Below are 72,089 nucleotides of genomic sequence, written 5' to 3'. Positions count from 1 at the left end.
CTGAGAAAACTTAAGGAAGAGTGGTCTCTTTGATGCAAAATCGTCTTCCGCTCTGACCTGCAGTGCTTTCTGGGAATTCTGTCTTTTGCCACACCTTTATCTGGTCAGAGCATCAGTTCTGAGCTTCCCCTTTGCAGGAAGCTGGGCCCTGGGACTTGGGTTATTGCAACGCTAGACGCAGGCTCATCCTTCTTTACAACATTGTGGATAACTAAAAAAAAAATTTTTAACATTTTCTATTGATTTATAATCATTTTACAATTGGATAACTAAAAAATTTAAAAAAGGACTTATTTCCCTCGAGCCTCATGGATGAACCGTACTAGAAAACCCTGTCCTACCTATTTAGTCTGAGTTCTGTCCCACAGATAGGCAGCCAAACTTCAGTTCAGTTTCCTAAACCAAAACACAATCGCCATTCACAAAATCTGTTGATTTTCTCTTTCCCTTCAGCTTGGCCAGGGCAATTTTCTCTTTTTAACATTAAAGTGAAATTCTGTTTGGATTTTGCCACGCATTACTCAACACGCACGACTCTTCTCTTTTCACGGTTAAAGCTCTACAAGATAATTAGGTCTATCTGTTCCTCCAATCAGGCCTGAATCAGCCTTCATTTTCTTTTTTTTTTTTCTATATTTGCATTTATATTTCACTAAAAAGCCTGCTAGCCTTTTTATAACTCCCCTTTCTTTCCTTTCCTTCCTCTGCTCTTAGCAACATTAGTCCTCCCATTTCTTCAATGTGTTTTTCTCATGGTAACACTGAGGTTATGGGTTATGGGAAGAAAGACTATAGAGATGAAAGATGCAATGTCATTCTCATCACTTCAGAGCGAGGGTGCTTACCATCAACATCACGTACCACTGGCGTTGTTAACCTTGAGTATCTGGCCCAGTAGAGTTCGTAGGACTCCTCTATTGTAAAGACATTATCCCCCTTTCTGTACTCTGGTCATTGGACACAAGTCACTAAGTACATCCCACACTCAAGGGTGGGAGAGCTAAGCTCCGTCAATTTAAGGGACACAGTATCAACATAGTATGCAGAATTCTGTGTGTGACTGTGAAACCTGTGCCATTTTATTTATCTATTCAACGGGATATTTGTGTCAGATATTTATTTATTATATGCCTTGGGCTATAACCCAATAATACTTTATTTTGCAGCTCAAATCTGTAGGATACAAAAGTAAGCTCTTTCGGTTTGGCTCCCATATTAAAGCTTATAATAATCTCCCCCATTTTATTATTTCAGTTCAATGCTTTAAGAAAAAGCATACAAAATGTGCTGTTTTTGCAATTACATCAAAATTCAGCATATTAATCAACATATTATATCAATTTTGCACTTATTTTACTTTTACTCTATGCCTGCCTTCTGTGTTGACCTTTCTTCTGCTACATTTTATCCCTTAACCACTCCTATATAAGGGCCTATTGGCTGATGGCAAAATTTCATAGTCTTGGAAAACTTGTTTTTCCTCTCTATTTCACCCTCATTCTTAGAAAATAATATGGCTAGGTATTAAACTCTGTGCTTATCATTATTTCCCTTCCTTTTAAGATATTAATCCACTATTTTCTGTTACCTATTTTTTGTTCACCAAAAGTTTGCTAAATATTTGTATGGGTGTCCTTCCACTCTGGTAACCACTAATATAAACTAATAATCCTTTGTGTTAGGAAGATTCAATGTAATAAATCTAAAAAGAAATTATTTTTATTAATTCATTTTTTAATTGAAGTATAGTCAGTTACATGGTGTCAATTTCTGGTGTGCAGCATAAGTTCCCAGTTATGCATATACATACATATGTTCGTTTTCATTATTTTGATACTCAGAGTAAATTTTTGATCTAAGGAATTCTGGAAACTTAACAAATATTTTCTCTTTCTATACTTTTTCTCTGTCATTCTCTTTATTACCTGAGTCTGTGGGATCCTTTCTGAATAATGCTCACATCTTTTGCCTGCTCTTTTGTCTTTATATGATGCTGCTATGGTCTGTATGAATATGCTCCCCTAAAATTCATATGTTGAAGTCCTAATAATGCCCAATGGGTTGGTATTAGGAAGTGGGGCAGTTTAAGTTGTTAGGGTGGTTTAGTCCTCTTATAAAAGATCCCACAGAGCCCCTGACCCTTTCTACCATGTGAAAATGTAACAAGAAGTCTGTGGCCCATTTGACTGAGCAACCAAAAAAGAAAGTCAATGAATATTTTCCAATATATTATTAAAATCTAACATTTAGAAGGATATTTATTTAACAAACTTCTATCTAGATCTTCGTAAGGAACAGTTTTTTTACCCTTTTTTTTTTAAAGTAAGCCACTTCGTATAGTACAGTATAGAAGAATGGTTAGAACCACAAAATCTGAAATAAAATAAACTCAGTTCAGAAACAACTCTACCACTCTATTAGCTGTGTATGACCTTCAGAACTTTATTCAATCTGACAGAGGCTCTCTTAGGCTCATTTGACCATGCTGGCACCCTGATCTTAAACATCCAGCCTCCAGAACTGTGAGAAATGAATGCTTGTTGTTCACAAGCCACTCATTCATGGTATTCTGTTACAGCCACCTGAGCAGATGAGACAGATTCACTCTAGATGAATTCTTCAAAACCTTCTTTCAAATTACTATCTTCAACTGTGTGCAGAGTTTATGGATATATTCCATATATATATATTTTTTAATTGTCTATCATTATGGTGTTTTGACATCTTAAAGAATCTTTCTGGTTGGGGAGAGACTGCACTTCCTAGAGTTAACTGGTTCTCATAGGTGGACAGGGATTCAGCTGGGGAAATGTCTTTGATATGCAAACCAACCAATGCAAAGCCATACCTCCTCTATCTGGTGGCCAGCTCAGCACAGACGATCCTCTATCTGGCCCTTAGAAGACAGATGACAATACCTTTTGCCTTAATCATCCCAGGACCGGCCACCAAGCAACTAAAGCCCACACCTGTAGCTCAAAGCCCTCTAAAATTATGCAAATAGAGTAGATAATCCTATTTACCTTACACTGCTCTGCTTCTTTTCCCTGAAAACCTCAGTAAAGGCCATGGCCTAGGCTACCCCCCACCTCCTGCTTCTGCTTCCTGACTAAAACCTGGTGTTTCTCCAGTGGCCCCCTGATGTGAGTTGTGCCTATTGATTCCCGGGAACTGTAAGCAAATTAAACTGCTTTTTTCAATGTCACTGCCTTTCTGTGTGGTCACTCAGTCACCTTCATAAATTAAAACCTGGGCCCAGAACAATGAAATTAATTTAAATAGTTTTATAATTTAAATTTTTTTAATCTTATTATTTTGGAGGGGGGGGTTTGGGGGAGAAGAAGAAATAGGTTTATTTATTTATTTATATTTTTAATGGCGGTACTGGGGATTGAACCCAGGACATCATGCATGCTAAGCACATACTGTATTGTATTTTAAAAACACATTTTTTATTTTTAAGATTTCTAACTTCTAAATATATATTACCTATGTTAGCATGTAATAGGTTTATTATTATGACAAATGAATTTTTCTTCAGTTCTGTTTTCTATCATGGTAATTATCAGGAGACATAATCACATATTGAGGTCCTCACATAAACCAAAATTTTGGGGGGTCATCAATCATTTTTAAAAGGATAAAGGGACCCCAAAATATTTGATATTCACTGCTTTCTAGAGGATGGAAGTTTTTCCGTTGTTTCAACAGAAACATGATGAAAGAAAAAGCGTCAAGTATTCTACTCTATACATATGCCAAGAAAACATTGAGAACCCACACATTTTCAAATGCCATCCTAGCACCAAGACTCGTGGACATTTTTAAAGGAAAAAAAATAAAAGAATTTGGCTATGTCTTACACTGTTTTTAATGGAATGTCAATAAACATTAAGGGAGTTCTTATTCGAGTCCCTTAATGTTGGGAAATGACAGAACAGGAAAACAAGTGAGCCTTAATCCCAAAATATGCTACATTGCCACAAAAGTAGATGAGTCAGTTTATCCTTGGCCTCTTTAAATACTTCTGTTTTCTTACCCATCTCATGGTTGATTGAATATTTGGGCCAGAATTTTCTTTATTGAACATGTTATTTCTCTGCTATGAGCTGCTTCTCTTCAACAGAACACTTCTGGGGAAATGAGTCAAATGATGCATTTGTTGGTTTCACATGTGTCAAAAAATAAAATGCTTCGGGAAGTTTCAAACCAACATTTACTCCAGGCATGCTTATTCCAACTGCCACCGTCTTGCCTTCACCATCTGCAGCTCTGTAGAAATGTTTGCACTCTTGACTTTCTCTTTAACCTCATTGTAAAGGAGAGCCGCCGTTCTGGGCTTTTTGAGCATAACCCATTTTGCCATCTTGTAGCTTTTCCCAAGTGCTTGTCTCACTGGTGAGTAAACTGCATTGTGTGAACCACCTGGAGTCACTGTCCCGTCTGCCTCCTTTTCTTATATCTCTGGGCAGTGTAAGTGAAATTGTTTACGTGGTAGGTCTGAGCCCTTGCTGCATTCCCCTTTCAAATCTATCCATTTTATTTTCTGGCTTACACTTATTTTGTGTTTTCTTCACTTCTACCACCAACAATCAGAGACGACTGCCTTTCAAGAAACATCTATTTTAAAGAAACTAAATGTTTTAGTTTTTTCTTTCTTTTTTTTTGGCTCAAAATATTTGGCTCAGAAATTTATTTTCTCATATCCTGGAGGCTAGAAGTCTAAAATTAAAGTGTCAGCAGGGTCACACCCTCTCTAAAGGCTCTAGGGAAGAATCCTTTCTTGTCTCTTCCTAGCTTCTGGTACTCGCCCGCCACCCTTGGTATTCCTTGGTTTCTAGCTATTGCATGGCTCTAATCTCTACTTCACTTCTTCACTGACCATCTTCCCTGTGTGTGTGTGTTCCTGTATCTGTGTCTTATAAGGACACCAGTCATGGAATTTAGGACCCACCCTAACCCTGTATGACCTCATCTTAACTAATGACATCTGCAACAATCTTAATCCCAAACAAGATCCCAGTTTGTGGTTTTGGATGGCTTCTCTTAAAGAAACAAAGAGCTGTGGTTTTAGTTTTGCTTAATTTCTTACCTTAGCTTTTTGTTGTGTGATAATAAATATTCAAAACAAACAAAACTCAGAACCAAAAATGTCAGGCAACCGCATAGGGTGACTATATTTCAAATTATGAACTGCTGCCAGGGGGAAGGGCATAGCTCAAGTGGTAGAGCACATGCCTAGCATGCGCGGGGTCCTGGGTTTAATCCCCAGTACCTCCATTGAAAAACCAAGTAAATAAACATAATTACCTACCCCCTGCAAAAAAAAAAAAAAGAAGAAAGGTGAACTGCTGTATATTTTATATCTAAGTTCTTCCAGGAAACCCCAAGTTATTAGAAATATGAATACCATATCCACTAACCCTAAGGGTCCCATATTATGCATCACGTGATGGGAAAGATAAAAGTCATTGAATCTTCCTTCAAGTACAGCAACTTCTACCATATTATCACCACCTATAATCTCTTCTGGCCATGGGGCTCTAGAATGCAAAAAACTTCTACTAAACTGAGATATAGATAGTCATGATTACTTTCATAATCTATAATTATTTCTCTTTTCCTTGAATTTAGAGCAAGATCATAAAAAAGAAAAAGAAATTAAATATTCTGTGCTTTGAGGGGAGGATATAGCTCAGTGGTAGAGTGCATGCCGAGCATGCATGAGGTCCTGGATTCAATCCCCAGTACCTCCATTAAAAATATAAATAAATAAACCTAATTATCTCCCTCTCAAAAAAATATTGTCTTTTATCTCTCTTCCCTTAAATTCTGTGGGATCAAAAGAGATTGACTTAATAGAAATCAATTAAACAAATGTTTGTCAAGACACTGTGAGGTCTGAGGTTGTGTGAGGTGCAGGAGGTGTGTGTAGATAGGGGTGACAGTCCTCTTATTCTGCGACAGTAGCAGTCAAGAATGTGGCAGGAGGGACAGAAAGACAAGCCCACAAATGACTTCAACACTGTCAGAGTATAAATGCATGAAGACATGAATGGAAAAAACAAAGTCGTTTTTAAAATTCATCTCTACAGTTCCCTTAGACATCAGAGGTAATGACCATTAGAAGATACATCTGTCTAAATGCTTTTGGAATCCCTACTTCGCATCAGGCTTTTCTCCAGATTTAGCATCTAGAATGCCTTAAATATCTTTATTCTTCACAGCCTTAATGATGTGCTTTCAAAACCTCCTGTCAGCGAGATTTGCAAATATTAATTACTATATACAAAATAAACAGGTTTCTTCAGTATAGCACAGGGAACTATATTCAACATCTTGTAATCATCTATAATAAAAAAGAATATGAAAAAGAATATATGTATGTATATGAATGGCTGAAGCATTATGCTGCACACCAGAAATTGACACAATATAGTAAACTGACTATACTTCAGTTAAAAAAACACCACCACCTCCTCTCCTATCAGGACAAAGCCAGAGGCACATGCTGAACGCAAATAGAAATGGACATGAAAGAGTTAAAACTAAATTCACTACTGCTGTAGTGGGATAATAATAATAATAATAATAATAATAATAATAATAATAATAATAATTTATTTTTTCAATTTGATTTTTATTGAAGTGTAGTCAATCAATTTTTTATTTCCTATGCACCAGGCACTTCATACACATTTACACTCTTAATCTTTCTAAGAACCGAACAAGGTACATGTTACAATTTTCACTCTTGCAGATGAAGAAACAGGGAAAGCAAAGGGTCTAAAATAACTTCTAAATTACCAAGGATCACAGATAGCACGTGGGCTGAGATAGAAACCTGGGCATTTGGGCTTGCTGCTGTCTTTGGAGGAATGGGCTCAATCCTACAGCAAGTTGGCACAAAGCAAATCTTCTGTTACTCCTGTGCCCCACGGCTTTGCAGAAGAATGTTGTTATGATGTTCGGCTCTGGTGGTTCGCTCTAATTACCAAGAGCTCCGTGTTGAGTGTCTTTCTCCACTGTGGGGCTGGCACAGTGATGGGGCAGCGAACCAAACATCTCATCAGAGCACACATTGGAGGGGGGTTAGGTGTTCCTTATGATCCAAAATTTCACAGACATTTATGGGATTTCGTGGATTCAACAGCTTTAGAATAATAGAAATACAACAAGTTTTAACTAACCGTACACATGAAAATTCTTCAATCAGTGAATCAGTCAGTTAAAAAGTGTTGACAGTTTTGATACAGCTCCTTGTAAGAAGCTCAGGTGAGCGACAAAGAAGAGAATAACAGAAAATACAATAAGAGACTAAGTGTCATGCATTCATTAGTTACTTGAGACAACAATTTTCAGGAATGATGTGTGAGATAAGCTTGACTGCTATGTCAGACAAATATATTAATACTGAGTGTTCATACCTATAACCTTGGATTCAAAAAATATTTAGACTGTCTACCATATGCAAAGTATTGTGCTGAGGACCAGAAACACTGTGGCAAGCAAAACAGGGGTGTGTTCATTCAGACTGGTACTGTATTAGTTGACAGAATTCCTAATTAAACTGGCATAAGCAAAAATAAGGATTTTATTGACATTGTGGATTCAAAGATTCTAAAGTTACTGTTTTCTCTTTTTTTTTTTTCTTTTTCTCCCTCGGTCTTATTTGCACCCTCTTGTTCTCATTCTCACCATTGCTTAGTCTGCTTGCATTTAGTGGCATCTCTCAGATAAACGGCAATCATCAGAGACTGACTAGATGTGGCTTTTGTCCCCTTTCTTCTTCTTTTTTTTTTTTTCTTTTGAAGGGGGTGGTAATTAGGTTTAGTTATTTATTTTTAGAGGGAGTCCTGGGGATTGAACCCAGGACCTTTGTATGCTAAGCATGTGCTCTACCAGTTGAACTACACCCTCCCTGCCTTTCTTCTTCTTGGGGTCGTGTCTACCCTATATTCCACAGCGTCTACCTCCACCTTATGTCGGGTGGATTAATATGGCCAGTTACGCCAATGGACTGTCAACAGAAATGAAGACTGCAACTCCTAGGAAGAGGCAAGGAAGATAGAACGTCTTATCTTCTCTCTCCTTCTTCCTTTTCTAAGGCAGCCATGCAGGCAGCAAGTGGAGGATGGGGTAAGTCCACAGGATGAAACAAGGTTGAATTCTTGATCAACTGCAAGAAACGGTGCCCCACGTGCCATCAATCCACAAAGAACTGTGCAAAGATCAAAGGATAAAACATGATGATAAAAACACTGAGAATTTGAGAGCATTTACAACAGCAGTTAAAATAAAGTTCAGTTGTGTAAGACCATTGAGAATTTGTGGATATTTCTTAGTACTTAGAGTTCCATTTTTAATACCTGATCCTTATATCTTGTGATCAAGGAGAAAAACTAGATTTGGCTAATGACTTGGCAAATGTCCCAAGTGGGACTCCAACACACAAAGCTCTTTCTGTCTATGGCTAGATCTCTGGGGTGCTCTGAGTTGCTGGTTTGGTATCAAGTACCCAGCCCTGTGGGAAGGGGACAGAGATGGAATCAGCTTTACTCAAACACATGGATTGTGTTTCCTTGAAAAGGTGTAGTTTTATTATTAGAGAAAGAGTGGTTAAGAAAGGTGACAGACAAATACCGAAGAACACATGCATAAGTACTCAAAAAAATGGTTAACACATATATTTTGCATAGTTGACACATATCTACTCATGCCTCCCTTTTGCCAGTTACCAACCTAGAAACTGGCATTACGAGATGATAAAGATAAATGTGGTTCCTGCTTTCATTGGAGTGGGCATTCTAGTGGACAGGACAGACATAAAGAGAGAGGAGGGGAGGCAAAAAGAGAAAGAAGGATGAAAAAGAGGCCAAGAATGATTCCGAGACATGGAGTTATCTTCAGCATGCGAAATGCCTACTTGTGTCAGAAGGACCCAATCGTTAGACTTGTCAACGATCAAAGGCAGAAGCAACGTCTATGAGAGAGACTGGAGAGGGAGGTAAACAAAACCAGAACACCTCATAGTCTCAAGACATTCTTTTGCATTTTGTGGGGAGAATACATTGTTTGGCTGAGAGCTCGCAGAGAGTCCAGTCGGGACAGTTTGCCCTTTAATCCTCTGGCTATCGATATTTTTTTAAATGATTTTTGGATTTTCTGAAAATTCTGTAAAGTTTAGCTGTGACATATACATGAGAGGCTTTCTTGGTGTCAGACTTGACAAGTTTCCTTCCACGAATGCCTTTGCCTTAGTTAGTTTCCATTTGCACCATTTTCCTCAATCCACTTTTCTAAGAGAAAGACATCTCAGAAGCAAATGGATGGATAAAATAATGACCTGTTTCATTACTGCTTTGGCAGAAATAAATGAGGATCTGAAATGCCAAAAAATAGGTTAGACATTATATAGTTAATAGTAAATACGTGTTTAGTAATTCATAACCAACTACTGGTAATTAATTCTAAAGTCATGAGTCAAAAGAAATCTTTCAGGTATAACTCAACATTCACCTAAAACACTGGGGCCCAGACTGACATGGACCATCCAGTCTGATACCCTTTGTGGGTAGATCTGGTGAGGACTCCCTGTGGAGGATGATTTTTGAACATAGGTTTGAGTTTCATGAGTGACAGCACCACAGCCTCATTCTCTCCTGCTCAGCTCTGTTCTCAAAAGAATGAGACTCCCCACAGGTCTGAAGGACAAGGGGAATCTTGCTTCATCACTTACACAGACTGGAAAGGGTGTAGATGGATTGGAAGAGGATCCAGAAATCAGAAAAAAAAAAAAAGGAGCAAAAGTAAGAGTCCAGCTTTGGGGACAAATAAAGGAAAACGTGGGTCAAGATGAATCCCCTGAACTATAACTCAATCAAATTCCATTTCCTCTTCTTTTCCTGCTGCCTGAAGCCCACGTGCTTATATTTTCAAAGGTGAGAGGTAGCCACCTTGTTGGAACCCTGAGGTACTTCAGAGAAGGTGGAAGGGGAGTTTCCAACAAGCCCAGGACTGGATAATTGGAAGGACAAAGAGGGAGAGTCAAAGGTGATGGTCATGTAAGGGGTTCCTTCCTGGGACTTAGAATAAAATCTTTATTCAGTCAGTCAGTACATAAGCAATGGTGGCATTGTTACTTCCTGTTTCTGCCATGATTGAGGGCTTGGGGAGATGGGTATAGCAAGACTCACCAAAGTAGAAGAAAACAAGCAAACACTGCCCAGCTTTTACCTGAACCCCCATTCTCATGTAGGATCCTAACCTGGATGACTGCACTTCCACCTGTTAGCAGCTGCCTAGGAAAGGTGTGTGTTGGAGCGGTGTGTGTTAGTCCACACAGACCGTCATGAAAAATGATACTGTGTATCTCTTTCTTAAACCATCTCAGCAACTTGCAGTGACCCCGGCAGCATGGGTTGGAAGGTAAGCTTACTGATCAGACAGCCTCTGTCTCCATTTCACTAACCAGTGGTGAGTGAGGCAGGAACAATTTGATGCTCATCAGCTCCACTTGCACTAACTTCAGCTTCTTACTTCACCGGCCAGAATAACACAAATATATTTTAATAAGGAGAGATTGAGTGGTTTCCAGGGAGGCTTTCGACACTGCAGAGCTTGAACAAGGTGTTGTTGCTATTTAACCTTAAAACAAAACAAAACAAAACAAAACAAAACGAAACTAACTAGTTGTAGGGCTATGAAACAACGAAGCCTACCTACTACAATTACAATGGCAACTACTCCTCATTAAACAACTTGAAATCTTAGCTTAAATTTACCATCATGAAGGAAAAAATAAAAGCCTCAAATGTTTTGAATTACTTTGGGCTGGAAATTCCTGATTTTCCATGTGTTTCCAGTAATGTTTGATTTTGAGATGATTTCCGGAAAATAAAGGGGGAAAAAAAAAAAAAGAACTCGCGTAACTCATAAAAGCACGTAATATGCACATAATTGTGTGAGAAAAGCTAAAACAACATTTCACAGCTGGCCAGCATAAAAACTGACTTGTCGGTCTTACTTTACAGATAGCACCTGTATGTCTTAAATAATACACATGTACATTATTCATGTGAAGACTTTTATACCGTATAAAATTTCTGGGTATAAGAAAAATGAAAATCTAGTTTTCCCCCAAGTTTATTTTTTATAAAATTAAGTAAAACTGATTCTGAAACATATGTTATGTATCACAACAGATAGACTGTTCTGTAATATGTCCTAGACAGGGAGCAGAGAACATGGTTTTGAGTTGTATCAGGAATATTTCTTTAAAAATACACACACACACACATTCAGATCTCAAGAAAGTTTTCTCTGCAAGGGGACAGGGGAGTTGGCATAAGCTCCTCTCCTATCATCTCAGGATTCTCTACCACTCATCACATCAGAACAGCCTAGACGGGAACTGAGTTAGGGCTGAGGGTTGTGTGCACGCGTGTGCGCATGCGCGCCGACTTGTGTTGCGTGTCTAATGTGTGTGCCATCGTGCACGTGCTTTGGCGTGTCAAGAGGCACGTTACATCATTGTGGAATTTAGAAGGAGATGGTAAGAGGGGAATAAAGGGCTAGGAAAAAAGAGAAGAAGGATTTTCAGGTAATAGTTTCACCCTCTAAAATTTAGGATTCCTTTTAAAGCTAGTGTAGTATATACACTCCCTTCCCTATCCCCAAAGTGTAAGCTTTGGTTTTTTTTTTGTTTTGTGTTAAGAATATTTAACGTAAAATCTACCGTCGATTAAATTTTTAGACGTACAATGTAAGATTGTTAATTATAGGCACGATGTTTTACAGCAGATTTCCAGAAAATATTGATCTCTCATAACTGAAACTTTATACACTTGAAGAGGAAGTCCTCACTTCCCCCTCCCCCCAGACCCTGGCAACCATCATTCTACTCTCTGCTTTTGTGAGTCTAGCTCTTTTACGTGGACAACAAGACGGAAGCTGAAGGACATTATGCGAAGTGAAACACGCCAGTCATAGGAGGAGAAATACGGCATGATTGCACTTATTTGAGATACCTCAAATAGCCTTGGGTTTTGAAGCAAGTCTTCTCAGATCCAGTATTTACAAAAGGTGAGTGGCGCTATAAAGGAAAAGGCTGACCCAGAATCTTTAAAACATTCATATAGGGCCTTAAGCAGCAGTGAAACTGTCCCGCTCCCAACATCCACCATGCTGCCTCTCAGGGACATGGTACAAAAGGACCTCAGAATACAGCAAGACTTCGGGTAGGGATCTCAATGCGGGAAAGGAAAATTATTGCAGAGTTGAGAGACTGTGATTCTTCTACTTGGGAGGTAAGCAGCAGGTGTTTGGCTGGAGGAGAAAATTTTATTGTCAGTTATTTCCTTGCTCTTAGCATTAAAATCATAGATGGGGGAAGGGGAGGAAATGACACTTTAGCAAATGGAAATTTGAGAAAATACTACTTACAAGGATATACAGATCCTATGGAGTGAAGCTGTACTGGAAATACACAGCTCAGAGCACCTGCAGAAGTTGTTCCTTTGCTTTTTTTCCCTATTTGTATTTTCCAGTTTGCATTCCAAGTATCTCTTGGTACAAATGGCTTCATCTCTGAACTGTCAGTTTCTCTGAACATTAATCATGGCTTATTCATCTTTATATGCCTCCAGAGAACCTCCAGAGCATTTTACAGTGGGCCCTCGACAGATATTTGTTGCATTGGGTGGACTTTAAAAGATGTTGCAGATTTAGCATCACATTAGGGGGAAGAGATTTAGGTTAGGTTTCAGGAGAGCTGGCCAACAGTGGACTTTTGACCACAGGCAAGTCACTGCTCTCTGTTCTTAGATAATCCCCAAGATATTTCCTACCTGTAATATCCTGGAGTGGAAAGTCTCTCTCCCTTTGGGGAAATGTAAAATTACATATCAGGTGTGATCATATACTCTAGAAATGCAATGGAAACTTCTCATTAAAAATGCAATAATAAAACTGCTACTTGGAATAATGAAATGATGAAGTAGCAATTAACCCGCCTAAATGTTTTATCTTTCTGCTCTAAAAAAGAAAATAAAAACCCAAGGTACCTTCATCCAAAGCAAGTTATTTCTTTGGACTGACAGGCATTAATTTTGAACGTTTCTGGAACAGCTCCTCCTAATCTACAAAGGTAATATTTAAAAAGTATTACAAAATGAATGTCCTAAAGTGCCCAAGTTATTCTCACAGCAAAAAAAAAAAAAAATTATACCCAAGTACAAATTTTCTGAATATGTAAGAATTTGCTCATTATATTTATGTGCTGTATTAGCTCCTGTCCTTGTGAATATATGGTTATACTTGATATTCACGTTTGGGGCTTGATCTGTTTCTATCCTGTCCTTCAACGTATTTCTAAACATCTGAATAATCGATCTGAGTACAAAGATCATTACATAATTAAAATGGAAAGCTTAAAATTTAGAGGCATGATTCATGTAAGACATGTAGTGTTTTTGAGAGAGGAGAAACCATTCACTAAGAATAAAATTCGGCTGGAATTTCTTTAAATGCTAAATAAGAGATCTCCTGTCTGTGAATCCAAATAATTGTAATTCGTAAATTTACACCACTGTCATCTAAAATGCCTGTCTACCAAAATGATCCTTTGAAATTCACAATAATAAAAGAGTTCAAGTTACTGAATCAAAGTTATTTCAGAGATGGTATTTAGTGACAAATATTGGGCCACTTTTTACTGAAATTGGTTATAATAATAATAATAATAATAATAATAATAATATTAATAATAATAATAAACAACAACAACAACAACAAATGCTACCAAAGGGCACAAGGCAATGACCACTGAAGAGAATGGCCAGCCCAAGACATGGAGGCTATTGAGGGGACAAAGAAGAGTACAGGAATCTAGGTTCTCCTCCTTTATTTCTTGATCCTGATGTCTCTAGTTCCTCAAAATACTCAACTGGTAGTGTTGCCCTTGGACAACTGACCACTGAGAGACTGAGGGTTATGGAATTAAAAAGCAATGGCCTTCAGCAGTAGTGACTTCCTCCCAAATCTTGAGGTATTTCAGAATCCACCAGAGGTTGCTGGGTGGTCTGGGCACCCCAGTGATCGGTTCGTTTATAAACGAGAACTAACTCCCAGGACGCACGTCAGTCCTGGTCCCAGATGACTCCCGAGGGTTCTCCAGGCGCAGGGCAACAGGCATCACTACTGAGCAATTCTGGGATTCCCTGCCAGGTGCATCTCTACTTCAGGGACCTCAAGCCAGTTCAGGACCCTCCTGATTCCCTGAAAAGTGATCAGATCCCCCAGCAAGGATACAAAAAACCCACCAGCAGCTTGGGGTGCACAGAGGTGGCCCTGTTATCCTTGGTACGCATCCCTGTGAACTAAACAAAGGTAGAAAGACATAAATGTGCTAAGTATGATGGATTCGTTTTTTTCACTAATATAGTCATTAATTTGCCTAAAGAATAATGGGGCAGGAAGATGCTCTAGACCCCATACTAAACCTGAGCATTACCAGCAGTGGTTAGAAAGGCCTTGGATTTTCCTTTTTTTTCTTTTAGATTTGATAGTCTGAGGAAAGATAGAGGAGAGAGAAACCAAGGAGGGGTAACAATACCACTCAGGTCCTAAAAAGTACCAACCTGCGTCCCCTCTCCTCAAATGTCTTCTTTTTCTCCTAAAAGAAATTTCTAAGAATTGGTTAGGACCAAGGGTGATGAGTGGTTGTTTTAGGAGATATAAATACAAATGATACGTATTTATCATTTAGGTTATCATTTAAGCCGAAGTAAGAAAAGTGTGGGCACATTTTTTTTTAATCTGGGGGGGTGAGGGGAATGAGCGCAATTCCCTTCAAGAGTTAACTCTTCCCCGCCCTGCCTTCTTAAAGCCAAGCAAAGGAAGTTCCAGTCATCCGGGATTAAGTGACAGATTGTGGGCGGCGGTGAAAGGCGCGCTTGAGAAAGGGGGGAGCCCGCGGCTCGCACACAAAGGCGGGAGTTCCCAGGCCTCCGGCGCCCCTGCCCGGGGACACCGCAGCCCTCAGGGCGCAGCGACGCGCCAGGAAGCGCCCGCGGCTCTCCGTCTGCTCGGCCCCTCCGCTGGTGGCTGGGAGAAGTTAGTCACCCGGAGCCCGAACCTCGCGTGCGTCGGAGCGCGAAGAGGCCGGGGAATGGGACGGGAGGAAACCGGGTACCGGGACGGCCGGCGTGCGGCGAGAGGAGCGCGGGGCGAGGGGGCGCACGGGAAGCCGAAAGCCCTTGGCTGGTGGATGCAGTTGCAAGGTCGGCCGGGCCGCAGCGCACCGGCGTGCAAAGGGGCAAAACTTGCGGCAGGAACTTCCTACAGAGGCAAAGAAAAGCCGGAGTGAAGGAGGCAGGGAGAGACTTGAAACGTCTCAGTAACTTTAAAAACACGCCAAAACACCCCTTCAGGAGATGAGGTAAGCCGAGGTTAGCCAACCCCGATTGGTTGTGAAATATCAGACAAACCCCGAGCCGCTGTGGCTTTAAATGAGGCCAAGGAAATCTTCTGTTTTTCTTACTCAAATACTTTCCCCCTACCTCGCCCTTGCTCCCTCCCTCGTCCCTCCTTCCACCTCGCCGAGTCCCTTCCTCCTTCGCGGTCTCCCTTTCCTCGATCACCCCCCTGGCCCGCCCTCCCCCTTCTGATTAGGCGCGGACCGGGAAGGGTGGGAGTGGTGGGGGAAGCTCTCCCTTTAAGAGGCAGCTTGCAGTGACGAATTGTTGAAATTGCCATTGCAGGATGGCATGCCGCTATAAATTCATTGTTCCACCTCCTCGCATCTTCACAGCGCTCGCGCTGCTCTCCGCGCTCGCAGCGGCCGACTGGGGATGACGGCTGGCAGGAAGACACTGCATCCAAAGGGACACGGACGCGCCGCTTCACCGGCTCGCCGAAGGCCGCCCCTTGCATCTTTGTTTTATTTTTTACGGCTTTTTTCCCTCTCTTTCTTTCCTTCCTCCTGGTTCCACTAGGATCAAGGAAACCCGCAAAATAAGAAAGGAAGCGGGCTTCGGAGCTTGGAACCGAGCAGGTTCGGCGGGTCCCGAGCAGCAAGAGGACTGGAGGCAGCCCGCATCCATTGCCCGCCTGGTGCGCGGCACCTTCTTACTTTTCTTGGTGCACCGATCTTGGCCGCATTTGGGGTTAATTTGGGTTTTTCCCATTTTCTCGTACTTGCTGAATCTCCAAAACCCGGCTTTTTTCTTTTTCTTTTTCCCCCCTCTTTCCGGAGCACGAATCCAAACATTTTCCAAACCAACAAAGAAAAGTTCGCACGCTGGCACCGCGGCCGGGACAGGCTGGCGCTGCTGCCGGGTCCCCCTCCCTCCGACACTTGACTCAACCTTGCAAGCAAGCAAGTGTATGTGTGTTCCCATCTCCCGCCCCGGTAACTTCCAGAGCGAATAACAAATTCCCATAAAGTCCCCGTCGCGCAGCCCCTCCCCGCGGGCAGCGCACTATGCGGCTCGGGTGGGCGTCCCTGCTGCTGTGCGCGCTCCGCCTGCCCCTGGTCGCGGCCGGCCCCGCCGCGGCACCTGCCCAGGATAAAGCCGGGCAGCCTCGGGCTGCAGCAGCGGCCGCCCAGCCCCGCCGGCAGCAGGGGGAGGAGGTGCAGGAGCGGACCGAGCCTCCGGGCCACCCGCACCCCCTGGCGCCGCAGCGCAGGAGCAGCGGGCTTGTGCAGAACATCGACCAGCTCTACTCGGGAGGCGGCAAGGTGGGCTACCTCGTCTACGCGGGCGGCCGGAGGTTCCTCCTGGACCTGGAGCGGGATGGTTCGGTGGGCGCCGCTGGCTTTATGCCCGCAGGAGGCGGGCCGAGCGCCACCCGGCGCCACCCGGGCCACTGCTTCTACCGGGGCACCGTGGACGGCAGCCCCCGCTCCCTGGCTGTCTTTGACCTCTGCGGTGGTCTCGACGGCTTCTTCGCGGTCAAGCACGCGCGCTACACTCTGAAGCCGCTGCTGCGTGGGCCCTGGGCGCAGGCCGAGGACGGGCGCGTGTACGGGGATGAGTCTGCGCGGATACTACACGTCTACACCCGCGAGGGCTTCAGCTTTGAGGCCCTGCCGCCGCGCACCAGCTGCGAGACCCCTGCGTCCCCTCCAGGGCCGCGGGAGCGCCCCTCAGCGCACAGCAGCCCCGATCGAGGCAGGGCGCTGGCCCCGCAGCTCCCGGACCAGTCAGCTCCCTCGTCGGATGGGAGTCCGGGACCACAGACGTGGTGGCGGCGGCGGCGGCGCTCCATCTCCCGGGCCCGCCAGGTGGAGCTGCTCCTGGTGGCTGACGCGTCCATGGCGCGGTTGTATGGCCGGGGCCTGCAGCATTACCTGCTGACCCTGGCCTCCATCGCCAACCGGCTGTACAGCCACGCCAGCATCGAGAACCACATCCGCCTGGCCGTGGTGAAGGTGGTGGTGCTGGGCGACAAGGACAAGAGCCTGGAGGTGAGCAAGAACGCGGCCACCACGCTCAAGAACTTCTGTAAGTGGCAGCACCAGCACAACCAGCTGGGAGATGACCATGAGGAGCACTACGACGCAGCCATCCTGTTTACGCGAGAGGTAGGTCCGGCCTGGGTGGGTCCATGGAGCACTGGTGTAAGGAGGCGTAGGTCAAAGGGGCAGTCTTGTTGACAGTCTGGTTTCTCCCACGGATCTCCTTACCTGCCTCTTGCAGGAAACCCAGCCAGCCTCCAACTTTGCTCCTGTATTTGGAGTAGAGCCAGCAACAATGCCCTGAATGACCAAGCACCTGCTTAGACGATCAATCCATCAATCAGGGCGGACACCTCCAGTCTGAGATACGGTGTCATAGATGCATGAATATGATAAAATGCGGCTAGAATGCTTGGGAAAATATGCATCGTTAAATGGGAAAAGGGGGAAAGCCAGTTTGTCTTTGGAATCAGAGATTTTCTACTTGCCAGTGAACATAAAGATAGAACTTTGTCCAACCTAATGGTCACTTTTATCTACGACCTTCCTTGGTAAATGTCCATACCTTCTTACTTGAATCCCCTTGTGTGACTAAAGTCAAAGGAAGAAGTTGTAAAGAAATGACTTTTTTTTTTTCGGTCTGACTTCCTAACGGACCTCTTACATGTCCAAGTGGGTGGAATCTGGGTTCTTTGGATGGAAGGGTTTTGGGAGGGCCAGGAGGATAGAGAAACCCAATCTTGTGAAGTTCCTTAGCAACTGCTTTGCCTGGTCCTCCAGTGCACAGTAAGCACTGCTCCACCCTCCACAGCTGCCAGTGAAGGGTCACATCCAGCTTGCACGTTTGGGTTTTGGACAAATATGTTTCTGAAGCCCCAGTGTGGAAAGATCTGGGCAAAGAGTCAAGACATGAAGGAATGTTTTCCCAGGGTTTCCCTCTTTTAAGAAAGAGGGTTACAGGAAGGGAAAGAAACTGATATTTATAGGCCCAAAGGCTCTGGGAGGAACACAATATCCATCAAGACCACCACAGAAGTGTGACATCCAAACACAAAGTCTGAGTTGGTTGTGAGCTCATCTTGCTCAGAGCTCTGAGCCTCACTTTTCACAGCTCTACTTCTGATTGGCAGTCTTAAGTCATGCTCTCAGATGCCTGGTAAAAATGGGCTTTTGAAGCTCATTCTTTAAGTGTTTGAGATCCATCCAGGATAGATGAAGGATCAGAAACTTTGAAATATTATGCAAAATTATGGTACACAAGGGAATAACCAGAACCAGGACGGGAAATTCAGTGACAGCTTACAGGAGGTTTCAGAATCACACAGCTCCACCACCTAATTCTCCTATTTTTACTAAGGCACCCCTGGTATGAAGGAAAAGTGTTGATGAATTTGGAGCGGAGCAACCCTTGTGGTTCATGGGGTGGACATAAATGTAAACCACATGTAAATAAAGACGCTGGAGGGCAGTAGTTTAGGGAGAACTGGGCAGCACACTTCGCAAGATGGAAAATCTTTCTCCTCATTAAGTGATCTCCTGGAAACCATCCTTTAATTTTTCTGCACAGCATTAATCTTTAAAACGGAAGGACATTCATTTTTGTAGCCTTCCATATGAAGTGAAGTTCTCCTGTAAAACTATCCCTTTCTTATCTGGTTTCCAAGTGGCTTTTTTTGGGTGGGGGGTGATTTTCTTCTTCTTCTTCTTTTTTTTTTTTTTGTTTTCTTTTTTTTTTGGTAAGCAACTTTCCATGTCTGGATTTTTTGTTTTGCTACATCACAAGAGGCTGCCAAGAAGGAGGCTTCAGAGAGTTTATGGAAGGAAGTTCTCTAAAGACAGAGGAAAAAATACTTTTGTAGGCATACTACTCAAAGTGTTCACTAGAACACTTTGAACATTTTAATGGTTCACTTTCATTTTTTAATACAAATGCACATTCCATAATTTTTAAATAAATAAACATTAATAGGAGACCCAATTACTCCCTACTTCCTGCCCCATAATTTTCCCAACTGCTCCTTAGAAAAAAGGGAAACTAGTCATTGATTCTAAATGATTTGTCTGTTGCTTTTTCTGGATTTGTTTTTTTGTTTGTTTGTTTGTTTGTTTAGGTAGTTAACAATTCCTGTTTTCCAAGCTCTGAGATGTATCAGTAACTTTTAAACAGATAAAGCAAGGAGGAAATAAATTACCAGCTGTCTTAATTTTAATAAGTATTATAAGAACATTCATTTTTCAAACTAGTCCACCCATGGAAAATATTTGACATGGGCCCTCCCTGGCCTTCTTGCCAAGCAGAAGCATACTTTCAGTAAAGTAAATCTCACTTAGTTTGTCATTGACCCTTTGTTATCTACATCTAACTTGATGAGAACCAAGTATCTGAAAAGCACGTTATTATGAATATATGCACCTAATTTAAAGGAGTGCAATTAATTAGGGGGCTGAGAAAAACACTACGAGACTCTCATGCAATATTCAGGAGTACTTTAAAATGCAATATTAAACTCCACCTAATACTTTAGAATGTGGAAACCAAAAGGACTAGAGGAGGAATGATCTGGGGGCTTCAGTCTCATGGAAGTCAGATATCTAAGCCCTGAAAAGAAACTTTCATGGCTATATTTTTTTTCAATGAGAAATACCCAGAGTTGGCACCAGGATGCTACTTTTACAACTCTGTTTTGAATGTAAGAGGTACGTTGCCTAGCAGCCAGACGCCAAGCCATCAAATCCATGTTTTGATGGGCTCCTAGCACTGTTCAAATTCTATGTCCAGATGTCTTCTCCTAAACTGCTTGTTTTTCAGGCATGAAGCAAATGTGTGAGGATATGTTTTCCACCCCTGTTTACCAGCCGCGGCCACCTTGAACGTTGTGTCTGGGAGTCAGCAGAATAGCTCTAGTAATTCATTTATCAAACTAACAGGCTTCACTGTCAGGACTGTGCCCCAGTGCTCCATGCTGTTCTAATTAACGAAACTTAGCACCAGTCACTTTTCTGCAATCCGAGCCCTTTTCCTTCTGCAGTGGCACTTATGCTGGAATTCACACCACTTCTGCCATCAAACAGTAGAAATCCGATCTCCCCAGCATTTATGTTTGCTGTCCAGAATCCTTTTCTGGTTCCTGGAGTCCTCTTTTATTTTGAAATAGTTTCTTTAAAGGCAAACTCTCAGTCCCATTTTGGAGATGATGCGCTATTCTTTAAAAACAAAGCACTTACCTGCTTGAGGACAAAAACTGAAAATTGTTGAACATTCCCTCACCCCTGCACACCGTGAAGGAAAGCTTTACTTTTTCATGGATGGAAGCATTGGCTTGAAACTGAACCAGTTTAAGAGCTATATAATATAAAAGGTTCATTCACTTTCATTAACCATCCATGTGCCAGTTAACAGGCAATCCTGTCTCAGCTAAGAACTCTCTTCTACATTCTGCCTTCTAAAGCTGTGGTTGGGACTCCACCCAGCACCACCAGCTGTTTCCCTGTAGGATTCTTCCTCCTAGAGGAAGACTGGAAGCTTGGAAAAGGGACAAGGAAGTGCTTTTTCTTATTTGCTTGTAGGCTGGATTGACTAATTCAATCACCTGTTTGAGTTCAAATCCCATTTAAATTCAAAAGCAAACCCTTATCAAGGAATCCCAGCTGATAGGTCAATTCTAATCAATAAATAAGTTAGAAACAGGAAGACAGGGAGCAGATTCATCAGCTCAAGTTGACATTTTAAAAATAAATTGTATACACCAGAAACTGACACAACATTGTAAACTGATTATACTTCAATAAAAATATATATACATTAAAAATAAGTAAATAAATAAATTGTGATTGAAAATTACTGAGAGTAGGTCGTGAAAGTTTGCATCACAAGAGAAAAAAAATAGTAACTATCTATGTGTGGTGATGGATGTTAAATAGACTTGCCGTGGCAATTGGTTTGCTGATTTCATATCTACATACATTGAATCATTATGTTGTATACCTGTGTGAACCTAACATAGTGTTGTAAGTAAATTCTGTCTTAATTAATTAATCGTGAAGAATATTTTGCAGAATTTAAAGTCGATGAAATCAGAGAAGGTAAACCATAGCACACGACATATTTCGCTGTCATCTTTCTCACATTCAGCACCTGTCTCTGAGCATTTCCTATGGGTGAGACCCTCATTCAGGGAGGTGAAGTCAGCAAGATGGAAAATACCTGGCCTCTGCCCACCCCGACTTATTACCAGGGGAGAGGAAACAGATACATGCATAAATCACTCCAGTGTAAGGAAAGCTCTCGTAAATGCTGTAATTGAGCTATAAACAAAGTCTGCAAAACGAAAGAGGAGGGAACGGTCAGTTGTGCCCCTGGATATTTATACAGACTTCACTGTAAATGTAGAATTAAATTGCTCCTTGAAGGGTGGATAGATCTGATTTGGACTCAACCAGCTTTTCCTGAGCACTTCTCAAGACACTACCCACAGTCATAAACCATTTTGTAATTAATTCATTCAACAATCGGCAACCGTAGTAACAGTATTATGATTTGACAGATAAGGGCATTCATACAAAGATAAATGGAGATAAACTTCTGAGTAACAGCTGACAAACAGCAGAGAGGGAAGGTCGTCCTGTCTAGTGATCTCTAAAGTAAAAACATTACAATGAATGTATTCAAACATTCAATATGTTTCTAATAGGCAAAGAGGGATTCAGAGAGTGAAAAGTGGCCCTTTTCCTAAAAATCTATTACAGGAAACAGACACGGAAATGAGTATTTGCTATACAGCATGAAGACTTTTATAATAGATGTGGTCATTTGACATCATGGAAGTACATTAGAAGGTAGCCTAGCCCATCTGAGTTCAATCTAGAAGAAAGAGGAGAATTAGCTCGATCAGAAGGAGGAAGTAGGCACTGCAAACACGCCAGACTTCTATGTGCAGTGGCCCAGAGGCAGCCTGGTGATTCTGGGAAATATAGAGGGTTAGGTATGAAAAGACAGATGATATGAGAGTGGAAGCATGATAGATTAGTCTAGAGAAGATAACAACCAAGTTATAGAAGAAATTGTATGCCACGTGTATTAGTCTTTTTGGACCACCATAACAAAATACTGTAGACTGGGCGATTTAAACAACTGAAACATACTTTCTCAATTCTGGAGCCTGGGAAGTTCAAGATCAAGGTTTCAGCCTATTTGGTTTCTGATAAGAACTCTTCCCAGCTTGTAGACTGTTACTTTCTCACCATGTGCTTACATGGGGGCGGGGGGGTAAAGGGGAGAGGGGTAAGATGAGAGAGAATTCTCTGGCGTCTCTTAGGAGAACACTGATGCTATCTGATCAGGGCCCACCCCCAACTTATGCTTTTACTTAACCTTAATTACCTCCTTTTTGGCGCTATGTCCAAACACAGGGACATCAGGGATTAAGGCTTCAACATATGAATTTAGACAGGGACGGGGATCACAGTTCAGTCTATAGCTTAAAGAGTTTAAAGAGTTTAAAGAATTTAAATTGTAAGTTAGAATTAATGAGAATCTATGGAAAGAGCATTGACAGGAAAACAGTGTGTTCTTAAATGAGCCTTCTGGCCCAAGTAGTTGGGCTGGATCCTGCAGGAAAATCTACAGGCTATTTCAGTAATCTTCAAGGCTTCAAGAAGAGATTCAAGATGGTCTAAACTAAAGCAGTGGCATTAGAAATAGAAAGGCAGGAATGGAGTCAGTAAATGTTTAAAAAAAAAAAGGGGATGTGAGTAAATTAATCCTTTCTAGCAGGAGGAATATTTGGGCTAAGGTTTAGAGCCAAAATGTTGATGAGATATGCTGAAAACGTAGACAAGATGGATCACGAAGGAGCAGCAAAGGCTGACAAGAAAGCCTAGTGGAGGGTTTTATATGCCAGGCTAAGGTTGGGATGCCTTTTAAGTTTTGGAGGAATGGTGGAATCTTCTAAATCTGGGCTTTAAAAGGAAACTGACTGCAGCATCTGGGTAGGGAAGTTACAGGAGACAAAAGGACCATTTCAAAGCCTTAGGTGATGGTCCAGGCAGGAAGGAATAATGGAAGGAATGAGAAAGAGAGGATAGCTACATGAGACATTTGGTTGATGGAGTCAGTGACCTCAGTGACCAGATGCGGCAAGTGAGAGACAGGCAAGTAAATGATGTCTCCAGGTGTCTTATCCAGCCCTTCCAATTTCTTGTTCTATGGAATATCTTTCTCAGTGCATTTGATATTTTACTGTACCTCTAGATTATTGAGTTTCACCAGACATACCACAGAGATAAAGACCATGCTGTATGGTTTGTGGCAAAAAAGGAATTTGCTTGACCAAGTACAGATTATGAATGCAAAAGATAAGAGTAAAGTCAAGGGAAACATAAATGATGATTTAACAGCACCACGATGAAGTCAGTCCAGGAACTGGAGTGTTTAGATATCAGTCTGAATTTCAGCCTCACCCATCCCAAGCTTGTGATTTGGACACTAATTGCCCCTGAGCCTTCATTTCTCTGTCTATAAATTGAAGTATTTCCCCCTAATACCAACACATGTGTAGCTGAAACAAACCCTAGAGACCACTTGGCCCAAACTTCTATGCTATTGATATAGCATATAAATAATTTATGCAATGCTTCTTACTAACAGAGTTGAAGTTAAAGTCATCTACCTTCTCATTCACTGTCTCTAATCAGCTTCTGTTCCCACTGTCCAAAATGACTCTTCTGAGCATCTGTTCACCTCCATCCCCAACTTCCTCTATCTTTCCAGCTACCCCTGCACAGCTTCCACCAGGCCTGTCCTGTCCTCTGGCCACCGCAAAAGTGTGGTCATTTCTCACCATGTGCTTACATGGGGGCGGGGAGTAAAGAGAACAACCTCTCCCTGCCTTTTCCTACCCCATGATGCATTCACTAGTCTTTCCTTGTTTAAATACCCTTCCTCTCACACTGTCAGAGTTCTTTTCATCCCTTAAGGTGCAGTGACCTCCTTTAAGTCACCTTGATTCTCACAGGGAGAGCTCTCAGTTCCTCCTTGCACTCCCTCAACAGTCTGTTCAATCGCTTCTCTCGTGACATGTCTTGTTTCCCTCACTAGCTCGTGGTGTTTCCTAAGGGTCAAGATCAGATCTCATTTTATTTACTCACCGCAGTGTCAACGCTCAGTACAGTGTCTGGCAGGTTGTGGGCGCCACAGCAGTTGTCGTAGGAATAAATTCCTTCCCAAGGAAAGCGCCTCTGATCCAGCCGAGCTCTCTATGTTTGGTGTTACCTAGTTGTATCCAGAACCATGGATAGAGACTGCATAACATGTGTCATTGTTCATGGGTGCCTAACAGACCCAGTCAATGTGGTCTCTGCTGAAATTCAGATCAGGACCTCTGTTGTTGGAGACTTCTGTTTAAGTATCCAGGCAAGCAAATGACACCTCAAAAGTCGGATCCTAGGACAAATATGAATTCTGGTGTGTAAGTGTTTGTTTGCATAATACTTATGACTGAAATATGTACCCCACCAGATTCTTCTACCACTAGTCCCTCTTCACTAGAAATTGGGTAGACAGATAGGTAGAGACACCTGAGACTGGTTAAACCCTCTTCTCTGCCCTTCCCTTGAGCTCCAGGCTCGTCCTTACCAGGTGGTAATGTCTATAGAAACAGCAAGTACTCTTATTTAACTCCAGATGCTCTGGCACAAAGTACTCGTCCTTCGTTTTGACTGTGGTTGCTGCAGTTGTGATGATATCTGCTCTTAACAGCCTTCGTGTTTCCTTCAGCTCCTTCTCTCAGTACATTTATGCTGCCTGAAAGACCAGTCTCCCAGTCAGGACTGGAAATCTTTCATCTCCCGTTATTCCTCCCACTTTGCACACTCGTATCTACTTAGTTTACTTTCCCCACCCAGTACTGACCTCTGGGATTTTCCATGTTGTATGATCTTCTAAGCCACTGCTTCTCAAGGTAGCGTACTTTGCTGACTCCTTGCCCCCAACTCCATCCACAAGAATAGGCCTGAGGTACCACGAGTCCGTGTAAATTCCATGATAAATCACAGATATTCCCATAGTCATAATCCTCTAAATGGCCATGCCTGGTCACCACGTCAGTGACCTCCCTGTCAACTCTCCGTTGGTCTCACTGACCATCGTGGCTCTATTTTTGAATTAGATGCAATGTCCCAGTCCTGTCTCCTGGCCAGGAACACACCACAAGCCCACTAGTTAAATCTCTGAATGCTCTTGCAACCCTGACATTTACTAAAAATTGTACTAAATCTTCTATTACATTGTTGTCCACACTGTTGTTGTCTATACGATATTAATATTGTGATAAGGTATTGTTCCTGAGTGAAAAGGACAATCTTTAACATAACAAAGATGTAACTTACCTTCAGATGTAGATTGACTAAGCAGAAAAATTCTTGTCAGCGCTTTTAATTCATTTGCCTCTTATGTGGATACTGCATGTGATTTACATTTCTTTAGTGTCCTCTGCCTCCAGATTCAGAAGGTAGATAGATGATAGATAAGTAGATAGATAGATAAATAGATAAGCAGATAGATGATAGATAGATAGATAGATAGATGCTGTTGCCCCAATATTATCCTTACTCCTGTTCTGAATTTAAAAAAAAAGTCCTATAAACTTCAAATAAGGATTGCACCTGTAAATGTCATTATAAATCACTATCAGAAAATAGACATGAGTGTGATGTGCTGTATTCTTAATAATGTGATGCACCAGTTGAGTTTTAACACATTGGAGTGAACACTGAATCACAAAGTACTGCAGGCATTCATTGTAAATCTTGAGGAAGAAACCATAACTGGGCTGCCAAGGTTTGAAATTGCATGAGTGAAACGGAAAGGTTGCCAGTTTCCAGTATTACAGTTACAAAAATATAGACTATGGCTATGTACTCAAGGGGTTTAATCAGTGTCATTAAAAAAAATAACTGCTTCTGTTCATAATTTTGTCACATGTACATATTTCCATGGCAAAAGGCCAAATGCATTCAATGCAATTCAAGGATGACAAGGAGGGTTGATGGCCTCTAATGAGCAATTGATTACCAGTAAACAGAGCTCAAGAATCCACATTAAACTCTGTTCTGAGCAAGAGGGCCATTTCCATTAGCTGTGGCTCTTCATCTAAGCTCATTAATGAAGTAAAAAGCAAGAAGGGGAAGCAATTCTTGGGTTTTATTATTTGAAGATAGCAAACCCTAAATTTTGAAGATAAACATAAATCTCGATTTAAAAAAAAAAAATCGGCATGTGCAGAAATAACCAACAGGATCTAACAATTCACTTAAACCATGACCTGGTCTTTGGTCTTAAAGCTACTAAAATGATTGGGGGTTAAAAATGAATTAAAACATGGATTGTACTATATAATTATCTCAAAGACTGATTGTTATGCAAAAGTGTGTTCCAATTTCAATTTTAAAAACTACTAATTTGTTCTCAACAGCTGCAATTTGAGATCCCACGGGATGACATATGAGAATGCACAGGACACTTTGGGAGGCTAGTATTGGTCTGGTGACTTGATTCACCAAGACTTCTTGGCTGAGAGCTCCGCTGTCTGAAGCTGTAATGACATGGTGGTCACAGTGCAATTCATCACAGCTGGGAGCTCAGAATATATGGAACACAATAAGGACCTGAAAATGTACTAGAGAGACCATAGGGTATACCTTTTAAATATTCTTTACCATAGCAGGTCTTTTATGCAATGAAATAGAGAAGAGTTAGAAGAGTATGTTGACGTTGAGTAGGCGGCGTTGGTTATGTAGTAATAATGTCTTGTGCTGGCTTCCTGGAGTCTGCTGAGGTCTTGCTAGCACACAACATATTAAAGGTGTGTGAGGTCTGCATTGCATCTGCCTATATGTCATCAGAAATCATCTCAGCTGTAGGCAAATGTTTATTGAGTTCGTATCATAAGCCATAAGACATTGTGATAGCTGGGTAATGGCTGTAATGGGAAGAACACAGATTTCAAATAGTTAACAGTCATCTTTCATAGTAATTAATGTTCAAAATTTTTTCTGCAATTTTTTTATTTACTTAAGGCTTACCAGGATACTGTCATGTTTTTGGCTGTAAATATACATACTTTCAATTGATTTTCACTGCAAAAAGTAGTCAAAAACAAGAAATTCTAATGTTCATGAGTTCTCAAGTAGTGTTTAAGAGAAAGTTTATCATTACAAATCTATCATGTCAAAAAATTTGGCATGTATTTTCTCTTTATGCTTCATAATTTAATATTGTCTTGTTGATGTCTCTTTCATCTCAACTGATAATTTGAACCATTTGTGAGGTGCGATAACGTTCCCCTTTGAAAATCTCTTCTTTTAGGGGAATGGAAAGGGATTTATTAGGGGTATGCTGCCATAGACAACAGTGGGCCACACAGGCAGGAGATGCCTGTGTGAACCCCCATTTGAGAATCTCTTAAATGCTATGCAAATTCTCACCAGAAAAATGAGTACACTCATTTATATTAATATTACACATATTTTCTGAGGATTGATCAGGTTGAGAAACACTGCCTTCACTGCTACGGGAAAGAGCACATACATTTCTGAAGATACAGACTCTGAAATCACAACTTGACTGGGAAATGAAGAGATGACCTTTTGAGAAATTATCCTTATGGATTAAAATTGAATTTTCTATCCAAATTACTAATAAATTTACGTTCTGCCATAAATACGTAGTTGGGGTTTGCCCCTGGGATGGAAAATAAATTATTAAGCCCAGCTTCCGATAAGTTTAGGATGAATTTAGGTCAGAATATTAAGGCTTTCCTAAGCATGACCCGCTGTGAAATTGATCATGGCCTAGCTATCTGCATAGGCACCATACAGCTTGGTTAAGGCTGCGGCTGCTACTGCAATGGACAAGCTACAATCTTACGACGTCTTTTAAAGTGTAGTTGAGTCCAGTCATCCTTTTTGTACTTCTGGGCCCCAGAGAAGCTTGGAAGAGTCAATGCCGTTAGTTTGTCTTTGGAACATTTCCAGAGCTGAGCAGGTGATACCGTACACATATCCCAGTGTTGACATTTGGGGAGAGCAAGTGGCTCCACAAGGTGGCTCCTTCTGGATGCAAGTTGATTTTAATGATTTCTTTCTTTCTCCCGGGCAGGATTTATGTGGGCATCATTCATGTGACACCCTGGGAATGGCAGACGTCGGGACCATATGTTCTCCCGAGCGCAGCTGTGCTGTGATTGAAGATGATGGTCTCCACGCAGCTTTCACCGTGGCTCACGAAATTGGTATGCGGTGCCCTTTCTCTTCCCTGGCCAAATCAAACACTTGTAACAGCTGCAACAGGAACCAGAATACTTGGCGATTAATTCCAGATTTCTCCTGGTTCAGATGTACCATTGGGGATTACATTTGTTTATATTTGCCCTTTTAGGGTTAACTAACAAGAGAGAAGGAAAGCGAAGTCAGGCACACACAGTCGATATTTCCTTTCTGACAGTGCCTTTAAAAGTTTAAGAGAAATTTGCTACTGCCACTGGCTTTGTAAGCATCCGTAAGTGACTCTGAGAATTTGTTACAGTTGGCTATGGCATGCAGACATGTTTCTCTTAGCAGTTACTCCATTGACTCATCCAGGGGTAATCAGTTTACACAGAAATGCATCATGTTTTATTCCACTGTGAGTAAGAACAGGCTGCTCCTGTCAAAGGTAATCAGTCGCTTATGGGCAGCATTCCTGTCCGGTTTTATAGCGAAGCAAGTGGAACAGAACCTCACAGTCATCGGGGTTTGTTTTAAAATGTCACTTCCCTGGTTTGTTTGTCATAAGAAACTCACCTAAATCCTAACACTAGTAATTTAGGACAGAGTTAATGGTTGAGAAACATCTCCTCAATTAGGAATATGTATTTCTTAACCATTGACCTAGGCTACTAGGTATGTAAGAAGTTTAGTACTTAAACACGTGAGAATTAGACACATCCAGGTTCAGCTCTTTCTGAAGTGTCTTCTACCTGTGTCACGGTGGTCTTACTATTTCAACTCTCTAAGCTTCAGTTTTCATACCTGAAATATAAGAATGACAGTGTATATTTCATTGAGTTTTTAGGGGCCATGTGTAGGTTATAGTTATTATTTATATCCATATCCACGTCTGTTTTGGTTTTTAACTAGTTCATTTACTTTATATATATATTTTTCTAACTATAGTCAGTTTACAATGTTGTGTCAATTTCTCGTGTTCAGCGCAATGCTTCAATACTATAGAAACATATATATATTCATTTTCATATTCTTTTTCACCATAAGTTACTACAAGATATCAAATATGGTTCACTGTTCTATACATTTACTTTTTAATATATCACCTTTTAGCATTATCTTTTGGGGGCAAAGTATGGTTTGATAACTATTGTACTTTTCTTTGCTATATTTGATTAAGCAGATTTAGTTTTCTTCAGCCAAAATCATCATTTTTAAATAGAAATTAAAACTTTTTTTTTCCACATTCCTCATAAGCAGAGAAAGTTTCATAATGTGTTGATTTTGGGCTGCTATGTTTTCTTTGGGGACTTAAAATAACTTCACATAAAAAGTATAATTGCATAAGTCGGTGTATCAGAGCAATAAAATAGAAATCAGTAGTTAAATTCCAATTCTCTTGTGTTAATCATGACCTTAGTTTTCTTAACTGACACCCTTGGGCCATCTAAGCAGAAAAAAACCGCAAACATAACCACAAAGCCACTAATAGCATCACTGATAATAATTCAGTTTAACCCTTTATTAAGTGAGCACCTTTAGCTTCAAGATGGAGTCCCAGCTCTGTTTCCATGTCCTGTTTTATCAGAGGCAAGAGATTCAGATGCTCCATCTCCATATCTTCCCTAGTAGGTGGAATCAATGAGGCACGGCTCCCTGGTGGCTGCACTAGAAGACCTGGTGTGCCTGAAAATGTTTTTAAAACACAAACGCCATTCCGTGTGAACTTCAGGGTTGGCGTTGTGTCTTCACCTCTCTCTTACTCATGCCTATTCAACTAACTGATAAAAATGCAGCCTAACCTTGATTCTTCATCAATGTTTATTAGATATCTATGTGTGGACATGAATGAGTGGGAGAAACCCAAGAAGCCTCCAAGACAACATTCCAATTTTGCAGCGAAGCTAAGAATTAGTTCAAATACTCAAGAGCATTGTAATTACGTAGCTAGAGATGATTTTAAAAGTGTGCCTGTAGTTCATCAGCATTATTCAGAGTGGGAGAAGTCCCACAGGAAAAGCTCCCAGCCCTGGGCAGGCAGAGGCTGGTTTGTCTCAGACCGAGCAGAGGAATGATGAGGAAGAAGAGACAGAGGAGAATTGTGGCGTCAACCGTCCATATGATTATGAGCCCTAAATCCTGACCTTCTAAAGAAGAGATTACAGATTCCATGAAGGAAGAGCTATTTTCTTCCTTCAATCCTCTAGTGATTTATTTTCACACATTGACAGCATCTGGGAGCTTTCTTTGTAAGGGAACCACTGTGGCAGTAAATACAGCTTCTTTGAGGCTGCATTGACCCTAAGGGCAACTGGACTGGAATGAAGAATCTTCCAGCATTTCCCAGCCCTCCTGAGTTCCTAAACCAAGAGTTCACATAGGCAGACAAAGCAGTGAGAGAAGTCGGAAGCTGGATGCTAGTGAGAACAGACATTTTATTAAAACTACGTACAATATGAACTTTTCTTCATACTACAAGGATATTGGACATAGTTTTAAGAGAATGATGCAGGAGAAATGTGGGTTTCTATGCAGAAAAAAATCTAACCTAAATCTTTGATGTATAACTACGCTGTGTTCCCTTTCGTTTCTTGGTGGGATCATTTCTATTTACTTCTTTAGAATTCTCTGTCAGTCATTCTCCTGTCAAACAGTGCCTACTTAATGTCCCTTTTTGCATTACATATGGCCTAATCTGAGAAATTTAAGGTCCGGGGATAAGGGAAGATATGGATTTAATTTCCTTTTCATAAAGGTATCTGGCTTTCATTCACTTCATTTTCTAATTGCTTTATTATTCTTTAATTTCACTTTTTGCCTAAATATTGTGAACATGTGTTATAAAGTATGAGCTTAAAAATTTTTAGAGAAGATAACCTTACAAAATATTTCCCAATCATCTGTATGTGATTACAGAGCTTTGCCTCTGCAGGCAGTGGGATCTTGGGTAATACAGCTCGCTGTTCTGTTTCCAGCTCTTTATTTTTAGCTCCTTGCTTGAAACCATCAGCTCAAATTAACTCTGCTCTGGATTCTAATTCTACTCTGTTCTTCTTATGTAATTTCCTCCCTTCCCTTTTATTAGACATTTACTACTTTCCAGATTTGGAGGTTATATATTCAGGCTACATATGGTGATAAAATGACGTTGTGAAACCTCGATCTTGCTAAAGTGTTTTGAATTTGCTTGTCCCATTCCAAAATGAGCAACTTGCTTCATGCACACAGTATAAAGATGTTACTGTGCTCAATACATAAGTCGTGGAGAAAATTTCCAGGCTGTTCCCATGATTTTTCTACTTCATTTTTTCTGTAAGCAGTAAAAGGATATATTTGATGAAAAATAACACTTTCATCAGCCGACTTAAGGTTTCTCATAGGATGCCTCATTCCTGGCTTCCTCTTTCTATACACGGTGGTTTGAAATACAGTCATTAGAGTTGAATAAAAAGCTCTTCATCCCTTTACTCCCCTTTAACTTGTTCTTTTACTCCCTCCATTTAAAAATATCCCTACCCTGAGAATTTTCACATAAGGTAAATAAAAGCAAGCCAGAAGTCCTTATCTTGCACCTTGTCTGTCCATGATGTTAAAGTCATAATGAAGTGACTTAAACAAACAGTTCTGAAAAGGGACTCTTCGTGTGCCACATGGTAATGGGAACACATCTCCTTGCCTGCTCACTCTTTCCAAAGGAGAGCTAGAATTTGGAGATACGGAGTCAACTGATGCCAGGAAAGAGACTCTAATGAGTCTAGACTCTGCATAGGGGCAACAAATTGCCTGCCTTTTTGTTACGTTACATGTATGTCAACACTGCGTAAATTGTTAGGACATTTAAGAAAGCTGTTTTAAACTTTCAAGAACACAATCCCCATCCCTGGGCCTTGGGTGGAGGTAAGAACGTGGTTATGGCCATTTTACAATCCAAATGTGAACCGTAGCAAGTTTCAAGTGAATGTAAGTTTACATTTGGAGTTTATACTTTTAACTTGTCGAACTTTTATTATGGGCTCATAATAATAAAGATTTCACCTGCTGCCCACATGGTTCTTCAACATCATAATTTTATTCATGTCGGGCCAGCTTCTAACATGCTAGAGGGAACAATCTGATTTTATTTAGACTCATGGAATCCATGACTTGCCAACATGCCGAAGCTTGGCTTTAGAGTAATTAGAAAATGTGCTAAGTGAATCTCCACCGTGAAAGACTCCAGAATGCCTCCTAAGCTAAAGTCAAAGCCAGGTTTTCAGCTGGAGGCTGAGGAAGTGGTCGACACAACAGTATGGCGGCCTGTGTTTTGCTGTGGTTACAGGGAGTTCTCTGCTTGTGCTGATCTACGTGTGACTGCCCCCACAGATGATTAGATTAAACAAGGCCATGTTTTGAAAAGCTGCAGAGGCCCACGAAACACCACAGACCAAAGGCAAGTGCACAGAATCAGATGTCAGGACTGGCTGTGAGATGTGAGGTAAAAGGAAACTCGGATTCAACTGGGTATTTACCTCCAAACCCATAGCTTTAATAAACATGAACCGAGCGTCTTTTTTTTTTTTCCCTCCAGTTTGGAGCTATGCCACATTCTGGCTTTCTTGGCCCCCAGATGAAAGGTGTTTGCTACATGTCCAGCGGCAGCATTGAGAGATTTGGTGTTTTAGCATCAGTTTGTTTGTTTGTTTTTAAGTCAAATCCCAATTTTATTTCCCAAGTGAGGCCTATAGGTTTTCCTGCCACGTGTATAGAAACTCAACAGGTTGAAGATGGCATAAAATAAATATATCACACACTCAATGTGTGATTTTTTTTCCCTCTTATGATTAGAAAATTTTCCCTTCTGTCCCAAATCAAGAGTATCTAATAATATCACAATTTATCAAAAACCACTGAAGACTAGGTACTCGTAAGTCAAGTTATAACAAATCCAAGATTTCAGTGAGAACAATAAAGTCAGCTAACAATCACTGCCCATTTATATTTGTCAAGCGTGTATTCTAAGCACTTTGCATCTTTTATATTCTTTAAGCCTCACAAAATCCCAGGAGCTAAGTACTTTTAATGAGTCATCCAAGAGAGGAGGACACTGCCATGCAGAGAAGTTTCTAAACTGATCTAAGGTCAAAAACTAGCATACTGCTGGGGTATAATTTGAACCCAATTCATCTGACTCCATTGCCCAAGATTTGGATATTATCCTATAATGACTTGACAGTGTTCATTTTGAAGGAGATAATCCTGAATTTGATTCACAAGGATATTAACTCAACTACTTATAAGGTGCAAAAAATGTGTTCTCTTCCTTCCAAATTACATCATTGATGTAAAGTTTTGCTTTTATGTTTAATGTTTTGAAATGAGGGTTTAAGAGTTTTCTCACTTCTACGTAAGGACTTGTGTTTGAATAGACGTGTACCATCCAATTATTAGAGTTCCTGGTCCCCTTCATCGAGGATTCTAGATCCTGATCCCATGTGAGCGTTTGACTCCCTTTTCAACCCCTGGCAAGACCTTCCTGCCCCCTTAATAATCCCAGCTGGAAAATTAGGTAAAATAAAAACATGACCTCATTAAGAAACAGATGTTTCATCTGAGCTGGGCTTTCTTAAGTAAACACATTACAGAGCTTCTTGTGACATTTTTTAAGGATGTGGTGCTATGTCCCCTTGACCATTGGTCAGTTTGGGGTCAGGAGACAAGAACTTGTAATTCTGTTTAATTTACAGACCAAAGTCTAGAAAAACAACCAAATTTACTTCCTGAGGTTAATGTTATAAGTCAGCCCTAGCTGTAATACCTGAAGCTGAGTAAGAAGCTGAACCAACGTTTTCCTCTAAAGTATTGTGCCTTTGCTCGGGGGGCCCATTGTCTCAGATTTTCTAACACCAGGTTCACATGTGAATTGAAGGAGGCGAGATGCTTTTTGAATCCACATTGTGAATATCAAAGGTGAAATGTATTTAATGAAAGTCACCCGCTTGCTAATTGAAAAAGATGATTACTATACTAGAAAAATTATCAGGTGACTAACTGTCTGCTATTTCTGAACTAACAACATGACTCAGACGCTGACCCTGCAGACTTTTCTGTGACATAATTTACCATGAAATTCATTTCCTTAGCACAATTCAGATAACGCCTTCCTGGTGTTGCTTTGTGTGATGGGCACTCATTAGCAGGGCTGCCATATTTATGACACGGTTTGGTATTTATTAAGAAGAGATCAGTATTTTCTATAGACACACTTATAACTTACACCTTGACTTTTACTAAAGATTTCAAACAAACAAGTTATAGTTCTGGGGTCTGCATCACTTGAGGAAAATACTAGATTAGAGCCCTGAATTACTCTGTACATTTCCCTCTGACTTCAGTTGTGCCTCTTTTTTTTTTTTAATTTAGTAGATAAATACAAATGCTGATAACAAGTGCACCCTCTTCACAACTGTGTTGGGTCCTTAACTGTGTGAGGTGAGAAGTATTTTAGCTGAGAAGCATTTTCCAATTACAGAAAGATGCACAAAGAAAGGCAGTATTGTAAACAAGATTGCTTAACGTAGTTAAAGCATACAAACCTCTCTTCTGCCTTTCGCATGCCTCCTGGTGGCAAATGGTTCCAAATACAAAAACTAATTCTTCTTTAAAGCTGGGCTTGGCACCTCTGCTTTAAACCCTGACCTTGAACCCTGGTTCCCTGTATCTCCCTTATCCTCTCACTAGAAGTTTTCCCGTCCTGTTTCACTCAGGGAGCTTGGTTGAACTTCCTCAGATCTCTTCACTTACCCTTCACAGATGCTGTGACTTCTCTTCACCCTTTTCCTGTGCGTGGACTTGAGAAGGAAATATCTCTCAGGGGGGAGAGTATAGCTCAGTGGTAGAGTGCGTGCCTAGCATGCTTAAGGTCCTGGGTTCAATCCCCAGTACCTCCATTAAAAAAAAAAATTAAATAAGTAAATAAACCTAATTAGCCCCCTCCACCCCCCTGAAAACAAACAAACAAAAAAGAAATCTCTGAATGCCTTCCTCCGTGGGGTTTTGGATTCAGTCACTCTGACTCCTTCAAAACCTCACCTCTCAACTGACTGTTTTTCATTGCTCTAAAAACTCATCATAAAATACATTTTGATGAAAACAACAATGCATTATTTTAGGAATTGTCAACATTTTCTCCAACACTGTTTTTTATTCTCTGGGGCACGTGTGTTTAACCCCCCACTGCACTAACCCTGCTAGAGTCTGCTTGGGGGAGAAACGCACCATCTCCCATCCACGCCTGTAATTTTAAACATCTCCATAGGAGACTTAGGAACAGACTCTCACTGGAAAAGGACAAGGTCCTAGGCGATCAGCGACATCATGATAAATTCTGATTCAACCCTTCACAACATGAAATGTATTGTTGTTTTCTGTGACGTTATATTTGACATTCCCTAGATGCCAGATTTTTCTCTGCTCATGAGCTTTTAGTATTATAGCAGGTTGTCTCTAATGTGAGTGTCCCTTTGAAATAGTTTTTGCTTTTAGATGTGTCTTGCCATGTCAAGGCTCAGAGATATGGGCAGATTTCAGCACCATGACTGAGCGATCACATTTGAAAAATCTCACCTCTTCGGCTGTTCACAGCCTTTAGTATGCCTGTCACGTCTCTCCTGAAGTGCTTCCAAACATCCCTCACATGGCTTTTCCATTTCAATTCCTCTCCAGCCCCTGCAGGGAAATCACACAGGTCCCTCGCTGTGCCTGGTTCCAGCTACTGTGGAAGTGGCTGCCGGTTTCCCTGGGTGCTGACATGTTCCTCGGTGGCCATGACTCTCACTGTCTGTGAGAGGGCACGCCTCTCCCAGCCAGCCGCCAGACTTTCTTCATGGAGGACACAGCCTTCATCTTCGCTCCAAAGAGTCCGTCTCTCTTAAGGGACCCTCAGGCAGTCCCTTTCTGACCGACTCTTGGAGGTTCTTCCAAAATTCACATCACCTTTCAGCTCTTGCTAATGTGGAACTAAGATTTGTCCAGGCCCAGAATGACAATCTTATGGCCATCTAAGAATTTCTTATGTGTCTTCAGTGGCAAGTAAGATATATTGATAAATTAGTGATTTAGGGGCCAAAGGACATGCCAAAAGAATCATATAATAGACTGAAATATTTTAAATAAATTGTCTTTGCTTACAATATTGATATTTAACATGATAGACTCTACCATTCTGTATAACAGAAAAAAATTGAGATACTTGCTTAGATCCCTGAGAGAGAATTTGGTGTTTACCACATGGCTTGTATTTTATATCAGAAATCTAAAATTTAGCCTCCAAATGAAGTGAAACTCCCTGGGTATAATCATAAAAATTCATATGAAAAATACTGTTTATTTAGATACACTTAGGGAAAAAAGAAGACTGCTATTCCGTTAAATAAACATGAATATCTTATGACATAGAATGCAAAAATGACAAGTTTTTTAAATAGAAAATCTGGATTCATGTTGCAGAGGTCCTCTTAGGCCACATTCCCTCTCTCTTCTATGCCAAGGTGGGGAAGAAAACTCAAGTGTGCAATTTCCACACAAATCCCACAGTCAGCTGATCAAGATTTTACCTTCTGAACAAGTGTTTGATGTACTAAGTAACTTTAAGCAGTTTTGACTAGGATGTGAATGAAAGGTTCTATTTTTCTGTGAGCTGTGGATGCCATGAAAATCTTAACATACCACCCAAAAATTGGAAGAGCCCCTGCCAGTCTTCTTTGGCATGTGATATGGGAGCTACTTTACAAACTATCATGCACGTTTATGGTCCTGACCAAATAAAGTGTGAGTGGTGGCGGGAGGGTTTCCCACAACTTGCTAGCCCTGTAAATGCTCCTGAAGTAAATAACTGCATAAATAACCTGAAAATGTGGAACCTTAAAAGGTCGCCGAGCCCTGGCCACTGAATTTCGGCCACAGCAGCAACCAGCTGCTCAGTGGACAATTTTGTTACAAGGTGTTAGTGATTTAACAAGTTGGCCAAAAGCAGTTGGAATTTGGCTTGCAAAATTTCATCTCTGTTTGGGTTTTGCTGTTGTACACTGGATTTTTTTCTTGGTGGAATGGCCAAAGCTCCTGCCTTTGGCATTCAGGAACCCAGAGGGCACAGAGTCATCATTTTTCTGTCGTATTTCCCTCATACATTTTTGGTGGTTTGTGTATAATTCTATAAAGCTTTGCAAAAAAAAAAAAAAACGCTACTAGAATGACTTGGCTACTTTTTAGAGTCTCTACAAACTGATGTTCTGGATTTTTTTTTTAACAGCATTTTTAATATATTGGAGGCTGCAGTATCTCCTTAGACTATGTGCAAGTGAATCTTATGTAATTAAAACAAATTAGTCAGATTATAAGAATGGGGTTGGGTATTCTGTAAAATAATACCTCGCTTGCTAGAATGGAAACAGCTGTGAGGGGTCGCATGTTGAGTAGTCTTAAGAACGAACACCACCCGCTGAGTGGTTTTGGACCATCACTTACCTTCCCATATTTGTTCTCCCTGCAAGCACTAGCACACTAGCTTTGTGTCCTTGACATCTCTTAAGTGTAAATGCGTATGTCTCCAAACTAGTAAACATTCACAGCTCACTAAATAACTAAAAGAAATGAAAGAGTGAATGAAACAAGCTTACATTTGCATGGAACCAGAAAGTTACTAATTTCACTTCTTTCTTTTCCTCCCCTGGTCATCTCTTAGATGACTACCTATTTACTTAGCCAAGAAAGTGGAAGTCACTGACATTCAAAAACCATCTATTCAGTGTTTGTAACTCACAGAACACTGAGTTAAATACAGGCTTTTCATACAGTGAGGGGGGAGATGCTCTCTGATCTCATGGGGCTTATGGTTGATCAGAGAAGATGGAAAATTAGACAAGCTTTCAAAATAATATGTAGTGAGGGCTATGACATAATCCCACAGTTGCCTTGCAGATTCTAGATTCTAAATAAGGCCGCTTTGTATGTATCTTTGAACATGTGTGATCCAGATGGATTATGGGAACATCCACTCCAGCGTAATTTTTCGGTTTTCCTCTAAATGTTCACCAGAAGTGACTGCCCTAATTCCATGCAGCTTTAATTTCCCTGGGGGCCCAGTCACTGTGTGAAAATGCAGTTACAATGAACTCATGTATGATTGGGAGGAAAAAAGCCAAGGGCTAGTATAACTGCCACGGAAAAGGAGAAATGCAGACTCCCTCCTTATTTGTACTTCATATATTCTCTCCCTTAGGACATCTCCTTGGCCTCTCCCATGATGATTCCAAATTCTGTGAAGAGAACTTTGGGACCACAGAAGATAAGCGCTTAATGTCTTCCATCCTGACCAGCATTGACGCATCCAAGCCCTGGTCCAAGTGCACATCTGCCACCATCACGGAATTCCTGGATGATGGCCATGGTAGGTAAAGTTCAGGACAGCATAGGCTCAGAAACAAAACTTGAAATTATTACAAGTTACACTTTATTATATCCTCACGACATCCACCTGGCCCTCTAAGACAGTAGTTACTTGGATAGTGTCAGAAGAAGGATAAGAGACTGTCTGTGGGTGTGTAATGCCAACACCCTTGGTGGCATCATAGCAGTGGTATTTTTGCTTTTGAATCGCAAAGTTCAAAAGAGAAGCAGTGTGGGAGACCACCCAGAATGCCTCGCTAGTGCCCTGAAAGCCTGGCTTTTATTCCTCCTTTCACCACGAGCTTCCTGTGAGAACGCTGGCACGTATCTTGTTTCTCTGCTATTAATGTGACTCTCAGAATTATTTGTTACATGCCTATTATAGGGGTGTGGTTAAAATGTAGGTGACAGTTCTGTCGGATTCTCTTTATGGCGACATAAAACCAGGAGAGGAAGCTCTTTAGATTTGCATTCACTAAAAGATTTGGTTTCATCCTGACAGCAGGTTTTCCTGAAAGTGGAGTCAAAACTGCAGAACAGAAATAGAAAATCAATCTAAATGGTGAGAAAACAGTTTAAGAACTTCAAAAGAAAATCTTTGGCTTTACTCTTTAAATACAGTTCAAGAGCGTAGCGTACTTTATTAAGTTCTGTAAATCCAGGATTAGTGCTGTAAATTATATAGAAATACTGAGGAAGTTGCAGTTTTTAGAAATAATAAATTCTGACCTTTAAGCAATCTTTGAAACAAGCTCTTGCTAATTTCCTAGCATTCTTTTTTACCTTAAAATACTAGAAACACAGGAGAATGGTTGCATTAGGGTTGGAAGAGATCTTTGGAGACCACAGAGTTCAAGTTTCTCGTATTACAGAAGTGGACATATTCTCATTTCTTTTCTTCTTCCTCTTAAAATTTACCTCTTTAAAACTGGTGGTTGAATTGAATACGAAATTCTTGATCACGATAATCGTTCACAAAATTAGCACATGATGTACAGTTCAAAGTCGGATAAAGAAAATTTGTGGTAACTGTTTTTTTCCTAGTTCCACAAAGTTTAAAGCTTGATTTTTTTTTTGTAATTTCTTAGTAAGCTGGCCACCTTGAACTTTGGGTACATAATTACAAAACAACTGATAAATTCAATTCTTTTCAGACAAAAAGAAATTTTACCACACAGTCCTTTGGCATCTGGTAGCCAAAATATTCACTAACTCATTTTTGCTATGTTAATGGTGAACTGGTAATGTTAATTTAGCTACTTGGGGCTGCTAAAATTTTTATTTCCTATTCCTGAAAATGGTCCACACCCATCTTGCTTTAAAATTTCCCTCAATACAAAATAAATGTTCTCTGTTTGTTGAAAGGATGGCCGAATATCTCAAAGATTTAGAAACAATATTAAGAATTGATGTATGAGGTTTTTTTCCATTCTACTAATAATAAAATGGTAATTTTCTGTTTTGCTCGGTTTAAAACGCTGATAAAGTCCTGAAATGAATGTTCACCTAATTACCCGCCTATCCACATGGGTCAAGCCCCTGTTTAAGAAGCTTCCTCTTGGGTGGAATCTTAGTTTCCACTCTTAATATTACGTTCACTGTTTTTCCCCCCAGGTTTTCTGAAAATGGAGTAACATTAATATTTTATTTCCAAATCACACATTACACATTCCAAAAGGTTGAGCTAAACTTTGAATCACTAAATGAATGGATTTAGTTGCTAAGGCAGCAAATACTTATGGCTAAAATGGGACCAACTTTTTTTTCCCCTGTATAAGTATTAGGTCAGCTAATTACAATGCTGTGCAGAATTCTGTTCCTTATTGCCATCATTCTGGAATGATTCATTTATTTCATGTTTGTGGAATTCATGATTTTACTTTCCATGCAGTAAATAAGCTTCCAATATTGTTTTCACTTTTTAAACATTATTTCTGTATTTAAAAGAGTCTACACTCAGATTTTTAAAAATTTTCCAGCAAGTTTTCTGTGTCTATTCTAAGTGATTTTGTGGTAGATGGCAACCAAGCCTGTACTTTTACTAGAAATAGATTTTATTCATTTGCGCGGATGAAATCTTATCTGAATTTCCCATCTGCATGATAAATAAATCAATAAATTCAGTTACCAATGCTTGTTGGACAGGAAATGCTCATCATTAATTAACTAATTAATTGTAGCAAACCTAGACTCTCTCACTTTTGAATGTGTTGGTTAGACAGTCTTGTGTTTTAACCACACCACCACCGTTACCCCCCAAATTTGATTTTATCAGTAGCCTGTAGTGAATGAATTCAGAATGATGAGAATCCAAGACAGGCGCAGCGGCCATGATACAGTGGCAAAGCTCAGCCATATTCATTTCAGAACAGCAGGCACAGACACAGAGCCGAAGGAGCAATAAGTACTCCCCGTAGGGCTGTCATTTAAACTCAAACTTACTTAATTTAATAACTTTTAGATTGCAACCCAAAACAGACTTAAGTCAGTTTAAGTAAAAGTTTGGTGTGGGAACTAGTTGACGTGACTTTGAGAACGGTGGAGGTTCTGACATTTCAACCTCAGAGCTTAGGAGAGAACCAAAGGGAAATCAAAGCCCAAGATGACGGGAAAGCAAACAAACATACGTCTTTGTTCGAAGGTCAGCCTGATGTCAGGAAACCGTATCATCAAACCTTTTCATTTCTACTCACCCTTTCGAGCACAGCCAATGCATTCACATTTAGTAGAAATAGTTCTGCTCTTTTTCTGTTCGAATTTTCTAGGCCCCTCACAATTTAGAGCAATAAAATGGTCATTTTGGTGGGTAGGGCACTTCAGAAAGGTAAGCTGAGAGCAAGAAGTAAACTGACTTGACAGTGAGAGAGAAACCAGAACAGCTGGAAAATGTTAGCCCTAAAACAGTAAAAGCACAGTGGTCTGGCACCGTTTCCCAGGAGGTCAAAAACTCTCTTCCACCATCACAGTCCCTCAAGGAACCTCTCTCTTTCAGCATAATACAATACTCAGAAAACTGATACTCAGTTCAACTGATACTCAGAAAAAAAAAGTGATTTTCAGTTATTTAGGAAGATTAAATTCTGACACTCCCATAAAAGGCAACAAAGCCATTGCTGTTTTTAAGTAGATAGTCTCACAAAATTTACACAATATTTAGGTAGTTCTTAAAGAATACCTTGCCTAGAAAATCTTTGTATGGACTAGCTCATCGGTGGCCTTCCCACCTCCAGCAGTGCTGGAGAAATGTGACCTTAGGGTACAATTACATTCAAGTCATTGGATTTGTTTTTTACATTATTAGCCATAAGTAGCTGGACATTGTAGCCCTTTATCACTGCCAAATTTAAATGTATTAATCTTGAGTGTTTCCTGATTTAGGTCCAGCAAGAAGTAGGCAACACTTAGGTTATGGTGGAAAAGTCAATGTGCACACTCAAAAATCACTGTGCCTGCAGATTTGTGATGCAGAAAGGAAAAAGCCAGGTCTCACAGGGAATTCTCTCCCACCCCAGCCTGGTCAAGATACTTGTAGACTTTTCTGCAGTGTTTCTACAAGTTAGCTCTAGGCAAGCTGGCCGGGAGGATGATTCCCCAAAATAAAGGTAAGCTCTTGGCAGAGAAACTGCTCAGCAAAAGCAGGTTATTAAATTTCCTTTCTCAAATGCTTCATAACCTTGAAGCCAAAAACAACAGCTGTGTCCCCTGGATCCCAAGTCCTCAGCACCGGTTGATAAGAAAGGCCACTGCCTACGTAGATACAGCTCAAGAACACCCAAGACACGGGCTGCAAAGGAAAATCTACGGACAGCTGTGAAAAATTAACAGGTAGCATATTTAAAGAACTAAGTTTACAGCCACTTGCTAAACACAGAACTTTGGAGATAAAGTGGTATTAGAGAACCAATCTCTGAATCCTTGGTAAGTGTAGACAAGAGAGCTAGTGATACGACCTTAAGGTCCAGTTTTTAAGGTCATACTCATAAAATTCAAAGCTCCTTGTGGAGTGTCTTGATTTTTACAATAAATAGGTTCTTTAACAGAGTCTGTCAGTAAGATGTATATTTGAAGTCCACGGTGACCTGTATGTTAAAAAACTATGCTTTATCTTTTAACACAGAGAATTTTTAACCTAATTTCCTTGGCATGACACCTGCTAAACTGTACCGATCTTCTAACCGTTTCACAAAGAAGTGCCTTGAATTACTTTGGTCGGCAGCAGTTGTCATGGCCCGGTTAGTTCCTCCATTCCTGAGCCCATAAGGCATCAGTGTCCCTTCTAATGTTAGACGTTCAAATAAAGACCTAAAAGGAGAATCGCAGGGCCAGAGAGATGGCAGGAGGAAGTAAAAGAAGAGACTCTGCCGTGTTGTGAGGCTTCTTGGAACGAGTTTCATTAGGAATATTAACTGATATCTCCTGGGCCGTGGCTATTTGGGCCAACGCTTCATTTCATTCCTGTGTTTTGAAAAGGAAGAGGAAACAGAAGTAACTACGGTGCTAGAAATGGGAGGGGAGGCGGAATGAAACGAATAAAGAACAACCAACTTTAATCCGATAATTTTCTTTAATCATTAATATAAAGGCAAACAGGGCTAGAAGTCAGATATGAAAACCCAAAGATTTTTCTGCTCCATTTCCTGGAGGCAGGGCTTACTGTCCATCACCCCTCAGTGTACTTTTGGCCGTGGAGAGACTACCACATTCTTTCTCTATTTGTCCATCCCAAATCCCTGGGTCTTACTTTTTAAAAGGAATTTTTCACCTTACTTATAGCGTTGAACTTAATTTAACATGGGTGGTAAAAACCAACAGGTGATGTGCACGCATCTCTATTGTCTTCTTTTTGGAAACTCTCCATCTATATACACAAAACGCTGAAGAAAAGGAAAGAAGGAAGAAAAGTGGGGAGAGAGAAAGAGAGAGAAAACGGAGAAGAACTCAGCAATTGTGTGGACCAGGGCAAACAGACAAAATGTCGGCAGCGAGGCCTAGATAGGATTTCAGGCTGAGATAAATTTAAAAATACATGAGTGGATGTTAAGTAATGGTTGAGACTAAAAGTAAACAGATTAGGAAAGTGAACGGTAGATTGGATGCTTTTAGTGGTCACTATAAATGGTGCTAAAAGATTAATCAATTTCTTCTCTCACCCCTCCTCCCCAAATTGTACACCTTTTTTTCTGTAGATGGACAATGTCCATCCAACCCACTATTACTTAGATCTTAACTATTTCATATCATGAGGTTCAGAATCAGGATCTATACTGAGTTTTGTTGTTGCTGCTCCCTGGCACAAATCTGCCACTGGGTAGCAATCTCTGTACCTATTTTATCGCAAAAGGATATAATTCTATTTCAGGGTTAACCGAAACTAATGCCGCAACAAACCTCAATGTTGAAAACACTGAAGTGAAAAATCAATGGCAAATCTGAAAGAAATAATTTTATTTTCAGTGATAAAAGATCGTCTCCAGATAATCTCTGAGGGAAAACCATAGCACTGAGATAACTTTTTTTTTTTAAATAGTGAAGCAAATGTGGTATTCATGTTTAAAACATACTTTGCTGTTGAGCTCTGTAAAGAGATGCCACGTCTTGAAGTCTCCTTGTTGTAGGCTGATCGCAAATTGCATTACACCTTTCTTTTCCCTCATCATCGGCCAGTGAGGCAGAAAGAATCCCAGTGACCACATGTCCAGGGACAGGCAGTGAGTGATTTGGGCTGGAGATGATCAAGGTAGACCCAGGCCACGTGCACCCACACACGTTAAGGACTTCAGCTAATATTTAGTTACACAGTTTCACAGTCTGTGCTTTTCAGTAAAATTTAAAAAAAAAAGTTTCTTAAAACAGCACTTTTGAAGAACTGGAAAGCGTTCCTGCTGCCTCAGAGATTTGTTGACAGTTTTCTACCATCAGCAGATCTGCTAAGCGTTCCCTGGTTTATACAAGGTTCTTTTTTTATGGAGCAAGGAAGATAATGCTTTTCCTGGAGTTCTGAAGCGCCTCATCTCGTTTTATCTTCTAAACAAAGCTTAGTGAGCTTTCACTGTCATTCCTTCCTATTGCCTTGGTGTTGATGCTTTTCTTTTAACTTGATGTTTTTCTCCCAAAGTTCTCTTTGGCCGGATACTTATTTTTAATGCTTTTTCTGGCTGGCCTTAAGAAGCTTTACCTCTTCAAACGTTCTGGCTAAGAAGTTAAATAGAAACTTTTGCTCTTTATTCATTTTCATATAATGTCTCCATCACAGGTTGACAAATTTTAAGGCATTCATTTTGAAGAAACTTGAGTGTCGTTTTAAAACATTTGCAGTAGGCTGTGCTGACTTAAAATGTGCTGAATATTCCATGTCTCAGTGGAAAATAGGATTTAAATATGCTTTTTGTTTGTTGAATAAAAAGAATAACTTGAATACCTCTGAAACGTTGTTAAATATGGGAGTAGTCCCAACTAGGATTGTTTTGTGTATTTCTGGGTTCCCCTTATATCTCTGTGAGCTGATTTTACCCTTACAGTGTCACAGTGAGGAGAGAAATATTTCACAGATCTTGAAAATAAATGAGGGAGCAGTTAACTAACTTGGCCAAGCACTCAGCCATTTAGTGTTTTGCCAGAATTAGACTTTAGACCGGGTGTTTCTACCATGAGGCAAGCTATCTACCACTTAAAGGATCCTTCTACGTGCCTGCGCTGGAGCAATAAAATAAGAAATCTATCCACGTTGCTAGGCAGAGGCAGGATGGTATATGATGAGGAGGGCAGGCTCTGAGTGGAAAACCCTGACTGCCATGTGACTGACCTTGGGTAAGTGGTTCATCTTTATGTGCCTCAGTTTCTGAATCTAGAAACTAAAGAAAATAATAGAATCCACTTCATAGAGTTCTCATGAAGATTGAATAAGCTAATACATTTAAAGACCTGAAGGTAATGTAAGTGTGTAACAAATATTAGTTATTTTTAGCATCGTTCATAATCAGCATGTCAATTGTAAAATCAAATAAACAGAAAAATACAGGAACTGATGGGCAAAAAGCAAGCTCCCCTATGAAGAGAGAAAATTAATGGCGTTAACTCACTGGATAAGGACTCTTAAGGAAGCGTTTTGGGAGCACCTACTTGTTTGGGGAAGACACACTCCAAGGACCCACCACGTACCAGTTAAATTCAACAACTGACACAAAGGGAAGAAAATGGAAGAGATGAGTAAAAAAAAAGAAGGGCCTGATCCCAAGTTTTCAGAGGTGCTTTCTCCCACTGCTCCTTTATTCTGTGATGCTTGAAAGCTCTTTATTAAAATTCTTTCAGTCTAGGAGAAAGACTTTATCTAGTTTATTGGGAGTCCTTGAGAGGTAGATCTGGATCATTTTTCTATATTCCCAAAATCTAGTACGTTTGCTAGAACATTGTAGGTGCTAAGCACTTGCTTGTTGAATGAGTGCAAGGATGAACAAGGCATCGCCTTGTTTATTTTTTATAGAATTAATGAAAAGATGACATGGAAGAGTGCATGAAAAAGGGCTAAGATGGGGCAATGGGAAGTGGAGAACGGGGTATAGAAAGAGTGCAAGGACTCAAAGTTGTATACACTTTATTATTATTATTAATTATTATTTATTATTATATTCACTATCTCATTTTCTCTATGTCCAGCCCAGTTTCTTTTAGTCCCTCAGCACAATGGCTCTTTTCACAACCAATTATTATAAAATAATTTTATTTAATCAAACCACTGCCATCATTATGGATACCCTGAGCACATCATCCATTGGAAATCCGGGAGGGGGTTGACAAGCTCATGGAGGTGCCCAGCCTGGTTCCCCGTGGAGTCGCTTCTCCAGGACATCACACTGCAGATCTGTTTGGATGCATCATGTTTCAGCACCAACCCAGGTCTTGCATTTTCAGGGCCAATAATTTCAGAGATTTGAAATAGAAACACAGAACAGTGGTCAATCTTGGTTATTCCGTTACCCCCAAAAGTAAAGACCCCAGTTCTTGTCATACCTGAAAGATAAGTTTACAGTCGGGAGACGGTGCGTTGTGTAGTGAAAGATTTTTAAGATTTATTTAGAAAAAGGAAAGTGTACCTCCAAGAATGGGAGGTGGACTGATGTAAGGGGGAAAAGCAGCGGTCTTTGTCTCCCCTTCTCTTACACCCTCGCTTAGAGATGGTCTTTTAATTGATTGACATGATGCTTTGTCATGTTTGGCCCCTTTTGCGCATGTCTTTACCCCTGGTTTTTACAGAAAAACCCATGGCGGTGGGTTGGGGGGGAGGCTAAACCGCAAAGTTAATTATAATACAGTCGTGTTTTAACCAGTTTCTTGCTGGCACTCATTCAGAGGAAGTAAAGCCCCTTTATGCTTACGGGCATAACCCCATCTTCCGGACCACCCTCCCTCTCCTCCAGCTCTCTGCCCGGTGCCCCGACTTATCTAACCACCTAACACTTCTTCCAGGTAACTGTTTGCTAGACCTACCACGCAAGCAGATCCTGGGCCCCGAAGAACTCCCAGGACAGACCTACGACGCCAGCCAGCAGTGCAACCTGACGTTCGGGCCCGAGTACTCCGTGTGCCCCGGCATGGACGTCTGCGCACGCCTCTGGTGCGCCGTGGTGCGCCAGGGCCAGATGGTGTGTCTGACCAAAAAGCTGCCAGCCGTGGAGGGGACACCGTGTGGGAAAGGCAGGATCTGCCTTCAGGGCAAGTGTGTGGACAAAACCAAGAAAAAATATTATTCAGTAAGTGATTTTCTTGTCATGCAAAGCCTGGAGACCCAAGGTCTGAAGTCCATTCCTGGGACATACGTGGGGCCTGTCACCAGAAAGGCTTTATTCCCTAGTTAGAATATTTTTTCCTGGAGAGATCTAGATCTATACAGATTCCTCCTTTACCCACAGGAGCCAACCTCAGTCCTCAAATAGTGGAGAAAATACAGATCTCAGGCTATATACTGTAACAAAAACACAGAGCCCAGACTCTGTCAAATAGAGACCACAAGTAGGGCCCCAAATCACGGTTTGGGAGTTTACTTTTGACTTCTCTTAAATGTTATGGGAAAACACTTATTTAAATCGAGTAAGAAAATAGCTGTAGACCTGATCCTCACACATACTTGGTGAGCTCCAAAAGGGTCATGTTTTTCCCCTTAGAGTACACCTGCTCCAGGGAAACACCTCCTGCTGTTTCCAAACCAAAAAGTTCTTGTCCCCGAGGCACAGCGAGGCCAAAGAAACCAAAACATTGGAGTTTGGAGCAGAGAAAGGTTTGTTGCAGGGCCAAGCAACAATGGGTGGCTTGTGCTTGAAAAACCCAAACTCTCCACTGGTTTTTTGGGAGCAGGTTTCATAGGCAAAATTCAGGGAGAGGGCTGCAGGGTGTGTGACTTTGTTCTGATCGGCTGGTGGCGAGGTAGCGGAGCAGTGCTCCAGGGATCCTGTGCTCAGCCTGAAGTTGCCATCCTCCACCTGGGCGGGGCCTTAGTTCCTGCAGAAGAGCTCAAAAGATACTGTTATGGATACTCCTTGATGAGGTACCAGGATCCTGATTTAATGGCGACACTAGCCTTTCTTGACTGCTTCTCCTTGGACACAAAAGATTTATACCAGGGAGGACCCCACAGGGTCCTGCTTCGTTCACTGCCTCCCTGTGCACCCAGTCCAGCTTCAGGTCAGCCATCGCCAGCTTCGTTTTCAAGGCCCACACAAAGCGTTTGTTCCCTCTCACTCCATTTTCAAAGTCCCCAGGAGAGTGTTGCCATGTGTAGTTACCTCTGCCCTTCAAGACTGTCATACAACCGAGCATGCTCAGGTACCCTGGCCCAGGCAGCCAGAGGAAGTTCTTCAGGAATTCCCTGGGCAAAGGAGTTTCCAGTGTGCTTGCTTTTGGTCTCTCAGCTTCCTGCTGTAGTGTTTCCAGAGCAAGAGACCTGGGGTGTCATAGCAGGGCTCTTCATTCTCTGTGGTGTGGGTGCATGTGACAGGTGCACGTCAGTATCTGTCTGTTTCCTCTCTGTGGGGTATAATGAAGTCAAACCCAGGTCAGATACATTCATGCATGTGGCAGAGGGTCTGTCACAGATGGACATGTGATGTCCGCAAGGGGACCGCAGAACTTCAATGCCAAAGAGGGAGAAGAGATGTAAGCACCATCAGCTAATGCCTAAGTCGTGCAAAACCTTTAGCATCATACTGTTCGTTAAACACGCGAGATTAGAGTGTCTACAAAGTGGACTACAGTTCAGTGGTTATTAACGGAAATGCGCAGTATCAGAAGGCCATAAGTCACCCTTGCAGTGTGCTCAGAGCTTGGGGTGAAGTATTCAGCCTCTCTGCTGTGGAGAATGGAGAGGCAGACAAGGCGAGCTGCTCAGAACTGGAGCTGTGTTGTAATTCCAGAGCATCCAATACCTGTGACCATGTTAAACTCAGTGACAATGTAACTGTATCTGTGAGGAAGTTCCCTCTGAGTCATGGAATGCAAGCGATCTCCGAATGCATGTTTTGAATGCTTTCCTCCCTTCTGAGTTAAAATATCTTCTGTTTGTCTTTTAGACTTCAAGCCATGGCAACTGGGGGTCCTGGGGGTCCTGGGGCCAGTGCTCCCGCTCGTGCGGGGGAGGAGTACAGTTTGCCTATCGCCACTGCAATAACCCTGCGCCCAGAAACAACGGCCGCTACTGCACAGGGAAGAGGGCTGTCTACCGTTCCTGCAGCGTCATACCCTGCCCCGCTAATGGTACGCCGCTCCCGAGTGTCAGCAACCACCACGTGTCAGGTGTAGTTTGTATTCTACCAGTCATACATAGGGAGGCCGGAGAAATAGCCTATTCATCTTGTCTGCACATTTCTACCAGTGTGCAAACCAATAACAAATACATGAGTGATTTTTATAGTATTACTGTAAACAACTGAGGATTCAGAGCGTAGAAGGAAAATAATTACTGTTTTCGATTTCGATAAAAAATCTTCCAATGCTGGTGTGTTACGAGACTCTACAAAGAATAGTAAGTTAGCATTTTCTCCTTTAAAGTATTTAGATGGATAAGAATATATCTCAGTTTCAGAACAGATCGCGTAATAATGCGATACATTTGCTTTCTTAGGTAAATCTTTTCGCCATGAGCAGTGTGAGGCCAAAAATGGGTATCAGTCTGATGCCAAAGGAGTCAAAACATTTGTGGAATGGGTTCCCAAATACGCAGGCGTCCTGCCGGGAGACGTGTGCAAACTGACCTGCAGAGCTAAGGGCACCGGCTACTACGTGGTGTTTTCTCCAAAGGTAACTGCACACAGACTGCCACACACAGCAGGTGTCCTCGGTGGAGATTGTTTAAGAGAATGGGCCGTGCTCATACCAGATGTAAACAGTCATTATCTTTGGGTGGGGGCAGGATTTGGGGAGGTTTTTATTTTCATCTCTGTCGTTTCTATATTTTCAAACTTTATACAATGAATCAAAATCATTTTGTAAACATAACGAGTAAATGTTTTAACAACTATATTTGAAGAGCATGACTCTCTGTCAAGAAAGGTAAGAAGTGACCTTAACGTCAGAATAATATTTCCCAGGTACGTTTGTCAAGGGGACTAGGAGGCAAGGAAGCTTTCTGTTTTTCTCCCATGTAGTTAAGAATTCCTTTGTTGATTCATGAAGATAGATTTCAAGATCATCGTCTCTGACTTAGAATTTTAAATGTCTTGCATCTTTCATATGAATCAGTGTCCCTCTAGTTATACACATTATAACATGTGCATGTGACATTATCCCTTATTTTCCACAGAAGAGCATTTTCTAAATCACTTAAGTAATTCTCACAATCAACATTATGCAGCAGTTTAAAATATTGTTTATCTAATTTGCAGATAGGTGCTACATTTGAAACCACCTCTGTAAATTAGGCTTTCAGATATTTATTACATACTATTGAAAAATTAGTGAATGTCTAACTTACGTAACTTTTAAAATATTTTATCTTTTTATTGCAAAATAGTTTTTTTTTCCAGTTTTTATTTTATTATTTTATTTTATTTTTATTGAAGTACTGTCAGTTACAGTGTGCCAATCTTTGGTGTACAGCACAACGTCCCAGTCTTGCATATACATACATATATTCATTTTCATATTTTAGTGCAAAAGAATTCATTTTTATTTAAAATGGTATGGAGAAATAAAAGCAAAAATATTACTCGGAAATATAATCAGCTAGAGAGCTGTTAGTCTGCTGCAGTATACTCTACGTCAGTTTACACACAGATACACACACTTGTATCTTCACACACGTATGAAGTGTTTGATATACACACAAATACAAAATATGTGTGCTCATTTGTACGTATGGCTATATATGTTATTTGCATTTACCTACATGCACAAATCACAGAGTCCATTTACATACTGTTTTATAATGAGCTTTTAAAATATATACTAATTCTTTTATCCAAATATATTCAGTGCCTCCCAGTAACTACTTCTCTTTGACTTCCCCAGATTTCTGTTTTACATGAATTTGCCTCCATCTCAGCGTCTCACAGTTCGACACAATAGGAAATGCTTTCCAACCATTATGAGGTTGTGAATGTCAGACGTAGATTTTCAGTTTATTACTGTAATAACAATTATGCAACCAAGGATACCTGTGTCCTTGAGCCCACCCGTATTCTGCTCTCCGCATAAGTGACAGACCGTCCCATACATGAAGTGAAAGATGGACTCTGTCAATAAAAAGGCAAGACTGTTCCATAGGAGCTTATTGTGCACATGGAAATGGAGATCAGGACCCTGGGTCTCCTAATGTTACCCCACAAGGGGAAGGGAAATACCCCAGTTCTTGTCGTAACCAAAAGATAAGAATACAGATGGGAGATGGAACGTCATGTCGTGAAAGATTTTAAAGGATTTATTAGTAAAAGGAAAGTGCTCTTCTTCCAAGAACAGGAGGTGGGCTGATCCAAGGGGGAAAAGCAGCGGTCCCTGCCTGCCCTTTCTCTTACACCCTCGCTTAGAGATGGTCTTTTGACTGATTGACAGCTCTTGCCCCTGGAGTGCTCAGTCATGTTTGTCCCCTCCACGCATGTCCTTACTCGTGATGTACACAGGAAAACCCACAGAGGGGGCCTAAACTGCAATGCTAATTATATTACAGCGAACACTGGGTCATGTCAGTTAGGTCCTTGTCGGATTCTAAGCGGTTTCTTGCTGCCACTCATTTAGAGAAAGTAAAGCCCCTTTATGCTGGAGGCGGGCATTACACCATCATCCGGGCCATCCTCGCTCTCCTCCACCTGTCTGCCCGGTGCCCCCGCTTCTCTGCCTACTCAACACTAACACATTCGGAATTAAGCTCAAGAGAGAAAGGGCATAATAACCCAGGTCTATCCCAGTTCTTTCTGCCAATACGTCAAGGATTTGTCAGTCAATACTCCTATTATAGAACTAGGGGTGTTTTGGGGTCTTTTTTCTTTTCAATTTTTTGTTTAGTTTTCAGTGTACTATCTCTTCCAATCAAATTTAAAACTTCCAAATTAGAACTTGCTGTTTTATCAAAGAAACCACATTCACAAGCACAGGCATTTCCCACGGCTGACGTGTTTCCCATTGTTCAGGTGACTGATGGGACCGAATGCAGGCCGTACAGTAATTCTGTCTGCGTCCGGGGAAAGTGTGTGCGGACCGGCTGCGACGGCATCATTGGCTCGAAGCTGCAGTATGACAAGTGTGGAGTGTGTGGTGGAGACAACTCCAGCTGTACAAAGATTGTTGGAACCTTCAATAAGAAAAGGTAATGAGAGAGAACAGTTGTCCTTATCTGACCTCACCAAGGCTTTAGACTCTTGCAAAATTGATTAAGGAGGACTCACGTTACATCATAAGCTATCTGTAGGAGGGGGTCTGTCTAGCTCAGCTCTAGGAAGACATTATGAATGGGAGAAGGGAAGGAGAGGAGATAAAAAAAAAAGCTCTGGATGCCGACTGGACACTCATGGCACCTCTGGAAGCAGGTTAACTGCAACGGCCATGGGGTCAATGTTTTACAAATTGTGGAAAAAGTCTGTGACGTTCCACTTTGGCAGTATCTTGCAGATCTATTATTCCTGAAATATGATTTAGGAAAGGATGGCTTGGTTCCATCTTAACTACTTTCTTTCACAAATAAATTCTTCTTTGGTTGTCTTTTTCTGGAGAGAACATTTCTCATGGCAAAATGTACGTTATCTGCAGTGGTGTAGTGGCAGTCCCGTTTTATAGTGAATTATCCTGGTTCATGTCGATGAAGAGTCATGTCTGTTTCCTGCTTCCCCTCCTGGTCTTTGATTACACACTTGCTTTAACTATGTGAGTTTATAAAGTACCAATTGCCGGCATGAAATACTCTGCTATCAGCTAGGGTGGCCGGGTCGGCTAAAGAGTCTGTTGAAATGCAGCACCGTTTTTCCTCTTCGCCAGATCACTCCTGTGCTGAGTGGTTTTGGTCGGGTGCATCTGCACTCCTGATGTGTGTGCTGTGTTGTCTTTGTGGAGGGGAGTATGCAAACTGAGTCAACAATAAGGACTTAGTAAAACAACTGCATGCCATGTGAATGTAAAAAAAAACTAGAAATGATCTTCCGTATGATTGAAAAAAAAGGTATGGCTGGAGAATGTATTCTGAATTAAAATATGCATTGCTAAAGCCTATTTGCTGGTGATAGAATGATTGTTCATCAAATTGCGTTGGGCCGTCTAGGTCAAAAATCCTACAAGTCCAATTATACGTTGCATTTGAACGTACTTCAGAGATGCATGGCACCTTAGAAATGATCGATCTAACCTTTTGTTTTATAAATGAGGGAACTCCGACTCTGACAGTTCAAGAATCTCCCAGTTTTACGTGGCTGATGAGTGCGGGAGTAGAGGCTGTAGCTTAGGTCATAGGAATACGATGCACAGGCCATTTGTGAAAAAGACAGGAAAAAAAAAAAAAGGAAGGGAAAGAAAGAAAAGAACCAAATGAGAAATACCATAATTTTTAAAATAAGTGATAGCTTATGTACTATATAATATGCAGTCTTCCTACATAAACTTCTAAACCTCTTTTTATAATGCTTAATTTAGCATTTTAGGGTTTCTGAGTTTACAACAAATATCTGCACATTTGATGTCGCAGGAAAAGGTGAGGAGATTCAGGAGAGCAGCAAGGGGTACACAGCATAGCTGCTTGCAGATTGGTTTTAGCAAGATTGTATTATGTGGTACAAATGACCTGTGTGAGTAACCCAGATTAATGTGTGATGGATAAAAGAGAACATTGACCTTGGAGCTGGAATGTTTGCAGTCAAGCTCTGGCTCAGTAATTCACTAGCCATGTGGTCTTTGCAGAGTCACTTAACTTCTTTACTCTTAAGCATTCTTGAGAGTAGAATGGAAATACGAGTAGTTATCTTTCAAATTAATCTTGCTGTGTAGGTCAAGTGAAATAATGCATGTTAAACTATTTCCTTAAGTTCAAACTTCTTCGCAAATATGATCCAATTTTAATTCACGGCTCCCTCAATATTCTTCACGTCAGTAAATGGCAACTCAGTCCTTCTTCTGCGTCGGCCCAAAACTTTGCAGTCATCTTTCACACTCTATTTTCTCTCACACGCCCCCTCGATCCATCAGCAAGTCCTGTCAGTCCTTCCTCCAACATAGCTCCAGAATCTGGGTGCCCCTCACCACCACGAGCACTGCCACCCCAATCCAGTGGTCATCGTTTCTTGCCTGGACCAATCCAGCCATCTTCCCAGGGGTTTCCCAGCTCCTTACCTCTTCACAAAGCAGAGAGAGCCATCACCTCATTCCCTACATCATTCCTTGGCTCTGTGTCCTCTGACGGCTATCATCTCGCTTCGAGTCAGTGTCCAAGACTGTTCTATAACCTATGAGAGGCTAAAAAATTGGCCCCTGCCCTGCTCTGGGTCCCTTCTATGCTGTCGCCTTCTCTTGCCCTGTTCTCAGAATCTGGACTTCCCAGCTTCCTAACACTCCTCCAACAGGGCAAGCAAGAGCATGTGGACTGTTTTCTCTGCCTGGAGCAAACCTTTTTTACAGTTAACAAGCAATGCTTCTAGAATTCCTTCAGCTGTCTGTTAAGTGTCACCACCACCCCCCAGGCGGTGGTTTCCCTAAATGAATCGGAGGATCTCTCCCCGATCCTCCTCATTCCTCTCTCTTACTCTGCTCTGCTTCTTCACAGCTCTTACCAGTAGATAATTTGTGGGTCTCACTCCCCCCGCTAGGATGTTACTTCCATGGTGGCCTGCTTAGTATGTATTCCTTCGTGGCAGGTACTGTTCTTTGTATGGTAGGGAGAGCCCTGAACAAGAGAAGAGTCCCTTGCCCTGCCAGCCGTACATCAGATCTCAGTTGTAGGAGAACAACCGCATTCATTCATGGTAGCCAAGGAAGCTGGTTAATGTCCAGAGTTTAAATGCTACCAGGCAGGATGCAAAGAAAATGAATGAGCACAAAGGGAATCCTATTTCACTAAAGCACCAAGAAATCTGGGCTCTAGTCCTCAGACTTCCCAGTGCCTGGGAAGCTCAGTTTGCAGACCTGCCGCAGAGCTGACAGTTCCCACTGATTCTCGTGAGTATGAGACAGTCTCTAAGACAAGGATTTAAGAAAAAGAAAAATGCTCTCCTGTCTGAGTCCCTTACCCTTCATTCTTTATTTTCTTTATACTCTGGTATCATTTAAACTCTGAACATCACCAGAACTTATTTCCATTTAACTGTGACAAAATACAGCTGGCGGAGGATAGGGTTTCGTGCCTGGAGGTGTGGGAAAAGGAGCACAAAGTGGGAGGCAAGAGGCCCGGCCCTGCTGCTCCTTAGCTCTCCAGGGACCCTGCGCACGTGCTTTACTGTATCTCCACTTGTGTACATAAGATGGAATGTTTTCTCCTGGCTTTGTTTGAAACCATTGTTGAAGCATCTCATCTCAATATTAGATATTAAAAAAAAAAACAATCCTGTGACAGAATCGAATCCAACGTGTATTACAAAAATAAAAGTGACTCAAATTCAACATCGTCAGCATTGCGCCTTTTCGCTTCAACACAGTAGGAAGCTCTGACACCTGTCTGGCAGTCACTGTAGGTCAGATGTCCAATAGGAAAGGTCCTTCCCTGGGGACCAGTCTCCTCTCCAATTCCGAGGAAATGCTCGAGCGGGGGAAACAGACTTGGATGTTCGGTCTGTGAATCAGTTACCCCATAGTCTCTAACCCCAAGTAAGAATTTGAAAGTATATAATTAAATTTCACACACATCCATCAAACTGCACAAGCAAAGTATTTCTTTCTATTTAAATAACTAGGAAAAAGGAGGGTGTAACTCAACGGTGGAGTGAGTGCCTCGCATGTACGAGGCCCTAGGTTCAATCCTCAGTGCCTCCACTAAAATAAATAAATAAATAAACCTAAGTACCCCCCTAAAAAAAAGTTTTAAAGTAATAAATAAATAAATAAATAAATAAATGGAAAACAAAATACACAGTTACCTTACTATGAAATTACTTATACAGGCAAAGATTTTGGCAAAAGATGACTCCTTCTCAGTCCCTTGGTGCTGAATCAATGCTTCCGCCCTGATGTTTTATGCAAGTTTATTCCTATCAGAGATATTGAAGCCTTTGCCCATTTTCCTGAGCAGATGATGGATCACTAGAGAGCTATCTCATTCATCGCTCACCATAAAGCCTCACTCAATCTGTCATAACTCTTTACAGGCCCTAAGCATTTGGGGAAACTTGCTAAGGCATTAAAGATTCTGTATTGTTTTCTTCTGATGATACTAGTAAGCCATGGTTACCCAGTTACAGAATGTTATGTTCCATTTTCTGCCCCAGGAAATCCAGAGTTCAAGTCAAAATGGAATCAGAGCCTCTACCCTGTCTCTAGTCCAACAAATAATTAAATCCATGGTTCCCCAGCTAGTCTGCATGTGTGGAACAACGTGAGGAACTCTGAGAGCACTGCTGCCCATGACCCGTCCTGAAAAGTGGGATTTGACTGCCCCTGTGTCTGAGGATCTAAATTTGTAGGCTTTGGAATTTTTTAAAGATACTCATGTGATCTCAATGTGCAAACAAGTTTGAGAAATGTCACCAATTTCTATGCGATTAACTGAGGGTAGATTTTTATTGGTTTGTGTTTATGTGTGTCCCATTTTGTGCCAGAAGGAATCTTAGGTAGCTTTGTAAAGATGAAAGGGCTTGATAAAGATGTGTGATTTTTCTGTAAATCTTTACATAAAGGTAGTATAAATTTTTAAAACAAAGGCAGGTTGCTAACATTGTCTTAACTTTGAACATTATAATGCAAAGTTATACAACATGATAGTCCAACTGCAATTCTATTTTGTTATAAGAAAATTAATTTTGGAAGCCAGTTTTAAACTAATCTCTTTCATACATTAAAACTTTGTATTAAGATAAGGTGAGACTTTTAGAGAATTTCTGTTGATCTAGTTATTGTTTACTTATTTTTCCTTCCTCCCATTTCTCTCTGTGTCTCCTCCCCTGCGGATATTTCTGCTTCCAGTAAGGGTTACACTGACGTTGTGAGGATCCCCGAAGGGGCAACTCACATAAAAGTCCGACAGTTCAAAGCCAAAGACCAGACTAGATTCACTGCCTACTTAGCCCTGAAGAGGAAAAACGGTGAGTATCTTATCAATGGAAAGTACATGATCTCCACTTCAGAAACCATCATAGACATCAACGGAACAGTCATGAACTACAGCGGTTGGAGCCACAGGGATGACTTCCTGCATGGAATGGGCTACGCGGCCACGAGGGAAATACTCATTGTGCAGATCCTTGCAACAGACCCAACTAAAGCATTAGATGTCCGTTACAGTTTTTTTGTTCCCAAGAAGTCCACTCAAAAAGTAAACTCTGTCACCAGCCACAGCAGCAATCAGGTAGGATCGCACACTCCGCAGCTGCAGTGGGTGACGGGCCCTTGGCTTGCCTGTTCTAGAACCTGTGACATGGGCTGGCACACCAGGACGGTGCAGTGCCAGGATGGAAACCGGAAGTTAGCCAAGGGATGCCTTCTCTCTCAGAGGCCTTCTGCATTTAAGCAGTGTTTGCTCAAGAAATGTTAGCCTGTGGTTATGAGCTGATACAGAGATAACTGGGTTGATTTTTCACTGATACGGTCCTGGTGAACAGAGGTCAACCTAGAGCACAGAGTCACACTTCAGTGTCATTAGCAACAGGAGTCCAATCATGGGCAGAATCTGCTCTCAGCGACCAAATGAAGATGTGCACTGCTTCACAGGACAGTGGTGACCTTGGAATAGAGAAAACCTTGGGAGTACTGAACATCCCCTGGACCTACAAGAATGCAAAAACACTGATGAATGTAGAATCAGGGGACATTGGAAGCTGGCAGAGCAGTCTTCCCCTTGTCACCTACCTCTTATGGAATGTCTTCAAAGGCATCATAGTCATTTTGATGCATATTACACAGTAGCTTATTTTTACTGTTTGTAAATACATTCTTTCTTGGTATGTCACTTTATATCACTTGGTTCTATTAAAAAATATATATATATATATATTTCTATAAAAAAGTGTTTGACCAAAGTAGGTCTGCAGCTATTTCAACTCCTTCCAGTTTCCAGAAAGAGCTGTGGATGTTTTACTGGAAATTAAGAACTTGCTGCTGTTTTAAAGAGATTTACTATACTTTCAGACTACAGGAGATACAATTTTCGTCAAAAACCATTTTGACAGCATCTTCTGAGAAATTCTGAAAAGAAAAAGGATCTCCGTGTATCTAGTCACTGAAATATATACAGGGGTCCATTTATTTAAATCTTTGACTGCCTGTATTTTTTCAGGCAGCCAGCCAAATTAATGCATAATGAGGAGGTAGAAGTAGTGTGTGCGTGTGTATGTTGTCTGTATTCAAGAGCCTAAAAAATAGTTTCCTTCTGTTGGGATCTAAAACAAAGAGAAAAAACACCCTCCACCATATTTCTAAGTTATATCTTTACCACTGCGTTCTCTTTCTGTAGCTCCCATCTGATATTGCACAATGTGTAGTACACGTACAAACACACAGCAAAGAGTTTTCTATCACCTTCAACACTGGTATACCTCTTACCAGCAAGCCTTTAAAATGCATTTTTGTTTTCGCTTGTTTGTTTTGTTCAAGGGTCTTATAGTAACTACTATGTTTTATACTTCTTGTTGACTTAGCTTAATAGGAATAGTAAAGATCACTTGGTAACTAGCCACATCTAGACGTGGTTATTGTTAATGTGGCTAGTGCAAAAAAAAGTGGTTAATATTAACAAGACTGTTTCCACACCATAGGCAATAATTTCTTGCATCTTTTTAATCTAAGTATACTGATACTGTACTTAAGATTTTTCCCAATTAGAAGGCATTTGGTTGTGCCAAGAAGTGTTTGAGTGATGAAATGTGATAATTTTTGCAATTTGCTTTTATTTCCATAGCCTGTCTAGTAGGTTGTAAGTTGGAATAGTTAGACGTGGAAAATTTTTACAATCATTTGCATAACAGTCTCATAGACAGGAGACCTCATCCCTCTATCCCACAGCTGAGAAAATCTAACGTATTTCATTTCATTGGTTTTGCTTTTTCTTTGTGAAATATCACAAAGCTATTTGTTTTTATAAAAGTTTATAATTATCATACCAAATGTGCCTATTGTTAAAGACTTGCGTATAAGTATATTAGGGAACTATTATTTGAGTTCCCCTAAGCTCATGAGAGTTTATTTTTATTATATGATATTTTTAATATAAAAGGATTATGTAATTGATCCTGCTGAAGCACATTCATTTCAGTAGGCCAAGGAAATGGATGTCTCACTAAGTATTTTCTTAAGAAATCGTTTGGTAAAACAAAGAATTGTTTTACAAAACTGTTAATCATCCTTTGGATTTTCATAGGCTGACTTTGCTTTAGATGTGGTCCTTTTTTCTTAATAAATGATCAACTACAGAAAGGAGGCCTATACAAGACTGGTCCCCTCCATTTGACAGAGGTCACCAGATACCAGGCACTAGGAGCAAAGCTGTTCATATCAGTCAGAAAAGATAAAAATAAAAATCACACTGACCATTTGACTGTGCAGAGAAAATTAATGGAAAAGCCAACCTTACTGTTTCCAGTATTCAAAATAACTTGAATCAAGTAATTCCACTATGACAAAATTAATGTTTATCTTTTGCAGTATAGTGACAGCAACATTAAATAATCATTGAAAAGCAAACTTTTGCAGTATAGTGACAGCAACATTAAATAATCATTGAAAAGCAAACATGATTGTCTCCTACTCTGCTTCTCCAGACTGTATTTATAGATTTTTTAATATGAGTTATCAGTGATTCACTTTTTCCCCAAATAATGAAGTTTTACACTTCTCATGGGAACAGTCCCGGAGACCTTAGGACAAGAAACCAGTATTCCATGCTTTCAAGGAATTTTCTTTAGGTTTCTTTTTTTGTATGGGTATCAATAGATTGACTAATGAAATGTATGTCTAAACTCCTGAGAAAATACATAGACTGGAAACTGAAGTTCAGAGATAATGGAGTGTTTGGCAGACATAGAGAAAGATAAGCAAAGGGAAAATCCTATATAATGTAAAATAATTTAGCCCAGTTTCACTCTGGATTATACTTTTTACCTTTCCATAGTTACATCTTAAACCACGAGCCTAGGATTCAGGATGTGAGGGGCTATTTCCTCAAAAAAAAGTGTCTGAAAATGCTCAGGTTAGTAAAAATCTAATCTCACTCACAAAACTAAACACTTCAGATTGAGTTTCATTATACACAAAGAGAGCCTAGAAGAAAATAGCATTTATTTCTTCTAGAACAGAAAAGGTCAAATGAAGCCCCATCTTGTTGTTTGGAAGTTTAAGGCCATTGTTTTAATTTATTCAAAAAATTTAGCTTCCTCTGCCTTCCTGTGGAAACAGTTTTAGTGCATTAAGAATGAAGGGATTAATCACAAACAAAAAAGTTGCAGCACTGAAAAAAGAAGTAATTTATTGTCTTTGCAACTGGTATGTGAATTTGTGTGATAAAATTATTTATTCTTATTTAACAAAAATATGTGCAAATTCTTCTATATTTAAAATGTTTTGCTATTGTCCTACTTTTTAATTTATGCTTCATGTTTGTGTATAAAGTACACTTTGTGAGTTTACATGATATACAGCACTGGTTGCTTTTGTATTTTTTTTACAGAAAGCTTTCTGTGTGAAACAGGTGTATGTGTGTATATTTCTCATGTGTTCTTATGATACTATCCTTGTCCTTTCTAAGGAAGTTTTTAACTTAATCTTTCATGACTAGTAGTGTTCATTACTTGTAAGTTACATTAATAGGTCTTTGGGTTCCATTGAATGCTAACTTTTCCAAGTCACAGATAAGAAAAACACGTACTCAACCAACTGAGGTCTAGAAGTGTCCCATAGAAGCTAAGACTCAGCTCAGAACCAGGTCCATGCACTTCACTGATAAACTTGGACAAGGAGCTGTTGATACATCATGACCTCCGAGTGACAGCAACAATGTAAAACTAAATATTGTCTTTTGCTGCTTTAGAAACACTCCTTACAATGACTATCATTTAGTCTCTAGTATCTTTAAGGTTCTACAGATGAGAGTAAACAAACTGGATTTAATTATTCAAATGTCTGTAGTCATAACTGTTTCTACAAGTATGGGATGTCCACTGATACAGTGTGACTTTTTACTGCTACAAATTACTCTCATGGAGAGATAATAGGACTTGGGAAAAGCAGGGACCCCTCTGATCACACCAGCTTGCCCCTGACTGTGATTTCACTGTCTGATCACAGCAATAGGGCAAAGCACCTTTGGATACACAACTGATCAGATTAACTTCTGGCTCTGAAGTTCCTCCCATTGACTCCTTCCTTAGTAACAAGGTCATTGTAGTGGTTTACGTGGGGACAGCAGCCAGATTCAAAGAAGTTCAGGACTTGTGCTATGGCTTGGAGTTCACTTTTTGTGAAATTAGATTGAATTCAATCATGACTGAATTTTGCTAATTGTTTTTGGCTGAGTGAAGTCTCATTGGCACGACTGGTCACTATTACTAATCTATGTATAGTTAAACTGAGGCCATAAAAATACCTAATTTTTTTTTAACATTTCGGAGCCACAAAATAAATGAATGACCTTGAGGACAGAAATGGTCATCCAAAGAACCAAATGCACAGTCAAGGTGATCTGTCACTTAGACACCCAGAATAGGAACTTGCATGTTTCCTCTATTTTTTTTCTTCACTTGCCAACAACATGTAGTTCTAGATGGTCGAATAGGTAGATCAACTTAGCTCACTAGCCCACTGAAAAAATACAGTGTTTTAGTTCCTTGTTGACATCAACTACAGAAATGACTTCTTAAGTTATATCACATGAAACACATCACTCTATACTGCATAATTGTGTATTCTAGTCAATTAATGTATGAGAGCATATTGGAACACCAACCCATGCATTAGTGAGCTAGAAAATGGGAATGTATGTAGCATTCAGATCAGAAAACCATTCGATCTGTCACATATCTTCCTGGCGCCACGATATCATAATTCTCAATGCAGATTTTGTAGAAAAAATAAAGGAACGTGTTGTTAGAAAATGTTGGTTTTAAAAGGGAATAGAGCTGAAATGTACATATTTGTTAACTCAGTTAATTGCACCCTCAATTTCCTAGCACTAACAATAAGTTTGCCGTCTGTGGTCCTTATCTCATAGCTCCACCGCCTGGTCCATGTGCACAGACATAGGTCAGATGAAAAAACAAATAACAATGGCCCATCATCCTATAAGGCACTGCCACATCAGAGTGACCCAAGGCCAGCACTGTGAGGAAAACTGTGATTTGTAAATAAAACCGAACATTTTTTTTCCTTTGGCACGTTACAATTTACAATTGTAAATTTATCAAGGTGCTAACATCCTCAGTGACCAACTGTCAAATGTGATATTTCAGACTTACTGTTTTATTATACACGAGTTTTCAATTTGCAAGAAAGAATGCCAAGTGTTTTGTCAAGTTTGGGCACACCTTGAAACTCAAAATTTGGGAAACTGTATCTAGCGGTCATTCAGATCAGCAGTGTTTAGTGACATAAGCTACATGTACGCTGAGGATGTTTAAGGTGACATCAAACTTGAAGAGCATCAGGTTGAAGCAGCAGACTTTAAATGAGTCACGTTCCATCACTTACTAAGCCATTAGTCATGTTCCGTCGCTTACTAAGCCATCAGCATCCCTTTCAAACAAACTTGTTTGTTTCTTATACGCAAACGCCTGTGTATATTTAGCCTGATTTTGTTTAAGCTTTGCAATATTTTATGTCCCTGGTAAACACTTGGCCACTATATCTCCATCTTTTCTGTAATAATTTGCAGCATATTAGAAGCCTTTCAACCCATACAGAGTATATTTACAATAGAGTATCATACTGTGTGTGACTTTGTGAAACTAGACTTTAGATTAAGAAATTTATATTGTCTCTGGGTGGTATTGTTGCATTACACGCTCCAGCATGACATAAATGTAGGACTTGACAAATACTGCTTACATTTTAGTATGACGCATTAATCAGAGGAAATCACGCACATGCTTTGTAAATAGAGCAGATAACTAAACAGATTGCGGAAATGTGTTCCACTTACTCTAGGCCGTGGCATGAATATTTGATTTCTATATTAGAGTCTGGGAGTCAAATCAGATAATAAGCCTAAATAGGTAGAACTGAGATTTTTAAATCTTGAAAGATGCTTTCTATCGATAGAGAAAAATACTGAGAATTTACATGCCAGACACAAGCGATATAAGCTGCTTTTCACCCTCAATTTTTCAGGAATGATGGCTTTTTTCAGTCGATATAATGCAGCTGAAAAACCAAAAATATCTCTTGGAAAATTAAGATGGGTCTTGTTTAAAATGTGTCTTCAGCTTTGGCAAATTTCAAACCCAAATCGACTGTTGAAAGCATTCTTGTGTCTTGTAGCTTGCACTCCACAACACTGCCCTCTGGCATCCAGGTAAACCACTTGAACTGAATCGTTTGGGACCTATACTGTAATATTTTTCATTAAGGAACAATATCCTATTTTGTAAAGCATTTCCCTGTGTGTGACTTTAAACTGTAAAATTAAACATTGGCTTTGTGATTTCAATGGGCATAATAAATGTAAATTGTAAACTAGGTTAAAGTATGTACTGCATATAATATGTTTTAGAGTTGGAAACTGTTGTCCATTTATTTTTAATTTTCTCATAACAGCAGTAGGAGCAAGCCAAGTCTTAATGAAACCCTAGGCTCACTATAATTTCTATCATCTCTCATCCACTTTGGCACAAACAATTAATACTTTCCTTAAATTATTATGGAACCATTGCTTCAAGTTCTTCTTACCAAACCATCATTCCCTAAATCTGTCTAGCATTGAACTTCTGATGTTAAATTAGAAGCAGCAAGCAATGTAATCTACCTGCTTCATCCTTACTTCGTAAAAGATAAACACATCCTAGATATAAAATTAAAGAGCCAAGATAATAATGCACGCATGGAAATTCAAAAAGAATTGACACCAGCAAAAGCCTATGTATTTGCTAACAAATTTAGAGTATCAGGATTCCAAAGGACATTCATTCCTTCTAAACCTGAAATCATTAGTGTTTTGTGTACATGGCAAACATTGAATTTCTTTCTCCTATCAAATAATATTTCAGAACTGTACCTTAAACTTTCTTCTTGGTAGGCTGTAAACTTTTGAAATAATTGAAAACACTTACATGTTTGAAAGCATGATACATCATAATTTGGCTAAAATATGTTGAACATCTCTTTGGGTCAGGCCTTGGGATAAACACCTTTACATTCTCCCAAGTGTTTTTCTCCAACAACCCTCGTGACATTGGTCATCAGACCCCAACATTGCAGATGACAATCGCATCGTAATAACTAATGGTCATCTAGCTGTCACCAAGTTCCAGGCACTGTTATAAGCACTTTAGATATTTATTATCAATTGTTGGCTTCTTGTAGCCCCAGGAATCTTAAATCTATACGGACTGTGAGTCTGAGGGAGGGACTGCAGAGTGGATGGAGGAGGGTGTGAGACGGGGGAAGTGAGGGGGAGGGATTAGATGCCCTAATATGTGGGTGGTTAAAGCAAGAGTGACCTTAAAATTCCAATTAAAATGGCATGAAAACTGGCGAAGTGGACAAGCCATGAGAGTAGAGACAAGAGCTCAGAGTGTACAAAGAACTATTGTCTAAGGAGAGAGAACTTGATTTAGAAAACTAGTAAATGGCTGGGAAAGGTTAAAAAACAAAAATACTCTTCAGTATTTAACCTTAAAATTTCCTTCACTGGTGACAATGTGCTGATTCAGGCAAGGTCGAAGGTGTAAAAATTGTCCTGGGGGTAGTTTTTAGATTAGCAGTAGAGTGAACAAAGATGGTTAGAAATTAAACAATAGACATTTGAAAAATCCAACCATCTTTAGTTCCTAGATTCTGTGGGGGTCTTTCTTAGTGTATTATTGTTTTATCTGATGAGGTAAACTCATTTTTCCCCCAGAATGTAAGATTATATGTCTTAATGTAGACACAAGCAAGGGAGAATAGCTCTGTTTTTCCCAATTTCTTCCATGTTCACCTCAGAGGTAAAGAGAATTGAATCCCAGAATGATTCACCAACTGGGGCAGGTCCCGCAGATGGAGAACGTTAAGAAACAATCCCAGGACCTCACTCTAACATGAATTCATTAACTTTGCCATAATATTGACCTCTCTTCTTACCTCTGCATGTCCATAGCACTCTGCCACCCTATTTCAGCTCTCATTGGAGTTTGCCTTGAATTGGAGTTACAGACCTTTTGTTGTTATTATTTACTATTAAAAACATCTAAATCTTGGAAAGCAGGAAAATTTCTTAATCACTTAGAAGTAGACTCATTCCAAAAACAATGGCTGAACTAGTTTTAGGTAAAAAGAATTGTTCATCTACAAAAGTGTTGGGGACCACTAACACATTCATCTTCCAGATAAGTCTGGCGCCTACTAGATGTTGTAAAGAATTTATCCAGATTTTTTTTTTTTTACTGTTGAGTCTTTATACTATCTCTTTGCCTATTCAGTGACATTTTTTCTTGCTCCCTGGATCTTAGCTGTGTTGTTTTAGGCAGTTTGAATGTGGAAGCTCATTTAGATCTGGATAGGATCAGGCAGAAGATACAAAGACACCAGAGCCTACGCAGATGGAACCCTGAAGAAGTGCCTGCAGTGTGACCACTGTGGGTATGTCAGACAGAACATCAGTGTACAGGAGTAAGCAATGGACGTCTTTACTTTGAGAAGATGCTAAGAATAGCCACTTCTCAGCTCCTCCGCTGCTGCCAACTTAGTCCAAACCACCTTAAAAAGTAGCAAATGCCTTCTAATGGTGCTTCCTCCTTCCTTCAGCAGCCAGGACGATCATGGAAAACCCAGATCATCTACATCCTTGGCTGAAAATTCTCCAACACCATCCTATCTTAGTCAAAGTGAAAAATAGTGTCCTTTCCATGGCCTTCAAAGCCCCAAGGATCTGGTTCCTGCCTCCCCTCTGACTTCCTTTCCTCTTTCTCTCACCCTGCTCCAGCTACTTGACCTCCCTGCTGATTCTCATGGTAACAAGCATGAACCCTGTCCAGAACTCTTTACCTAGAACATTCTCCCCCACATAAGCACTTGCTGCTTCTCTCCCTTCAAGTCTCTGCTTAAATGCTATCTCTCAGAGAAGCCATCCTTGACCACTCTAGATCAGATAGAACCATTCTTCCTTCATATTTCCTCAATTTATCAACAATTGAAATTTTATTATATGCTCATTTGTGTATGTCTGATATCTACCTATGTATCTAAATATCTATGTATCTATGTATCTATCTATCTACCTACCTACTTATGGATACAAACATACATACTTTGAGGGTATAGTCTTTGTTTATTTCTCTGCCACATCATCAGCTCCTAGGAAGGTACCTGGCATATAATAAGTACTCAATAAATACTTGTATTAATTAATTAATTAATTAATAGACGGCAATCAAGGCAGGTAATTATCATTAAGGGGGTTAGGGAATCGTCAAAGGGGTCTTAGCAGGTGGGAAAAAAGATGGTAATGAAGATATTTTAAACAGGTAATACTGACATTCTAGACAAAAGGCGAGCCTGGGTTAGGCCAGAGAAGTAGGGGACCAGGGCAAATGGATGGTAGCAAGAACTCAGCTCCTTGGCTCCAAAACAGATCTATAGTTCCTTGGATGACATGTTGTGAAAGACAGAATTCTAAAGATGTCCCTCCATAACTGCCATTCCTTGACCAGTCAGTCAAACACTAACCCAGCTACTGCTATACAAGTATGTTGCAGATGGAATTAATGTTACCAACCCACGTAACTTAAAATAAGAAGATTACCCTGGACTAACTGGGGGGCTCAATGTAATCACATGAACTCTTAGAAGCAGAAGAGAAGGGAAGAAGAAGCAGCCAGAGAAATGCCAAGTATAAGGATGCTGTGCACCACTGCTGACTTTGAAGGTGGAGAAAGGGAGCCATAAAATACAACAGGAAGACACTGGATTCTGGCAACAGCATGAAGGAGCTTGGAATCAGATTCATCCTCAGAGCCTCCAGAAAGGGATGCAGCCCCTTCGTCACCTTGATTCCAACCTGGTTATACGCAGAGCAGAGACCCAGTTGAGCAGTGTTGAGCCTACACATCTATAGAACTATGAGATACAGACTGGTGTTGTTTTAAGATGCTAAGTGTATGGCAATTTGATAAGGCAATTATAGAAAATGAAAACAAGGAAGGATGCCAATCTAGAGTGGAGTATTAGAAAGGCTCTCAGTTTACACCCTTAATCAGAATGCACAAGGTTAAGAACCAGTTACTGGAGTTATAGTATAAGAGGAAGGACACAAGAAAAACACAGAATCAGACTTACTAGAATGGGCACAAAAGCTTGAGATCAGACCCCCATCTAAGCTAACTTTGATATGGAGTCACTTGGTCTGCTGGCCAAGAGGTCCACATAAACCCTCTGACTCAAGGACAATGTTAGCCGAAAGCTTGATGGCAAGTAGGGATCTGTCACCACAGTGATGAGAACAAGCAAAACAGGTTGAAAACAGGGGCAAAAGGGTTGAGTCCATGGGGAGGAAATCTATTGCCTGGAACAATGTTTTCCAAGGATGCAGCTAAGAAATCTTTTGTTGGCAGTAAATGAATGCATAAAGGTTTTGATCAAATAAGTTAAAATTTTAGTAAGGATGTTCTGATTTTATACTGCTGTTAACAAGCCATCCCAAAATTTTGTGGTTTAAGACAACAGTTTACTGAACCTCGTAATCTTGTGAGTCAGGGCTCAGTTGTGGCAATGCATCTGCTCTGCAAGTCAACTGGAGTCATTTGATGAAATTCTTCCCGTAGCTAGACTGGACTGGAGGGTCCAAGACAGGTTCACTCACATGCCTGGTGTCTTGGCAAGGACAACCAGAAGGTCAGTCTCAGCTGGGGCCCTTCTTTTGCATGTAGTGTCAGGTCTGTCCCCATGGTCTTTTCCCCAAGTTGTAATCGGTCTTCTGACAAGGCGGCTCAGGGTTCCAGAGTAGGTACTTCCAAAGACCCAAGTGGAATCGACAAGATTTCTTACATCCAAGACATCAAAGTCCCAGAACATTCCTTTTTAACGCAGCTAATTAAAAAATTTCACAATGTGTGAATCAGCAGCACTCAAAGATCCTTCCTCAATTCCTCCAAAGTCGAAACATACTATACTCCATCTCTGTAGTTATCAACCTTTTAAAGTTAATTTTTCTTTGCAACCATGTCATTTCCACACACAAATAAATGGAGGTTTTCATTTCAGGAACAACAATGTTTAGAATTATAAAGGCATAATAGTTAACAATTAAGTGGAAATCATTACCCTTTATGTTCATTTGAGTACAAAACCAGCGAGCTACAGACAATAAGTCACACAGTCTTGTAATTAACTTTGTGTACCAGCCCTGACTCTGGGGAATCTTTCGGGTTGGGTGGGGAAGATGAACTGATTTTTATTGTTTTGGGGTTTTTTTGTTTTTGTCTTTGTTGTTTTTTTCCCCACTCTGCATGCCTTTCCCTGAATAAAACATTTCAACATGTCTAAAAAGTTGTCGTCATTCTGTGGACCAGGAGTGTCTGACTTAAAGAGGTCTCAAATTTAAGACTGTAAAAAAGAGGCTTGGATATCAGCGTATGTGTGGAATTAAATAAATAATAGATTAATCTTTATTTTTCTAAAATATTAAGCCAGATATGTACAAAAGAATAATAAATTGTTCAGTCATCTGTAGGTCATTTTACAATCGAGCAAAACTCTTCTAACCAGGAAGATGAAGACTTCGAAAACGTGCTTGTTAGGAAATGTGTAAAGCACCTTAATTTGGCTCTATTCATGCAGCTGTGACCAAATCCCAGCTCTTTCAAAGTGATAGACCTCCCTCCTAATTCTACCAGCTTTTCTGCCATTGGTCCTCCCGGGGACCAGCCAGAGACTGTGGATGAATAAATACACACCCATCAACACAGATTTCAGAAGGTATCTGCTGCTGAAAATGGGTCAGGAGCCTATAGAAAGGATAGCTTGTATGTTGCATCTTTCTCATAGTGAAAGAACAAAGCTGTCTTAATATTGGTAGAGTATTTATGGAGCTCACAATTTTAATTTTTAAAATCCAATATATGTAGAATCCTAAACCCTCTTTGGATTTTGACATTGATAAGACTCCAGTATGTGAGCTCAAAGTTTGACATGAAATCCATGACTGTCATGGCAGATGCTTTTATTTTTTTCCTTTTTCTTTGTTTTTTGTTTTTTTTGTTTTTTTTTTACTTTTGGGCCATAGGAAGACACAGAAATCTCTCCAAAATAGGCCCTTTTGGGTTGTCCTATTTTCCTGAAAATTATTCTTCTCTCAGAATAGTTTTCTTTTGATATTTCATTTTTTTTAAATCTACATTGTAGAAGAAGTTAAAATTTCGTGAGCCAAATATCACTTCAAGAACCTGATTAAAGCTTTGATTTACTTAATAAACACATGTGCACACAAAGTATTATGCACAATTTCTAGAGAATTCATGGGCCTTTGAAGCTAAATAAGAAATTTCAATGCAACAGAAAGAAAAATAAATATGTTGTAAATGGAAACGTACTAATAAACAGTGAAAATTTTGCTCTTAAGATTATCAGATATTTGGTATATAGAGATAATTTTTAAAAATTTATTGATGTCTTAAATAATATAGCCAATAATGATACTAGGGTGCAATAGTAAATAATTCACAATTCCTAAGGACCTAAAGCCAGGGTGATGCATAGAGATGACCAAGAAATTACACTGCAGTGTCATAGTTTCTCTGATACAGTTAAATACAGGGTTAATCAAGTAATGCAGTTACCAAAGAAGCAGTTAGACTCTTGAAGTGTGTTGCTACAGTTATATACAGTGATTCTCTCCCTGTTCTGTGTGTTGCAGGCACTGTTATGTTGACACCATTGCGCCCCCCCTCCTTGCCCTGTGCTAACAGTGGTAAGGCAGAGGAGACTAGGTCATTGAGAAACCAAAGCCAACAATCAACCATCTTTGGAATACTTGTTTTGTGAGAACTATTTTTTTTTTAAGGTTTAAATCCCTATTGGATTTTTCTCTCTGCTGTAGACAAAAGCATTTCTAATTGATTCAAGTTCCCATTTCAATCCTGGGAATCCTAATTTAAAAATAATATAAACAGACTGAAGCTCCTTTAGGGGAAAGAAGCTGGAAAGCTGAAAGAACTTAAAACTATGTCCTATTTGGTGTGGTTAAAAAAAAAAAGGTTGGAAAGGGATTTTAGAGCAATGTAGTATGTGTTTCAAATAGCTGATGGGCTATAGTGGGGAAGAAAAATTATAATTACTTTGCACAACAAGAAAGGTAGAATTAAAACCGATGAGCTTGTCAAAATAAAGGCAAATGTCGGCAAAAGTTTCTACCATTCTCACACTCTTAACTTCTCTTCCAAACACAGGTGCCCCAGAAGTAACCATAACTACTGACGTTTATTTTTACTTCTCCCCTCCCCCAGTGAAGTGTGTCAAAATGTCAGTGCTTTGCACATAAACACATACACACATACACACACACACACACACACATACACACATATATACTGCTTTTTAGTATGTTTAATAAGTATCTATCTTATTATTCCCTTTCAGCCTATAGACTGATACATAGTTCATGAATTCATTACACAATGTTGGCCAATTATAAAAGCCTAGTTTTATTTTTCCCTAATACAGTAGTTCTCATTCAGGAGAAATGTTGCCCTGCAAGGGATGTTTGGCAATGTTTGGGGATATTTTTGATTGTCACTATGCAGTGGCCAAGATGTTACTGGTGTAAATGAGGTGACTGAGAAGGGCTTAATTTCCAGAATATACAAACAGCTCATACAAATCAATAACAAACAAAAAAAAATCAGCAGAAGACCTAAACGGACATTTCTCCAATGAAAATATACCAATAAGCACATGAAAAAAGTTCAGTATCTCTAATTATCAGAAAAATACAAATCAAAACTACAAAGAGGCTTCACCTCACACCAGTCAGAATGGGCATCATTAAAAAGTCCACAAATGAAAAGTGCTGGAGAGGGCATGGAGAAAAGGGAACCCTCCTACACTGTTGGTGGTAATACAGTTTGGTGCAGCCATTATGGAAAACAGTATGAAGATTCCTTAAAAATTTGAAAATAGACTTACCCATGATCCAGCAACCCCACTCCTGGGCATATATCTGGAG

General features: G+C 40.4%; 1 protein-coding gene across 2 annotated transcripts; it reads left to right on the top strand.

Moving 5' to 3' along the window:
* Positions 1-15,211: 15,211 nt before the first annotated feature.
* Positions 15,212-64,418, top strand: ADAMTS5 (ADAM metallopeptidase with thrombospondin type 1 motif 5). 2 transcript variants are annotated; one of them, XM_072968058.1, is made up of 9 exons: positions 15,212-15,439; positions 15,762-17,587; positions 28,617-28,749; positions 38,979-39,146; positions 47,609-47,892; positions 49,705-49,888; positions 50,256-50,431; positions 52,756-52,931; positions 57,716-64,418. In XM_072968058.1, the coding sequence occupies exons 2-9, from the start codon at positions 16,484-16,486 to the stop codon at positions 58,281-58,283; spliced, it is 2,793 nt and encodes a 930-aa protein (XP_072824159.1). In that variant the 5' UTR covers positions 15,212-15,439; positions 15,762-16,483; the 3' UTR covers positions 58,284-64,418. The 2 variants fall into 2 exon arrangements, with proteins under 2 accessions (XP_072824159.1, XP_015104154.3); XM_015248668.3 differs by having other exon boundaries at positions 15,212-17,587.
* The last annotated feature ends 7,671 nt before the right edge of the window (positions 64,419-72,089 follow it).

Source organism: Vicugna pacos, chromosome 1 (assembly GCF_048564905.1).
Source record: "Vicugna pacos chromosome 1, VicPac4, whole genome shotgun sequence".
Taxonomy (NCBI): Eukaryota; Metazoa; Chordata; class Mammalia; order Artiodactyla; family Camelidae; genus Vicugna; species Vicugna pacos.
The sequence above is the reverse complement of the archived record's forward strand: the minus strand, read 5'-3'. Positions and strand labels throughout refer to the sequence as shown.

Excerpts from the sequence above, each read along its gene's own strand:
- ADAMTS5 (XM_072968058.1), top strand. The coding sequence starts at position 16,484 with ATGCGGCTCGGGTGGGCGTCCCTGCTGCTGTGCGCGCTCCGCCTGCCC. Across the intron at positions 50,432-52,755 it reads ACGTGGTGTTTTCTCCAAAG|GTGACTGATGGGACCGAATG; the intron begins GTAACTGCACAC and ends CCCATTGTTCAG. Across the intron at positions 52,932-57,715 it reads GGAACCTTCAATAAGAAAAG|TAAGGGTTACACTGACGTTG; the intron begins GTAATGAGAGAG and ends TTCTGCTTCCAG.